Below are 72,089 nucleotides of genomic sequence, written 5' to 3'. Positions count from 1 at the left end.
CCCCCAAAGTGACCTTGTTTGCCGACTGCAAACAAGGTCTACTTGAAGTATACACATATATATATATATATATATATATATATATATGTACCTTCTGTTGCTTGCTAGTTGCAAACTAGAATGTTAATCATCTAACTAAGTAGGCGGGAAACCTAAAAAACACTGTGACACGTGTCAATAATCTAGCGCTCAAATTTTGGAATCGCAAGATTATCCCCGTCGTTGGATTTCTGTCAAGGCGGTCATATCAATCGTCACTTTTTAACTCCTTAAATTCTGGTTAATTTTTACTCGGCTTTCATTCTCACCCTTTTTGTTAAATAAAATTTGAACGAATTTGCGAGAGATTCTTGTCATTCCCACAGCAGGCACTGTTCTTTCAAAGTGGAATCGGATTTCATTTGGGGATCGATTGCATACCTTTGCTCAGGACGAATCGTCTAAGGTATTTACAAACCCTCAATTTTTATTTTGCATGCTTTCGATTTATTTTCGATTTTAGCTTTAGGTTGGTGCATTATATGTCTAGTAGTAGCATTGAAGAAGAATAACCTACCCTTAGCACTGTTAGGCGCCGTCTTATCAGGCAATCACTAGGAAAAGATATCGGTAAACCTAAAGGGACTGCTTCCTCTCTTTCTGACAATATTGACGATCCCTTTCAGCCGCTATCCGCGGAAGAGCAAAAAGAAGCTTTTTACCGTCATAAAATATTGGCCAACTACGAGAGAGCGGTCCGCCCCACTAATCCCGACCTTCCAGACGATATTGAAGTTCTCGATATTGAGCCAGTTAGCGTTCGATATCATTTACGCAGTTTTGCTGATAAGCTTATCATTGACTAGTACGGTTCCAATGTCGGTAATATCCGAGTCAATACCTCCACAATGCCAAGGGTTAAGAAAACTAGTTATCAGCCTCAGGCTGCTGCTGATAGAGTCGGGCCTAGCAGGAGATCCGGGTAGGCGCAGGTAAGTTCTGACAGCTCTAGTATGAGAGAGGCTCTAAGTCCCCCGTGCATGACTCTGCCGTTAGGTCTGTGCTAAATGATGATGACGAAGGGGGGGAAGAGGTTAATCAGGAGGAAAACTCCGATTTTGAAGAGAGGGCCGAAATCATTGACCTTATGGCTCAGGTTACCCATGAGGAAAGCCTTAACGAAGAATATAACTCTGAGACTGATGATGCCGATCATCACCATCCTCTCAACATTCCCGCCAACAGTAAAGTTGCAAAGGCCAAAGTTAGTGATAGTTAGTTGTCACTGTTAAAGGAGAAAGATTACTGCCGGCATGCCAAAAGGTTTTACAGATTGCCGGAAGGCTATGAGCTTACACTTCCTCCTTCTTCTACTGTTCTTGAATGTCCGGCTGGTCATGCCGCCATCTATGCCAAGCATTTTGATTTGGCATCCAGTTCCCTCTTCACCCTTTTATCATCAAAATTTTTAAGGGGTTGGAATGTCTGCCTCACCCAGCTTACCCCTCCGACAATCCGAGCTGTTATTTCTTTGGTATGGGTTATGCTATATAAAAATTTTCCGCTAACCCTGAATTTATTCCGAAGACTACTATCCCTAAAGCGTGACAGGCAATCTGAGGGATGGTGGTCACTGTATACGGCATCGCACAAATATACCGACCACCCAAAGCTCTCAAGTTGCAAGGGTTGGCAAGACAAGTTCTTTTTTATGCGCGTTCCTGATGACTTCCCTATCTCAAGAAAATTCTTTCGGCCCCACACCCGTTTTGGACATATTGCCGATAGGGAGCTTGGCGAGCAAGAACGTAAAGCTTTTGACTATTTTGATATTGAGAAAATTGATATCGGGGGTGGTAAACGCAAGTTGTCCCTAAAGTTTGGCTGCCGAATGTGAAGTATATTCTCGGCAATGCTCCATTATCATATGTCGGTCTGTGCTGGACCAACAACTATGGTACTTGCCTCGTATTTTATTTAATCTTTCCTTCATATATTATGACTATATCTCAACCTTACTTATTGTCATTTCTTAACATGCGCACATACATACTTTATTTATTTGTCTTTATTTTATTATTATTACTATTGTATATTTTTTTTTTTTGGGTTTTTCTAAGTTATGCCCCCAAACTTTTTCAGTTTCTAAGCTTTGCCCATGCTTTTTCAAACGTCTAAGCTGTGCCCTCAACGTCACTAATTTTTATTAACAATAACCTTTGACGTTAACAATAACCTTTTTTATTATTTTATTTTCTGATTTTTTAAATTTTTTAAAGTGTTAAACCAATTAGAACGGGACACGTATCAAATTAATAACGCCACGACACCATTGTTGATAAAATAACTTAACCTTTGTTAATGGATATGACTGTCAAAGGGTATTGTTGATAAAATATCGTGAGGTGGAGGGCACAACTTATAACTTTGAAAAAGTATGGGTACAGCTTATCAACCGAAGAACTTGGGGGCATAGCTTAGAAAAACCCTTTTTTTTATTCATGGATATGTTGTGTTGATAAACTAAATAACAGGGCCTTGGGACTTTCTTCAGACGGCAAGAGAATTATCAAACGTTGTCCCTAGTCACCTAAACCTAGTTACGACACTTTGGTAACATTTTGCAGCCTTGCTCCTACCCGCAATCCAAAAAGAAGAACTGAGGAAATGGCGAACGAAAATGTTAGGAGGAACAGACGGCTGGTATCTCTTGCCAATCGGCGGGGTGGTGGGACGGCTGCTGTAAGCTCTAGGAGGGAGGATGAGCAACCACCCAAGCATCCCGAACAAAACATAGAGCAATAAAAACCTCCATCTCCCACTCAGCATCCCGAGCCTTTAAGGGACGACTCCACTATAGCAACATCAAATAGAGTCGTTTCCAACTGATGTCGAAGTGGAAGACATCACTGAATCCCCACCTCAAACTCACGTTGCTACTAGGTCCCTTCTAAGCCTCAAACTGTTGGCCCTGTCGGCTATGATGTTAGCATTCCCGGTATTACTTACCTGGCTAACCAATAGATAGAACGGCCGAAAGGAAAAATTTCGGACGAGGTTGCGAGGAGGTTTGCTGCCCCAGAGGGTCATTCCCAAGATCGGTGGCAGCCTGAGATGGATGTGTGTCGCAATGATTCTATCTTTACCGATGACCCGCTTTGAGGTGCAAACCTGGGGTATCGGCATTTGCGGAACTTGGCCACTCCTGTTGACATGCCCACTGGTCTTATCGGCCCTGTTTCTGTGCAGTATATGCATGACCTTATGAAGGTACTTGTTTAAACCCCACTTTACAGCATATGACTATCATTTTCATTTTTCAGTCATCATTCATTTCATCAATTTTTTTTCTTTAACTTACTTATTTACTTTTGTTGAGTAGGTCGTTGCCTCTGGCACTGAGCTTGTTGAAATGTACCGGTATTATCAAGAGCAACATCATCTGGCTTCTGCAAACCGGGAATCTCTTCAGTCGGCTCTGAAGAATGCTGAAGTGGCCCGTAGCGGCATCAAGGAAGCAAAGGCCAAAGATGACAAGGAACTAAAGGCTTTGCGGGACAAGGCCAACAAATTTAAAAGCCTTGAAGAAGTTAAGCTTCTCCGGACTCAGCTGTCTGAAAAGAGCAAGGCTGCTGACCAACTTCCTGTGCTGCAGAAAGAGCTCTCCAATGCCAAAGGCACAATCGGCACGCTGGAAGCTAAGGTTTAAAAAATGGAGGCCGATAAGCCTGGCGTTCGTCAGAGAGCTATCAACAGGTACCTAAATTCTGCCGCGTTCATTGAGAGGTTGTAGGATCAGTTTGACGATGGCTGGACTGCTGCTTAGAGATGCGTTGCTCAAATTGTTGGCTGGACCAAATCTGACTGGGCTAAGGTCGAGGCCGCTTTTATCAACAAAGCTCATGCAAAACCTTCCGACTTTGAGCAATAGCAATTTGCGTATGAAGATATCCTCAACGCTATGCTAGCCGAGACAGACGCCGTTGTGGACCCCAACATCCTGAATTCTCCAGTGTCGGAAAAGGAGGGAGCTCTAGTGGCTTGAAGGGGTGGGCAATCGTCACCGACATCCTCGTGTGGCTCCTGTGTGATAGGGCCTTATTTTCTTTGATCTGTTTATTTTAAGTTTCAGTTTTTGAAGAAACTTGTAGTTTTTTTACAATGCTGTATTATTGGCATATACCCTTTTTGTGGTGATGCCTGTCGATTGTCATTCCAACATTTTTATTTTTGTTAAAAAACTGCCTGGATCTTTTACTGCTTATTACATATACATATGCTTGAACTTTTAAATTTTAATTTGTTTTCGCTGTAGTTAAAAAAAGGAGTTGGATAGAACTTTCTAGATAATGTGACTTATCGGTCCTTCTTAAAAAATTTCCTTAAAACGACTTATCAGCCATCATATATTGTCTTACTTAGTGTAACTCTCAGTACTTTCTACCCCCCTAATGGATGTACCTGCGAAATAGGTATGTTCACTAAAGGTTCAAGCCGTAATACGATTCTACAGTTAATATGAGCTTTTCACTCGTCGTTAGTTCATAGTATAACATCGGTCGCTCATCATTCTGCATTTTTCCGTCTGTTAAGCACCCTTCTCGACGATCTAGGTCATGGTTATGCCTCAATTCGGCGTATGTCATGACCTGATTTGACCGGTATTTTACTTGAACCAACAAACTCACGTGTTAATGATTACAACTGATCAGGCTGTAAGCGCATTAACTTCGTGGAAGTGATTTTGAGCTGTCCGTCCCATTTGACGATAATATGTCAAATGGAGGATGCATTTTCAATATGCTTTTCAGAATCTGCACCTTTTCTTATTACCGGCACCATCTGACAAAAGTTTTACATGCTACATTAGTTTAAACATAAAATTTCTTTAACACTGCTGTGTTCCATATATTCTTTAATGGCTTGACATCTATTGTTTCCAGATAATAGGACCCTTGCATGATCGTATCCTTGATCCGATATGGGCCTTCCCAGTTTGCCATTAATTTTCCATCGGCGTTTCCTTTTCCTGTTGCCGCCGTTCTTCATAGAACCAAATCTCCCGTGCTTAATGGGCGATGATTCACCCTTCTGTTATATGCCCTAGACATTTGGTCCTTGTAAGCTACCGATTTGACCGCTGCTTTTTCTCGTAGCTTTAGCAAAAATCCAGCAGCTGTCGTAACAACAGATCATTCTGCTATTCGCAGTAATGCTAGATTCTGATTGTCGGCAACCCCACCTCTACATGCACTACAGCCTCTGTGCCGAATACTAGGTTAAATGGTGATTCTCCTGTTGCTTCCCTGGTTGTTGTTCTATTCGCCCATAATATCTCTAGTATGAGGTCAGCCCATAAGCCTTTTGCATCTTATATCTTGTTCTTGAGCGCTGTTAAGATTTGCTTGTTGGCAGCTTCAGCTTGACCATTGACTGTGGATGACATACCGCGGCATAAGCAAATTTTACTTTGTACATAGCCAAAAGTTCTTTTACAGGCTTACAGTCAAATTGCGATCCATGGTCAAACACCATCGTCATCGGCAATCCGAATCTTGTAAAAATGTTCTTCCAAATAAACTTTTTTCACCTCTGACGCTAATATCTTCGTCACTGGCTTAGCCTCTATCCACTTGGTGAAATAATCTATCCCAACAATCAAGAACTTTCTTCCACTTGTTGCGGACGGAAAGGGTCCCACTATTTCCATTCCCCATTGCGCAAATGGGACTGGGTTTAGTATCGGTGTCAGATCATTTGGTGGGAGGTTGATAACTGGTGCAAACTTTTGACACTTTTCACACCTTTGCACATAACGCAAAGCATCCTCATTCATTGTCGGCCAATAATACCCTCGCTTCATTGCTTCCAACGACATAGCTCGGCCTCCCATATGATTTCCACACGTTCCCTTGTGGATTTCTTCAATGAGTTTTGCTGACTCATAACCCGATATGTACCTTTGCAAAGGCAGCGAGAACCCTCTTTTGTACAGCTGGCCGTTATGCATGATAAACCAGACACAGTCTTTTTTCAACTTGCGTGACTCCACCTTATCAACTGGTAATGTTCTATACAGGATATATCCTAAAATGTTGTCATACCATTGAATTTCGGTAACGATGCACAAGGTTTGCACTGAAGTCTCATCAATACTCCTTTGCTTCAAGATCTCTACCGTCACTGTTCTTTCCAGGTCATTGAAGCTCGAACTTGCTAGCCTCACCAGGGCATCTGCTTGAGTGTTTTGCATTCTCGAGACTAGTTTAACCTCAAAAGACTCTAACTGAGTCGTTAATTGGTTTAGCTTTTCTAGTTACCTTATCATCGCTGGTTCCTTAGCTTCGTAATCTCTAGTGAATTGGCTGGAGACTAGCTGGGAATCAGTAACCAGAGTTAACTTCCTAGCCTCAGCCGCTATTGATAATTGAATGCCTGCTATCATAGCTTCATATTCATCCTTATTATTTGTTGCTTTAAACTTGAACTTCATAGCGTACTCAGATCAAACATATTTCTGTCTGGGGACGTGATTACTATTCCGGCACCTGACCCATTTGCAGTAGCTGAGCCATCAACTGCCACCTGCCAAGTTCCTACTTCTTCCTCTTCATCACTATAAGAGGTTTCCATAAGGAAATCTAATAGAGCATGTGCCTTTATGGATATCCTGGGTTTGTATTCCAATTCATACTCCGATAGCTTGACAGCCCATTTCAGCAGCCTGCCCGAGGTATCCATCTTCCGGAGTGATTTCTCAAGCGGGTGATTAGTTAACACTTGTATTGCATGAGCATCAAAGTAAGGGCGTAACTTTCTCGCCACAACAACGATGGCGAATGCCATCTTCTCAATCACCGGATATCTCCGCTCCGCTACGTTTAGAACAGGACTTAAAAGTAAATTGGCATTGCTGCTTCTTTCTCTCCACCAACAACACTGCCGCCACCATTTTCGGGGAAGCTGAAATGTACAACTGCAACGGCTCCCCACGCTCAGGCCTTGCCAGTGTCGGCAACGACTTAAGATGATTTTTCACCACCTCTAGAGCTTCTATTTGATCTTTCCCCCATTCAAATGTCTTATTCTGTCGCAACGTCACAAAGAAAGGGAGGGCTTTCTTTGCCGACTTGCTAATGAATTGGGTTAAGTCTGTCATCCTTTCTGTCAGCCGCTGTATATCAAGGATAGTTCTTGGCTGTTTTATTTCAAGTATTGCATTTACTTTATCGAGGTTTGCATCAATACCTCGTTCGCTCACCATGAATCCCAAAAACTTTCCTGACCGAACCCCAAATACACACTTCTCTGGGTTCAGCTTCATCTGATATAGTGTCAAACGTTTCTCTCAAGTCGGTAATGTGATCTTCTTGAGCTCTGCTTTTTTTACTATGGTATCATCCATATACACTTCTACATTCCGGCCTTTCTACTTTTCGAATATTTTATCAACCAACTTTTGATAGGTCGCTCCTACATTTTTCAAGAAAAACGGCATTGCTTTGTTACTAAAAACCCGGACATCCGTTATAAACACCGTTTTGGCCTTGTCTAACTTATCAAGGCTGACTTGATGGTAACCCAAAAACGCATCTAGGAAGCTAAGCATTGCGTGACCCAAAGTGGAGTCTACCAGTCTATCTATTCGGGGAAGAGGATAACAATCTTTGGGGCAGGCCTTATTCAAATATGTGAAATCTACACACATCCTCCACTTTCTAGTCGACTTTTTACCCATGACTACATTGGCCAGCCACTCGGGGTATGTGCATGACTCTATGAACCCAGCCGCTAGAAGCTTGTTAACCTCGGCTTGTATTGCTTCAATTTTCTCCGTTAAGAAGTTCCTCTTTTTCTATCTTATCGGCCTGAACTTTCTATCAACATTCAGTCTGTGCACCATCACATCGGGGTGTATCCACCAAGACTCGTTTGATGTCGGCCCGGTAATTGTCGTTATCGACACTAAGGGATCGTCATGTGGAAAGACAATTCCCCTAGCATCCTTTCTTGTGAATACCACCTCAGGTATATCTGTCGGTCGGGGGCGGTTGTCGGCATCTAGTGTATTCACTATGTGGCGGTGCTCCGAAAAATGTTTTCAAGCTCCGCTTATTGTTCCTCCATGAATCGGCCCACCGGTTATCACATCAATTTTCTTCCCTATTGACAATGGTTGGCTACCCACCATCTCCCTGCTGGCTTATTTGCACTTGCTGTCTTTTAGGCCTTGCCTCTAGTTGTTGTCGTTCCAACTGCCGATACGATGGTGGTTGATTTCCCCTTGTATGCAGCCAGTATTAAGTCAAATGGCCTTTCCTTATCAGCCCCTCAATGTTATCTTTCAAATACGTGCATTTTTCAGTATAATGCCTGACATCTTGGTGGAACATACAATATTTCTTGGCATCTCTTCCCTTGGCCTTCATTGGCATGGGTCTCACCCATCCCTCCTTGTTCTGGTTCACTGAGTATATAGCTGCCTTGGGCGCATTCAGCGGGGTGTATGCACTATATCGCATTGGTGCTTTAGCACTCCTGACCTCTTGCCGACTTCCTCCTCTCCTCATTGGGGTCGGATTTTTCGACCTTCCACTTCCTGAGCCCCCTCCCCCCCCCCCCTCTTAAACGAATACTGCACTCTGTCTGTTGGGGCGACCCGCCTGCTTGTCTTCATTAGCTTTTCACTTTTTATATACTCATGAGACTTGTTAAAAGCTGCTGCTAGTGTCGGCAAGTTTTTTCTTGTCAAGTACCGCTTAAACTCATAATCATTATTGAATTGTGTTTGCTTCATTATTGAACCTCCTGATGTAGTCCCTTAGAGACTCATCTGCTTTCTGCCCTACGGCCATTAACTCCCCCGAGGTCCTCTGCCTAATGCTGTTACTGATATATTGCCCCCACAAACATCTCCATTAGCTTCTCAAAGCTATCTAATGTTCCACTTCCCAGGTTGTTAAACCAATCTGTCGCTACTCCGGTTAGGGTGGTCGGGTAGACCTTGCACCAAACCGCATCCGAATTGGTGTACAAAATCATGTGCCCCTCATAAGATGTTATATACCTGTTTGGATCACCCCTTCCATCATATCTGCCTATCGGCATTTTAACCTTCTCCATTTGCTGATCCAAGATGTCTTGTGTAAACGGCGATGCCCTTAGTTGAACAATTGTTCGGACCACCCCTTGCCCTGCATTCTGCGAACTTCTCTGCCGCTTGTTTCTGGTGTTAACGGCACGACTAGAGGATTGCGCCCTGTCTCCTGAGCGGTTGCATGTGTCCTTGGCTACGACACTTCTCTGTGCGGTCGACTTGGTTGCGACACTTGGTTAAATTGACTATCAAGGTTTACAATTGGTATCCCTCCTACAGCCTGGGTGGTTCTGGCCTAGGCTTCCTTCCTCTTCTTACTCAGAGCTGACATCACCCTGGCCACCATCTCCAAATCCTCCGGGGTGAACTCGGCCATGGGATCTGCCACTGCACCAACATGCCGCTCTAAGGTTATCAGCATATTAAACTGATTTCCTTCCAGGGTATGGGTTTCATCCTGTATCTCAACCTCTGGCTGCGCTCCATTCCCAGGGTTAATTATCCTGCTTGCCCTATTGTTACTTCCAGGAGTTTCTTTGTTACCGGCCATGGTTGCTCTATGTAAGGTCCTTAGGCAATAGAAGTAATCACTCCTCCCCTCCTTCTAGCGCCAAATTGTTCCTGTTCAGATCCGATTACCCGTATCCGAGATCCGTAAAGACCCTATCGTCTGGCTAAGCACCTACACAAGAAAAGAGGATTAGCAAACCCCGAGGTGAATCCGGGGATAACCACTCCGATGATAAAGTTAGAAAGTGTTTGAGAGAAAAGAAGAGACGAGAGAAAAATATAGGGAGAGAGAGAGAGAGTAATAAATGCTACCTTTTATTTTGGAGAATCCTACCTATTTATAATGACTTCAACTTCCAGATGGTTGCATGCCATGCAAACCACTTTATGCCAAGTGCCGATTAACCAACGACACGTGCTTAGTTTTAAGAGGTGCCGATATCAATGCCATTATGTGACGTTACCGATATGAGTTTTATCACTATAAATCCAAACCTGTTTAGAATGTATACGAGTAGATATCGGCACTGTACCAGATATCGGTATCTCCCCACACACCTATTATTACAAATTTCTACATATTGCAACAATTGATTGGTCTTCTAGAACATGTTAATTGTATAGCGACAACAATTGTTCATATTGTCTTCTAGAACATGTTAAAAATTATAAAACACTTATATCATAAAAGTATATATCAAAACGAATCGAACACGAACACACATTAATATTCTTTTTATGTACATCATAATATGTAGCTGAAAAGCAGTGTAAATTATGTCAAAAGTGCAAATGGTGCAATTTGTTGGAAAAAAATACTTGTTGATTCCAAGAAATTAAAGAAGAACAAACTTAAAAAATTACTTGATTGATGATCTTAAAATATAGTTGTTTTGTGGTCTGGAATACATCGCCTTAGAAGCGAAATACGCAACTATATGAACAAGTATCTCGGTGACGAACGCCCCGGTCCTTAAGGCTTACATAACTTACTTCGTAATCCGTGTACCCGAGTTCGAAGGATGAAATTGCTACAAAAATTGTTTCAGATCTCAAAGGGGAGGTTTATAGTTTTTCAAAAATCGCATCAATGAAGAAGCCCTCATTTGTATTTAATAGTTCCAATACAAGGAAACAAATAAATTCAAACCACCTATTACTATATGTTGCGCTCCATCAGGCCCGGCAAATAACCACTTCAAATAATACCTGACGCAGACGGTCATTTAGAAGAGGGTACACTACCGTGTAGATAAGTTCGTATGCAAAGGGCTACCACATGATCGTGTAGAATGAGGTACACGGCCATGTATACCACACGACCGTGTGTCCGTGTAGCATTAGGTATACGGCATGCATCATATTGTTGTATTTACAGCTAGTCACCAGACACAAAAGGAGAGCAAACTTCTCCAGTTGCATTACTAAACACAATTTTAAGGAACAAAGGAAGTATTAGTTTACATAAAGTTGTGATTTGGTGGTGTCATGTGGAAAAACGTGTCTTGCCAGTTGCCACATCAAAACTGGCAAAAAATCCATCAAACAGCAGTCCAAGATCAACACAAACAATTGCCTTTTTGAATTAGTACTTCCAAATATTCTAGTGAGGCACAAAACTATGTGATACATACTTTTGACAAAATGAGATGCAGCTGATAATTTGCTTTCTATATGGTTAAGTATATAATTATAGCCGCGTTAAGTTGTGCTTTCTTTCAGCCTGGTTAATGTATGGTGAACCTTAGCTTTGGAAGTTGAGGAGGTGAGGCAGGGGAGCTGCTTTTGCTGCTTCGTGACTCTCCTCCTTGCCACGCATCTTGAACCTGAGAAGCAAACTGCAAGTTCCACAGTACATCCTCAATGGTTGGTCTCAGGGTCAGGTCTTTCAGCAGACACCTAGTGCATATTTCCATCATCGTCTTAAGTGATTCAGCAGAGCAAGTGTTCTGGATTTCTTCGGCCACTGTGCTCCTACGAGCTGCTTCATCTGCTGCAAAGCTCGCTTGTACCTGCAATGTAATGAGTTGCATAACTAGAACCTCATGAAGGCTGTTACATAGCCAAGTTCAACAAAGAAATTTCTTTGGACTGACATAATTCAAGAGTAAACATACCTGGTTTCTCAAAGCATTGAGCTCACTCCTTGTTTTAACTTGTATTCCCATGAGCATCTCCAGTAATATTACACCAAAGTCATAAATGTCCATCTTATCTTCGTGCTCTATCCTAAAAGGCGATACATGTAACAAGGTAAGCAATTACAGACATAAAGAAAGTATTTCAGGTACCTTCTGCCTTCGTATGATAATTAGGATGGAAAAACAAGAATGAAAGATTCTAGACACCGGGTTAGTACCTCTTGTAAACCTCTTTAGACCGTGTAGAAGCTCCGTTAGTATCCTGAAATTTAAAAGTCGAGCAGATATGAAGTTTACATGTATGATTTCTATTTATTAGTAGGTAGTTTAGTTCTTACCATTCCCATATTATCAGTCAACAGTGGAAGGTTATAACTGCTGATTTTAGCAGCCAAGTTTTGGTCCATCAAAATATCTGTTATCCTGAGGTTGTTTGAGAATATACCGGGTGTTATCCCTGCATGAAGAAACTCAATTCCTTTCGCAATTCCAATGGAAGCTGCTATACGTTGCGACCAAGTGAGCTTTCTTCTAGCACGTCCAGCTTCCATAAAAAGAGAATAAATTATAATGAAACAAAAAAGGTTATCTTGATCTGCGAGTTATAATGAAGCTAAATATCTGCTAGTGTAGATAGTTACCTGAGATCCAACTCCTTAGTGTCCCATTTGGAACATATTCAAATACAAGGAATAATCTGCTAACACTCGAATCCTCCAAGTAGTACTCGAAACAGTGACCAAGTGCACTGACTAAATGGCGGTGTCTGAGCTTAGATATTAGTTCAATGTGAGGCATAAAGTACTCAGTAGGGTGATTTTCCTTAAGCTTTAGGCATCTAATGGCAACAAGAGAACCGTCACTAAGCTGGCCCCTATACATCTGATGCAACACAAAAAAAAAGAAACCGAAAACTTTTCAATATAGCTAAACTTCCAACACCCGATTAGTTTAAATTGACATCACTAGTAAAAACCTAACACTATAGACACCTTACAGAAAAAAGCTGAAGCATACATCAGAACCCATGACCAACAAAAATAAAAAATCGCTAAAATAGACTTCTATCTATAATCAGAAAAATGATTGTTACATACCTGACCTTTAGAGCCTTCTCCCATGAATGCTGCTGAAGCAAATTTATTAGTAGCTATCTCAAGTTCTTCCAACGAAAATGTCCGGTATGCTGGAATCCCAAGTGCACCAAGCTTCATTGTTTGTGATATATATCCTTCATTTAAATGTCAAAAAAGAATGTGACATCAATATTAATAACTTACAATTAAATAAAATACATAAATAAAAAGAATCCTCCAACAAGCAATCTTCATTGGTGATATTTTCATAAAAGTATGTAGAATTGCGGAAAGAGCAGAAAACTTGTTACACATTGATCCAATGAAAATTCAAGCAAGGATTATGAGCTGCCTGTTATCCAAGTTGTGGCATTTTTGGCAGTAATATAATGGTGGGTATAGGATTCATAGTGACAGGAAACGGTTCGACATTGCCCTTTGACAATTGATTGAAAAGCTTATTTAACCATTGTGCTGTTAAATGATAGCCGTCAACTTAGAACTAAGAACAGAGCTCAGATCATGAACTGCTATATTTTGAATCATCAAAATCATCTACATCATATGCCTAATTAACTCTGCTGACTTTGTCAGAACAAGACGACTAATTCCTCGATCCCTTAGCTATAGACCTACCAACCATCAAGACTTATCCATTTGTATACCATTAAATGAATACATTGATCAATTTTAGATGTTTAGACACGTCTACAGAAATTTATCAAATGTACTGTCTTTAACAAACTGGCACTTGAATACAGATGTAGTTGCATAAGAGAATTGGGACTTACTTGCATCACAGAGAAGCTTTGATGTATATCCTGTTGAAGCCTTTTCAGCTATAACTCTAGGTGGCTGGGCATCAAGTTTCTTCTTAGCATAAACGCGTCTAAACAGCCAGAAAACCAGAACTATAAGCACTGCAAAGACTAATACTCCACCAACAATGCATGAAGCTAAGATGGCTTTCCTTTTTTGGTCGCGCTTCTTGATGGAAGTTGCAATCCCAGCAGCCAATGCTTCATTTCTGCAGAAGGAATATTGATGCTGGCTGTCATCTGGCGCATTTAAGCAGTTTCCTTCATAATGGAGAATTCTGTTCTTGGACTTTGATACAAGGCAGTCAGGCAAGTCACCAGTCAAGAGATTGGACGACAAGTCCACAAAATTAAGTGCAACAGTACACGCCATATTTTTGGACAGCGATCCAGTAAACTTGTTTTTTGCAATGTTCAGATAGTTGATCGAGGGTAGAGATAACAATGACATAGGTAATGGACCCATAAACTTATTCAAAGAAACATCGAGCTTTTTGAGCTGATAATATGAACCAATTTCAGCAGGAATACCTGATCTAAACTTGTTATTTCTTAAGATCAATGACACCAATTTGTTCTCAAGCTGAGGGAAATTAGGTCCAAGCGAGTTATCCTCCAAATCGAGATCTTCAAGGTTCTTCAATCCTTTAAGATCTGGTACTTCTCCAGAAAACTGATTATTTGCAAGTGTCAGAACTCTGAGACCACTTAGTTTGCTCAAACTCTTTGGTAATGACCCATCAAACGAGTTGTTCCTCAAATTCAGAGCATTCAGAACAGGAAATGATCCGAATATATCAGGAATTTCACCACTAAACGCGTTATCATCAAGTACAATACCTTGTAGATTTGTCAGAGATGAAATTCCTTCAGGGATGGTTCCTGACAAGAAGTTCGAGCTTACATTAAACATCTCAAGTGAAGACATCTGCTCGATTTTTCCAGGTAACGAACCCCATAAACCAAGTGAAACCAGAGTAAGAACCTTCAAACTAGGCAACTTAACAAGAGTTTCGACGAAAGAATCAATTGAGAAATTATGAGGCAATTTGGGAGCTCCCTTGTTACCACATATATGAAGCTGAGTTAAATTATTTCCATAGCATACAACAGTCACAGACGAAGACGGTTCCAAATTACAAAACTTGGTTTTCTTATTCCAACTGCTTAAAACAGAAGGGAAGTTCAGAATTGACTGAACTCTCAAAAGAGCCTCCACTTGTGATGATTGTAGCTTAACTGAGATCGTACAATGGATCGAAACGACTAATAGAAGCAAGATTAATGACTGTCTGATGAATCCCTTTGCCATCTGTTCTCAGTGTTTAGATTATTCAGAGATGAACAAATATTTTGAGCTTCCATACACTGAAAAACAAAGGACAAATAATGCTTCAACTCTGAATTGCTACCAATTGTAACATAAATATCCTAATGCTACATATAATAGATTATGCAACACAAGTACTATCATAGGTAGTAAATTATAAATCAATCAAGTAAATATATATTCAAACACATAGTGCAGAACATATCCAAGTATCAAACTCGGCTATTTTATAAAAATTATGCATCCATAATTTTGGTCTAAGATGAAGGTGAAATTTTCCATACCCATGTCGGAGTGTCAAGGATCTGATAGAGGAAAAATGAAGAGTGTTAGTAGCAAAGATAATGACAAAAGTAAAATATGAAATTTATGAAAGTACATGATGATCAAACAATCCTACATGCAAATTCTACTAATCATGAACAAAATTTACAAAAAGCTGAAAGGAAGCTTACCCAGTTTATGTAAGGAATGCTTGGAGAATCACTTGTCTTTGAACTCCATTGAATAACAAAAAGATTACCCAAATTTTAAGATAATTTAATCAACTATATTTTTGTCTAATTTTACCTACAAAAAATAGCTCATAACCTTTTTTTTTTTTTTTTTTTGGGTATGAAGGAACCTGGGATAATTTGATAATTTCTTAGCAAAGAAGGAAACAAAGGAAAATGTCAAAACTCACATCATATGTGACAAAAGACCTTAATATTTCTCAACCATAAAATTTCAAATAATGTTAAAAGAAAAAGAGAAAAAAAAAAAAAAAAAAAAACCCCTTAATTCGTTACAAAATTCTAATTTTTAGATGGTGAAAATGAAAAGAAAAAAATTACAAAATTATTCAAGGACCTATTTTCTTTTAAATAAACAAAAGGGCAATTACAAGGAATATAAGCTTTGACAGTCACTGAAAAACAGAAACCGACAGTTATTTTAAATTTTTCTCAGTTACTATAATTAATTAACAAAAATTAAAGGACACTTTTTAAAGACAGTTGAAAGAAGCCATTGTTATGGAGGGGAAAAAAAAAAGGGGAAAAAGAAAGATTCTTAGCAGAAGATAGAAGCTTTAGTGTTATTGTGTTGGTGGGGTTATGTTATTGTTTATGTACAAGAAGAGCAATATCGTTTGTTAGCATTTAATTGGAGGTACTTTACTACTTACCAGATTTTTGTGGCTAAATTATACAGTACTTAGTACCATATTTAATAATTGGGCTGCCACTATCAGTGTCATTTTTTTTTTTTTTTTGAAGAAACTATCAGTGTCATTTTATTTTCACGTTCTTTGTATTTTTTTGGCACGTGATGTTAAGAAAATGAGAGTTCAACTACAAATTGCTTCCATTGTGTTTGAGAGTTCAGAGTTTCTTTGTGTTCTGTATTCTTTTTTCTTAGTTGGTCTATAAAAATAAGTTTATTTTATTAAGTTTTAATTGTGTAAAGTTAATGAGAAAACAAATTGGTGGGATTTTGAGATCAACAATAACTTAGCAAGTGAGAATAAAGTACTCCTAGGTGATTTTCTACGGCTATTTAAATTATGGAGTAAATTTAAAAGCATCAAAAATGAGAGTGGAATAATAAAAAAAGGATACATGGAGTAATTGAAAGAATAATTATTCATTGAATACTCCTATTCTTGTTCAATTTGGCATCCCTCAAATTTTATTCGTTATTCATTTGTTTGTAAATATTGTAGAATTGGTTCGTGCTCAGTTTGTCTAATGAGCCAAGTTCGAGGACAAAATAACTGTTTGAATATAAGATGGTCTAAAATTAAACTCATGAAATATTCTTATTCTGCTCGTAGACTCGTTGATTTGTTAACGTTATGAACTTGTTAATACGTAGTGCTAGAATTAGGATTGAAATCTATTAACTAATGCTAAGTAAAATATGCTAATATCATCCTTTCCCAAATTATACATACTAGAATGTACCCATGCTAATGTATGGGCTAGCTATATGTATGTGTAGGAAACAAATTAGTATATCTGTATAAGTGGAAGTTACATAAGTGAAACTGTGAAAGCTATAGATTTTTTTTTTAAAAAAAAAAAGGAAATTATTTTTTTTAAGTTAATTATTTTGGGTTATTAGAGTTATTTGGAAGTTATTTTTAAAAATAAAAAAAATAATAATAAAAATAAAAAAGAGAGAATGCATGAGAATTGAGAGTTGGGGGTTTAGAGTGCTGTAAGGAAGTGTTGCAAAACCGTCTCTTAAATTATATAAAAGATGTCACTTTTACATGAATTTTTTTCCTGCCAATTTATTATGACGATGTTATCAATTTTTTTTGTCTTTATTTTTTCAATTCATCTTGGGTGGACCCGGTCCACAATAAGTTTATTGTGGACCCAAAGTCTCACGTGCCCAAACCACCAAATACAAGACACTGAAAATCTCCAACCCAGCCCACTAACTCTTAAACCCGTAAAACCCCAAACAAAAGAAAGAACGCCATGTATCTTCAGCATCGACGCCATTAACAATTCATCATCAGAGCTCGAATTTTTTCTCTCTCTCCTTCTAATCAATTCTAGGGTTTATAATTTCTCCAAAAATCATGCTAAATTCTTGTATACATTCAATTGAAATTGATCTAAATCGAAATATACAGAACACTGTAGAAAATTTTGATATCAACATAATCAATTTCGATCTAAACGATGAAGCTCAAATCGATAGCTTCTACGAAGGTAAGAATTATAAAAATTACTAATTATCTATTTGATTTTGATCAAACTGTGCAAATTTAATTTATTGATCATTGTTTGATTTGTCAAATATAGAAAACTTGTATCATCATCCCATTCAATTCGGACCTGAACAAGAAGATGAAGTTGTTGAAGATGTAGAACAAGCTATTACTGAAGCTGAGGATGAGAATGATCAACATGTAATACAAGTTCAAGGTATTAGAATTATGTGAATTATGCGATATATATGCAAATTATGCAATTGGTTTTAGAATTCGATAATGTGAATTAAGCGATTATGCAATTGCTGCAATTTCATAATATTAAATAAGATTTATATGTGAATTATTCTCCAATATCTACATCTATCAATTCATGCAACACTTGTTTGGCACTTTAAATGTAAGTCAGATGTCTTATAAAATGATCAAGTATAATCACTTTACTCTTATGATATAGTCACTTTAAATGTAATATAATCAATTTTATAAAATTTAGTGTATTCTGTACTAAAATGATATGATTGATTCGTATGTGGTGATTTAGTGTATTCTGTACTAAAATGGTATGATTCTCTTACTTGCACTGCTGCACTAGGCATTATCTTATTGTGCTATAACATTTTCAATGGCCTATTGTTTTTGGTGAATATTAAAATAGATGGTACTTTTAAGTACAACTTGAACAAAGGGGGTGCTTGGAGGGGGGAGACATAGCTGACAATAGTCTCAATAGAATGAATAGGTTTATAGAGCATTTAGAGACATAGAACATTCACTCATTTATTATCAGCTAGCAATTTATTCATTAATCAGGCGCAACCCACAAATAGCATCATATTGTCAAAAATCAGTTGAGATAGTGCAGACTTAGTGTGTCCTAATGTGTGTGATATAATCATTTTTTATGAATCATAATCATATTATGGTAATTATTATAACCTTTTATGAGCTTATCTATTTTAACGCAGTAATATCATACTAAAATCGTAACAGTGACATTTTTTTTATGTACAATCAGAATCTCATACATCACCAGCAATCAATTAAGACATTGATGGTTGTTTATTTGGTGAAACTAGAGAAACTTTGAAGGAAATATATGAGCTATATTGTCAACATGCTGCTTTAGTAGGGTTTAGTGTGAGAAAGTCTAAAGATAGAAAAATAGAGGGAACCAAAATAGTCAATGAGAAATACTACGTGTGTTCTGCTAAAGGGAAAAGAAACACCGGAAAAACAAAGGATTAAGAAGAAGTCGTGATATAAGAAAGTACTCAACAAAAGGAAATAAGAGAAGGCAAAGAAGAGTTATGATAACAAGAATAGGTTGTTTAGCATCAATACGTGCAAAGATGAATGATAATAATGAGTTTAAAATAGTACGTCATGTGATGCAGCACAATCATCCTTTGACAAGACAGTCACTTAATTATCTACATAGATCAGAGCGACGAATGACATCCCCTAAGGAACAAGTTATACAAGCCATGACAGAATGTGGTTTAAGACCAATTGATTCATATAATTTTATGAGTTATGAAGCTGGTGGAGAAGATTTATTGGGACATTCAAGGAAAGATCATTTCAATTGTTGCTACAAACTCAAAATGAAGCCAATAAATGGAACTGATTCTCAAACTGTTGTTGACAAATTGTATGAGCAAATGACAGAGGACAATGAGTTCTTTTTTAGAGTGAGACTGAGTGAAGATGGAAAATTTTGTTGCTTATTTTGGAGGGATGCAATGATACTTAAAGACTATAAAATTTATGGAGATGTTATGGTCTTTGATTCTACATATAGGACAAATAAGTACAACCTTATTTGTGCTCCATTTGTAGGAATCAATAACCATTGGAGGAACACAATGTTTGCATGTGCTTTTCTTGGTGACGAAATTAAAGAATCTTTTGAATGGGTGTTCGAAACTTTCAAAAAGTCAATGCAAGGAAAATGCCCTATTACTATATTTACTGATCAAGATGCAGCAATTGCTGCGGGAATCAAAGAGGTACATGTCTTCTATCAAGTATAATTTTTTTTTTGTGCTATAATCCGTTTTTTTCTTTTTACAAAAGCCTTTGTGCTATAATCAGTTAGTATAATCTTCTTTTTTGCAATATAATAACATTGTATGTAGTATAATCATATTTTTTTTTATACTGATTATAATGTTGATTTATTTTGTATGCTTTACAGATTTTTCCAGAAGTAAGACATAGGCTATGTTTATGGCACTTAAGTCAAAATGCGAATACAAGGTTTAGATTACTAAAGGCTGATAGAGACTTCAAAAAAGAGTTCCACAAATGCTTAAGTGGTTACATAACAGAGAAAGAATTTGAAGAGAATTGGAATAAAATGATTACATAGCATAACCTTCAAAATGATGATTGGTTCAATAGGCTGTACTCACTAAAGGAAAAGTGGTGTACAACACTTAGCAAGGATTTTTTCTCTGCTGGAATATTATCCTCACAAAGGAGTGAGAGTACAAACCATGCGATTGGATTCAATGCAAGTAAAACCACAAGCTTGACAGAATTCTTTTCTATATTTCAAGCAACAGTGAGGAGATGGAGAAAAGATGGAGAAATGGATTACTTCAACTGTACAAAAGGAATTCCTAAATCTGACCTCTGTATGAGTCCATTATTGAGTCATGCTTCAATGGTATATACACATACACTATTTAGAGACTTTGAGGAAGAATTCAAGTATTCCATGGCAAGCAATGTTGAACTTCTAGATCCCAAAGAAAACAACATCAATTATAGAGTTTACATCAATGGAATATCAGGTTCAGATCATAAAGTTTGGTTAAACTTTTCAACTAGAGATATTCATTGTGAATGCAAGAACTTTGAAGAATCGGGATGGTTGTGCCTCCATTGCATAAGAGTTTTGCACCTACATTCTTTCAATAAAATTCCAGAGCACTATATATCTACAAGGTGGACAAGGTTTGCAAAAAAGAGAAGTTTGGGAGAGACATGATAAAAAGAAAAGAGAAAGAGGAGAACTCAACAACTATACACCGTGGAGATTACACATGATTAGAAGGTAATAGTATGTTCACATAGATATAATCTTATTTTTAATGATATAGTCTGATTTACAATAATATAATCTGATTTGTCATAATATAATCTGATTTATAATGATATAATCAATTTTATCTTGGCTATTATATTTTCACTTGCAGGCAATACAATTTAGTTCTAAAGAGCCATAAAATAGCAAAAGCAAGAAAATTTCTTGAAGAAAATTTCAAAAAGACAAACATTATTGTTGACAAAATAATCAAGGAAGATGAACAAAGAAGAGCAGCTGAAGAAGCAAAAGCAGTTGAAAAGGCAAAAGCATCAACATAACAAACAAAAGCAACAACAACTGATGGAAGTCCTCAAGCATTGTCATCGTCAAGACTAACTATATTGGATCCTGATAGAACAACTACCAAAGGGAAAGATAACAGGAGAATCAAGGGGTATTATGATTTATACAAAAAGCCAACAAAAAGAGGAAAAAAAAGACATAAAGAATTTGGTTCTACAACTCCAAAAGTTCATATGTTTTAGAATTTTTGGTTTATTAACTTTTCTAACTCATATACAACATAATCAGTTTTGATTTGGCATAATCAGTTTTGTATTGGTATAATTGGTTTTAACTTGATAATCCATTTTGATTGGGTATAATCATCTTTAATTTCATATTATTTTATTTAATTTTACTTTGTAAACTCCTCTCAATTTTTTTTTCTTTTTCTTATAATCAGATTTGAATTGATATAGTGACCAAAATAGGAGTCAATATTTCATACAAACTTGACCATAGAACAGATCTTCTCATGCAAAAGTAAATCAAATATATCTGTGAGCCATGTACTTAATTATGTAACCCAAAAGAGGAGGAAGTTGTGTATCTGTTAGCATTTAATCTTATATACTTATATTTGGTATACTCATAATCATTTTTAATATTATATAATCAAATATAAGTTGTTAAACACTAGAATAATATTATGAACTTGATTCATTGATTTATATAGATGTCATTACATTGTTAGACATTGTTAGACATTACACGTGTAAATGTCATTACATACCAAAAATATTAATCCATATTATCTACTTTTAGAACTCTACAACTATTTCTTCTTCTTAGAAGCTACAATTTTTTGTTTTTTGGCTTCGGGTTTCTTCATCTTTTCTTCTTTTCGGGCCTGTTTCCTACTGTTCTCTTCAATTGTCTGCAAAGTCTTTGACCTTTTATCTTTAAATGCAATCACATTATCCAACAGCTGAGATCTCACTTTATTCATGTCTGATAAAACAAGGCTTGCACATGTACAAGCTCTTCATATCTTTCTATCATTCTCCTGAAAATTAAAAATCATATAAAACATTATTCCTTACCTAAACTCTTAACTTTTTTCATAGCATAGACAAAATGATATAAAGTAATAGAACTTACAGTATTCAAAAAAGGGCATTCAAACACATTAGAACCGTCAAACAACAGCATATTGGTCACGAAAACGACAGAATCGAAATCCAAAAACAGCATATTGGTCTTCCACCTCCCTTCGATCTCTTTTATTTTAAAGAGTCCAATATCACAAACGATATTTAAGTGGATTAACTCGAAAAAATTTCCAATTAAATCAGCCTACAAAAAAAAAAAAAAAAAAAAAAAAAAAAAAAAAAAAAAAAAAAAATTAGTATTCTTAGAATAAGAATAAAATACAAATATGAAAACCTGAAAAACTATGAAACAAAAGTGAAGTATGAAATACCAATACAAATCCAATTTCTTCAACTTTTTTCTTATAAAGGATCAACCGATAGTTTGTTGTCAAGATATTGAATATTCTGCTCTTTAATATTCAGCACAAACAGAAAATAATGATGCTAAAATATTATTCTTATAAAGGATCAACCGATAGTTTGTATTCAAGATATTGAATAATGTCTGTGCTGAAATATTTAGCACAAACATCATTATAGGATATTAAACATGATTATATATACACAAACATCATTATATGATATTAAACATGACTATATAAGATAGAATATAAATTTACCATCTCAATATTTTCATCCAGAGTAATATAATTGTAAGACTATATTATTTGGTTCAAGGAATTTGAAAACTGATCTTGCAAACTGACATCATTTTTATCTTCACAAATTTTCATTTAAATTTCCTGCAAAAAGAAAAGAAAATTAAAACTTTGTATGAAAAAGATATAAAAGCTAGTGAAAAAAAAATTGTATATTCGTACATTTAGAGAAAATCCAAGGAAAAACTTCTTAGGATTATGATCGGCTTTTCTTTCATTTTCATTGAGCAAGAATGCCCAACAATCACTTTTGTCCAATTGTCCAAAATTCTTCTCTTGAAACACAGTGTAAATCACTTGTCTTGAAAATTTCCTCACTAAACAGATAAAAGTAATTAATTAAAAAACAGAATTACAAAGCAATAAAATATAGAAATAATTATATTTTTAAAATCAACTTACTTGAGGTTGAAAGGAGGTTCATTGATAAAACAATAATCAACAATTTCTTGAACAAACACATCCATGTCCTTCATAACCTCAGCATGCTTAACCATAAAATCAGAAACAAACACAACATCACCCTTACCAACATTTATTTCACCAAAATCAAGACTGCACTTTGATTGATTATTTTGTAGAACCTCTTGGAAAACAAACCAACATGTTCCAGGTTTCCTGCAAAGATTTTGTTCATTACCCATTATATTATGAACAACATTACTTACTATGTTGTTTGCTGCAAATGACAAACTACCATCCTTGTAGAAACCTCTAACATCAGAAAGATCATCCTAACCACCAGGCAAATCCTTAACAAATTTTGAAATCATAACAATTTCATCAATAAATTTTTGGAATAGAGTATTTGACATGAGATCTAAATCTCTCTGGGATGGTTCAAGAGCAGAAGTAATAGAGGAAGAATCATGCACAAAATTTTCAATCATTTTAATTCCTCAAGGTGATATTCAACAACAACTTCTACATCCCTCTTCATGATCAACCATTGAGCATTAAATTCCTGACTAAAAAAAAAAGTTAACATATAAGTTGTAAACATGACTATTTCACAAGAAAAATCATTATATTCGATAAAACATGAGTATGACACAAAAGGAGTAAAACATGAGTATGACACAAAAGGAGTAAAACATGACTATATCACAAGAAAAATCATTATATTAAATAAAACATGATTATATCACAAAAAGCATGTTAATAGTGGTAAAACATTATTATATCACAAGAAATATCATTATATTAGGAAAAAAAAAATGACTATATCACAAGAAGCATCATTATAAATGATTTTTAGTTCATAAACATAAGGCACTTACATCTTTTACTTGAGCCATAATATCTTCATCGGTGAGACTATTATCAGGTAATTTAAACTTGATGTAAATCTTTCCCCTTGAAGTACGCTTGATAGGGTCATTGAATGATTGAATGCTTTCAACTCCAATCTTCTGACTCATATCAACATGTCCATCCTTGAACACAAAATTCTTAGAAACAGGATAAGTACAATCCAAAATGCCACTTCCATAACAATCTGAATCACGTTCCAATTTTACTCTTTTCTGAACTTTATCAAAATCCCAATGTTGAATCAATGGTAGCGAGAAAGGAATAGTTGAAATTTTCACATTTAAATGATGAAAATAAATCAACTGCAACATAACTATACAGCCGCCAAAGCTTTCAACCCTTTTCCCCCTTTTCTTCTGGTCTTTATAAAGCCTTGTTGCAGAACATAATCGATCCAAAACATACTTGGACCAATTCAACCTTGGGATTGCAGCGACATCATCAAAAACCAATGCAAGTCGCAAATCAACTATAGCAGAAGCTGTAGGAGCTAGAAAAGAGGAAAAAGCGTAAAAAACAAATAACTTCTTGAAAACTTCACCACCATCCTTCAAAGAAATTAAATGGGGCCGAACAGATTTCAAACTAATCGCAGCATTATCACCAATCAAATCGAAATACTTTCTCCAAAAAGTCTTTAAATGCATATGTGGGTTTGTATCATTTTTTCCCCTAGAAATTTCAACTACATCATTTCCAGGGTTCAAAGGAAGACAAAACATGTCATATACATCATACTCACTCACGTAAACTACTTTCTAATACCAACTTTAAACATACATGTACTACCATCAAAACTATCAACAATCCATTGGTTCAAAATATTATTAGTTCTATCCAATTGCAAAGAAAGCAAACCACCAAATCCAATATCATGAATAGCTTTAATTTGACGATTGTCATCCAATTTTTGAAACAACTCAACCAACTTTTTACCAGAACACTTAGTTTTGAACAAAGCATTCTTATCATGAACAATGGTATCTTTCAAAGATTTTTGTTGACCTCCAACTTGTAAATTCTTAGGCACAACTATACTTTTTTGTTTCAAATCCATCAAAGACTTTTCTCCTAATTCATTGCCAACTGTAGAAACAGATTTCTCACCAGTTTCAAAAACCATCGTTTTGAGTTTACGCCTTTTATATATAATCAACTTTGAACCTTCTATTCCACCACATTCTTTTTGGACATTAGAAGCTTTAGAAGTGTCAGAAACTCCAACCTGATCACCAATTCCAGTAATTTCTCCAATATCATGATTTGGTTTAGTAGTTTCTCCGATATCATGATTTGGTTAAGTAGTTTCTCCAATATCAGGATTTGGTTCTGTAAATGAAACATACAAAATAAATATGAGGAACATTATTATTAATGAAAGATTTGATATAATCACAATTGATATCTTATAATCATATTTATATTGATATAGTCACTTTTATATTGATATAATCACAATTGATATCTTATAATCATATTTATATTGATATAGTCACTTTTATATTGATAAAATCACAATTGATATCATTTGTACACGCCCCCATAGCAATAACATATTTTGGTTCAGGCATTTGCTCATATAATCTCACTATAATCATATTTATATTGATATAATCACAATTGATATCTTATAATCATATTCATATTTGGTCCAGTAATTGTTTTCTTATATTGCACGCATAAGCACACATTCTGCAATTTCTAAAGTTTTTCGACTAAAATCAATACACTAAAACTACGAACAATTCAGGAGAGAGAACCAAAACTCAAAAAAAAAAAAAAAAAAAAAAAACAGTAGAATTAAGCTATTGTAAAAATTAAACCCTAAAAATGATATCAAATACTAAAATACCTCTTGAAAATGAAATTTAAACACTAAAATTGAAAATCTAAAGTTAAATTAAACTGAATCAGACGATTTATACAAAAAATTGAACTTATTAATCGAAAACCTAATTAAATACTTTTGCAAGGCCGCCCAACTGATGATCGTAATCCTCTTAGTTTACTCCAATTTGATGATGAAGTTCCATGTCTCGCCTTCACCATTGTTGATTTTAATGAACTTACTTCTCTCGCCTTCACCATTGTTGAAGTAGTACAGAGAACATTAAAGGAGGAGAGAGAAAAAAAAAAGGAGAGAAGAGAGAGAAAATAATCTGTCATAAGGAGGGAGGAAATTAGAAGGAAGCTTCCCAAAAAAAAAAAAAAACTGTGATAAGTCACGTGATACTCGGTCCATAGTAATATTAATGTGGACTGAGTTTATTTTAGTCTTTACCTTATTTTTACTCACTCCGTTTTTAAATACTTGCTTCATTTTTCATTTCTAGCCGTTTTTTAATAGTTGCTTTATTCTCTTATTTGGAAAGCTTTTATAATATTTAAATAATTTCTCACCTAATGAACCCAGTATAAATCATATTTTATTAATTTCATATTATTTTTCCTCTAATTCTCTCCACTACTTTTACTTTTTACAATTTTTTATTCTTCCACCTACCCAGAGGCGGATCTTTGAAGGGGCATGCAAGGGCTTGCCCCCTTGAAATTTTCGCCAAACTAGTTTTCGTAATTAAAATTCAGTAAAATCCAAAAATTTTACTTTGGTGAGACTCAATGAAGCTAGCTTGTTATATATATATGACTTAATAATTTTGTGTCAATTTTGCACAAACCCCGATGCAAATTAAACCCACCTAAAGTTACTGCTATATGACTTATCCTCTCATTTTGATATTCTATGGTTTCTATCCAAATGCTCTATGTATTTCTTTTTCAATTTTTATATTGTGCCAAATTAAAACACACAAGACATATCTTAGTTGTGTATTCTAGCTATTATTTGATTTTTAATTATTAGTCATAATAAATAGTACCTTTATCCCTCCTTTAAAGTTTTGAGTTATGGAAGTAATATTAAATTTTAATTACTTAATAAAATAAAATTATATTGTTATTGATTTATCATTTTATGGTATTTGTATAATAATTAATAGTATTAAGGCATAATATACTTTATATATTTATTCTAGAAAAACTGTATAGGTAATTAAGCATTTTACGAGTTAAAATTTTATTGTATATAATTTGGCCCCTCTAAGAAATATTGTCAAGATCCGCCACTGCACATACCTCACTACCTCAATATTTTATTGCTTTCTCCAATTTCTCCTAAAATTCCGCGCATGGAGAAATTGAGCAAGTATTTAAAAACGGAGGGAATATCCAATAAACCTTTTGTATGCTTTACCCTTTGTCCCTATTAATTTTTTTTTTTTAACAAGTATGTTAACATTTTGATGTTCAAAAGTTTTTATTGTGATTTATTATTATTATTATTATTATTATTATTTGTTTTGTTTTTGAATATTTTACAAGTAATATGCTACACTATAAATTATTGTACACAAAAGAAAATAATAATAAAAATATTATTGAGTAGAAAACTTTCTTTCTCCATATTATAAACAAATCTCACAATTTATTTGTTTAAAATCGTGCATTGCATGGGAAATAAACTACTCCCTCCATTTCGCATTGGTTGCAACAAATTATATTTTTGGTCATTTCATATTAGTTGTAACACTACTATATTTGGAAATGATCCACCAATATTTTATAATTTCTCTCTCCCACTAACTCCACTTTCACTAATATTTTATTATTTCTCTTTCCTACCAATTCCACCCATATTATTATTATTATTATTATTATTATTATTATTATTATTATTATTATTATTATCTCTTACTAATAATACTTTATATTATAAGCCTATAAGCTTAGTCTATAATTTTCTTAAATTATGAGTCAAGTCTACTCTTACAACTGATGCAAAACGAAGGGAGTAGTATTGTTACAAAAGAAGTCTAATCAATCATGTCTTCATCAAAGGTGTGTAGCCAATAGCAAATATACAAATGGAAATAAAGCAAACATTTTTTAATCTTTTGAAATGTAAAAGAAAAACAATAATTCTATTAAAAATTATGTCGGTTTCGTTCTGATAATTTACAGTTTCAGACGTCTTATTTAAATTATTATTATTGATTTCATTATAAGTACAGAGTCATTTGAGGTCACATTTTATTTTAGATCAATTACTTTAGGATCAAATAATCAACTAAGGAGTATGTATCAATTTTACCAAATCTAGTTAATATTAGTATTTTATATTAATAATCATTATATTAATCAACCCACAAGTGACTTGATGGTATGATATCAACCATGGAAATTTTCTTTCATTTTGACATGAAAGCAATGCTTGTAAGCTTTTGCTGTTCCATACGAGCAAGTTATAGCAATAGGCATCAAATGGGCTCTAGTCATGACATTTGAGTGGCCCCTAAAACTTTGGGGTACCAATTGCTTTGTTTGGCCCTCACACTGCTACTTTCTTTGGTTGGTATGGTAGCTAAAGATTTTTTTAAAAGAAATGGTAATTGCAATTTTGACTAAGTCTCACCAACAACTACTATGTGGGAAATGATTTTAGCATACCATAAGTTGATTTTAGCACACTTTATGTGAGAGCACAATTTTTATGCTCTACTCACATAGAGGTGTGTCAATATCAATTAAAGGTGTGTCAGAATCAATTCTCGTAAAGGGCAACTGATTGGTTGACAAATTTTGGAGTTGGTTCATCACCTAAGCTACAGTAGTTATGCTTTAAGCAGCTCTGGAGGATCTTTGTGCACTTTTATTGGAGGATTAGGGTGGGGTAGTGTGGCTCGAACTGTTCTAGCAGTATTAGCTTGAAGTTAGGAGTTTTCATTTTGTTGTTATTTTCTTGTTGTCTTTTTATTTTGTTGTGTTGTTTCTTTCTCTTTTATGGACCTAGCCCTATAAATATATACTTTCTCGGTTCTTTTTTTTTTTTGACCTATTTCTTTTATTACATTTATCAATGCAAAACTTTAACGATTAATAATTTTAAATCTCTATAAGTAAAAATTATAAAATTTATATATTATGATAGTATTTATTGAGACGAATTCAAAAAAAATTTCACATGAATTTGTTTTTTCTTAAATATTATTCACAAAAGACGGTCAAAGATAAAATGGTAATTAGTGTAAAAGTCAAAGCGAGTCAATTAAAAAAGAACGAAGGAAGTATTGTTTTGAGAAAATCACTAATAAGTTGTCTAGTAACCACTGTTGAGAATAGTGCAAAGAAAATGGGAGTAAGTTGGTGTTTTTCCTACACTTGTTATACGAAGTATATAAATAAATTTTACCTTGTTGTGGGCTAGTAAGATGTTTTTTGAAGAGTTTTCACAAGTGGTATGAACTACAACTGAGCACATAGTTTTGTTTCGTTCGTGTTGGTAAATGGATTTATAATGTCAATGATATGTGTCATGTACATTTTTTTTTCTCCTTGATCTTCTCTTATGTTACTTTGCTGCATTTAAAAAACATGTGAAACCCTTAGGATCATTCTAGAGAATACACTTTGTTATAATGTAAGATTTATTAATCAGTAAATGGGCTAAAGAAAATGAGTTGGATGAAGGGACCATTATGGAACGGGTTAATAAATGATTTTTGGTTAGTGGTAATTCTTCAACCCATTCTCCGATTCTCGCTATTGTACAATTCAATAATCGTACATTAAATTAGATAAATGAGATTTAGATATCTATATAAATATAATCCCAAATAGGCTTTAGTAAATTTATAAGAAAATTTTGAATTTTAACACCACAAAAAAACGAAAAAATGGATTATAACCCAAAAAAAAAAAAAAATAAAAAAAAAAAATTAACACTACAAAATTTTTTAAAAATTTGATTTTACCACCACTTAACGATTGCCGTCCAAAAATCCATTAAGTGGGGTCCATTGTGCCACATGTCGTCATATTATTAGTTTAAAAAGAAAAAAAATTAAAAATTTTTTTTAAAAAAAAAAAAAAAACAAAATCCCTAAACTACCCGGCCAACCCCATCCCTACCTCCGGCAAGGCGGCGCCGGCCATTACCCCACCCAAACACCACCGTTTCCAGCCCCAGTCGCCGCAAACTCCGTTTCTTCCCTTTCCCCCTCCCCAAAACCGACAAGACCTCCCAACGGCCGCTTAAATGGGCGGTCGTTTTTCAATCCACCCAAAATCGACCATCACTTACGGCAACTAACGGTCGAAAACAACCAGTTTAGGGCCCAAGTGGTCGATCTCAACCATAAACTGATCGTTTTCGACCCATAAAACCCGTTTTTGGTGACGTTTTTGGGTAGTTCAAAAAAACGGCCACCTGTTTTTGGTGGCCGTTGGGGCAATGTTGTCAGTTTTAGTGAGGGGGAAAGGGTGAGGGCAGAGAATCTGGTGGCTTTGGCCGGGAGCAAGGGTGTTTGGGTGGGGCAGTGATCGGCACCACCCAGTCGGCGATGGGGATGTGGTGGCTGGGTTAATTTAGGATTTTTGTTTTTATTTTCTTCCAATAATATGCTAACACGTAAGCAATGTGGAGCCCACTAACGGATTTCATTCATGAAGCAGTTAAGTGGTAGTAAAAGCCAAATTTTAAAACTTTTAGGCCTCGTTCTTTAGAGCTGCTCTGCTCTTCTGAGTCCTGCTCTGCTCTACTTAAAAATAATACTTAATATTGAATTATTATAATAATAATTAATATTTAATAATAATAATAAATAGTTTATATTTAATAATAATAATAATTAATATTGAATTATCATAATAATAATAATTAATATTTATTAATAATAATAAATAATTAATATTTAGTAATAATAATAATAAATAAATAATATTTAAAATATTATTAAAAATTAATATTTAATAAAAATAATAATAATAATAATAAATAAGTAATATTTAATAATTATAATAATAATAATTAATATCTAATAATAATAATAATAATATTAATAATAATAGTAATAATAATAATGATAATAATAGTAATAATAATAATAATAATTAATAATTATAATAATAATAATTGATTTTTTATAATAAAAATTAATATTTAAAGATAATAATAATTATTAATTTTTAATAATAATAATAAAAATAATAATTAAATAATATTTAATAAGAATAATAATAATAATAATAATAATTAATATTTATTAATAATATTTAATAATTATAATAATAATAATAATTCGATAATATTAATAATAGTAATAATAGTAGTAGTAGTAGTAGTAGTAGTAGTAGTAGTAGTAGTAGTAATAATAATGAAATATGCTCTGCTCTGCACGGCTCGGCTCGGCTCTGCTCTGCTCTATTTTACTCTGCTCTGTTTCAATCTGCTCTACTATGCTGAAATCTGTTCTGCTCTGCTCTTCCCAGAAGCTAAAAAGAACAGGGCCTTAGTGGTGTTAAAATAAAAGGTTTTTTTTTTTTTTGTTTTGTTTTGTAGTGTTAAATTCCATTTTAGACTATTTTGTGGTGTTAAAATTCAAATTTTTCAATTTATAATGATAAAGTTTGATTAAATATAAATAAATTCACTCAACTTGATTTAACACATGCCTATAGTTAAGTTATATTCTTTTCATTTTTCCAAGTGTAAAGCCTAACTTGATTTAATTACTTTTGATTAATCAATTCATATTTAATTTGAAAAAATAAAGCTTCATCAAATTAAAATAGTTTTGATGGATTGAAATTTATATAAGTTAATTTAATACTCATATTTTGAAGCAACAAATTGAGATGTATATAATCGTATCCCACTGATTATTACTCCTTCCGTCCAATAATACATGAGACGTTGGACTTTTTCACTATTTATGCATTAGCTTTGACCATAACTTTTTACTAACATAATAAAAATATGTTTTATTATAAAATATGTTGTTAGATAGGTATTAATATAAAGTTTTATACTATAATTTTAAAGATGATTTTCATTAATATTTAATTATATAAAAATAAAGTCAAAATAGTGCATTGACATGTGTGCAAAGTTGATTGTGTCATGTATTATGGGACAGAGGGAGTATTTTTTTTACTTATATTACCTATGTTTCTAAAGGGGTATTTGGTTCGAGTATTCTAGGTATTACGTATGAGTTTAGACTGAGTAAAACTCATATCCTGTGTTTGATAATCAATTTTATAAATTTCAAACTTATACCTCAACCCCATGAGGTGTAGGATTATGAAACCTAAAGAGGGGGGGGGTGATGAGTGTCATTTATGGCACTCATAGGGTAGTCTTTTAGGTTATTTCTTTCCCTTTTTGTTGCTTTCTTCTCTTAGTTTTGGTCCTTTTTCCTTTAGTTTCTCCTTTTTCCTCTTTTCTTTATGTTTCTCGTGTTTTTATCGTGTTTTCCTTTATTTTGCTCTTTTTCCCTTTTATTTCCTTCCTTTGTTTACTTGTGTAGGTATTGCGAGATTCACCTTGGCAAAGGATACAATTCGGGACCTCAATGATCAAGCAAGGAAGAAGCATTGGGCTAGAGAGGGCTTAGAGAGACCTTGGAGAGGCCTCGGAGAGGTCTCCAAGGCATTCCTCCAGGCCGCGGGCGCGGGTCATCAAGCCGCGGGCGCGGGCCTGTGATGCTCAAAACTGCCAAAAGTTGGCAGGAACTCCCCGCGGTTGCCCCGAGGGCTTCCCGCGGGCGCGGGCAAATTGGAGAGGTTTCTCCACTCAGAGAGACCGCGGCCCCCTGATCAGCCTTTGGGAGCAGGGGATCTTGCCGCGGGCGCGGGTCATCTCCCCGCGGGCGCGAGCCCCTGAAGCCGCGGGCGCGGGTGCTGCCCAGACAGCCCGCGGAGGGTTCCGTACCCATTTTTCCGCGGGCACGGGTCTATCGGGAGAGACCGCGGGAGCTGCCGTTTTCTTCTTAGCTTATAAATAGAATTGTTTTTCCTTTTTGAATCCAATTTTTTTGATAATTTTCATTAGCTTAGTTTTAGAGAGAGAAGTTAGAGAGAAGATAGAGAGAAATTATTGGCTTTGGATTTGTAACTCAACATTTGATCAATCAAGTTTGGATTTCTTCATCAATTTTAGTGAGATTTTCTTCTTTCGTTCATCTTTACTTACTTGTTATTTGATCCTTTTGCTTGATGTTTGTTTTTCTTGGAATTGAGTTTTGATAATATTGAATACTTTGATTTCTATTAGATTTTGATATAGAATGATGATCAATTCAATTTCTAGTTATTTGTTCTTGAATTTCATCATGATTAGTGAGTAGATTAGTTGCTAGGGAAAGGGGGAAGCATGTTTGATTAATGGAAATGCTAGTTGATGCTCTTGATTGGTTGATTTGTTGCAATTAATTTGGTTGACATAGTTTTGCATGAGATTGATTAGATTAGGATTGATCACCCTATAAGATTAATCTAGATTGCATTGCAACTCTTAATGACATGACCAATTGATTTAAAAGTTGCTCTAATTGATTGAGTTTGTTTATGATTCTTCTTGGTTTGCCTTTCATAGTGACCACTAGATTGGCCTATAGGAGATAGTATTTGAACTCTCTTGATTGCTACTATTGTTTTTCCATTGCAATACTTGAACTAATTGATTGAGTTTTAATCTAGCATTATCATTGGTTTTGCATGTGGAACCCATATCCCTAGTGTTTAGACCTTTGATTTAGTTCATTTAGTACCAACCGATATCTCATTTTCGACTCCGAGGTAGCTTGACTTAGACTTTAGTTTTCATCATTGCATTCCCTTGGGATCGACCCTTAACTTACCCTATATTCATATAAGGTTGGTTAGGTGTTTACAAATTTAGTTTGGCTAGGGGAAAGGGTAGGAAACGACATGCATTTTCCCTTTGTCAAAATGGCGCCGTTGCCGGGGAGTGCTATTGGTGTTTAGCTTTTGTTGTTGAGTCTACTTCATTTTATAAAAAAATAAAAACAAAAAGATTTTGTTTCTTTAGGCTACACTTGTAGCCGTGCTACTAATATTTTTGTTTGAGTTTTTGCATGCACAGAACCCGTGATCGTCCCCTTGTTCCCCTTGATCCGGAAATAGAAAGGACTATTTCAAGAAGAAGAGTGGATATTAGATCTTTGGCTTATAGCTCTTCAAGTGAGGAAGAAATTCAAGAAGAACAAGGAATGGGTGAACATCCTAGATTAGCCTTGAAGGAGCTTGGAGTGCCCGGGGCATATAGATTTGAAAGTGGAATAGCTCCTCCCACTACCCCGGCAAATGACTTCGAAATCCGTCCGGCAATGATCACCTTGATCGAGAGAAGGCAATATAGTGGGGCTAAGAATGAGAGCCCATTGAACCATTTGAAAGAATTTGAAAAATATTGCAATACCATTAAAGTCAATGGGGTTTCTCAAGAATTCATCCGCCTCAAGTTGTTCCCTTTCTCTCTAATCGGAAGATCCTTGGAGTGGCTAGACAAGGAAGTGAAGCCCAACTCCTTGAGAACTTGGGACGATGTCACAAAGGCTTTCTTGTCCCGCTTCTACCCCCAAAAGAAGACGGCGGAGGCAAGAGCCTTGATTCAAGGGTTCAAGCAAAGGCCGAGTGAAAGCCTTTACGAAGCATGGGAGAGATTCAAAGAGTATCAAAGGGAGTGCCCTCATCACGGAATCCCCACATACCAAGTGATCCAAATCTTCTATGGCGGTTTAAGTCCCCAAGGCAAGTCATGCCTTGATGGAGGGGCCGGGGGCCCTATCATGAACAAAACCGAAGAAGAAGTTGTGGACATCATTGAGGATGTGGTGACTTATTATAGGGATTGGCAAGATGGAGAGAGGGACTCTTCAAGCAAACAATCTTCATTGTATTCGGTGGACCATCTCAATGCAATCAACAACCTTTCCTCTCAAATGACAAATTTAGGGAAGGAGGTCACCGCAATCAAGGCTAAGTTGGAGAGCACTTCTTCCTCTTCTCAAGCTTCTAATCTTCCCTCCCAATTTAAGGGGAGAGGTACTCCTTCTAACTCTCAACCCCCTCCCTCTTCGCATAATATGCCTTTGGGTTGCTTGTTCTGTGATGCATGTGGATCGTATGATCATGACTCTAGTGTTTGTCCTAATGAATGTGTTGATGAGTTTGATAACCATGAGAGTGAACATGTGAATTATGTGTCAAATAATAATGGTCAACGGTTTGATAATCAAAGGGGTCAATGGAATAGGAACTTCCAAGGCCAAGGCAATTTTGACAACTATAACCAAGGCGGTGGTTATAAAAACCAAGGGAACCAAGGTTCTCGTGGTAGCTATAATAGTCAAGGTTATAGTGGCCAAAATCAAGGCCAATATTATGGTAATCAAGGCCAACATTATGGTACCCAAAACCAAGGTTATGGAAATCATAACCAAGGTAGTGGTAACCATAATCAAGGTGGTGGAAACCATAATCAAAATTATGGCCAAAATCAAAATAGGAGTAGTTGGAACAATCAAGGACGGGGTAATTTTCAAAATAATTCTCAAAGAGGTCCCCCACCCGGGTTTGTTCCAAAAACTCAAGGTGAAAGTTCCTATTCTCAACCTTCTTCACCTAGGACTAATTTGGAGGAGATAATTGAGAATCAAACCAAGTTGTTGAACACATACATGGCCGTGAGCGATAAAAAATTCAATGAAATGATGACCCACAATAAAATGCTTGAAAACCAAATCTCTCAACTTGCTAATGCCTTGAAAGATCATGCAAGCCCTTCTTCTTTACCTTCCCAAGGCCTTGACCCCAAGAAACCCGTGAATGCTATTGTTACTAGGAGTGGAAAGGTTCTTGAGGAGGTATTGCCTAGGAATGGTGTAGATAAGGAGATTCCTAGGGAGATTTTGGTTGAGGATGAGGAAAAAAGGGCATCATTGGATGAGGTAGTTGTTGAGACACCTAGAGAGGTGAGAGTAGAGAAAGAGATTGTGAGACCCAAACTCCCCTACCCACAAAAATTCATGAGACACAAATTGGATGAACAATTTGGGAGATTTATTGAAATGCTAAAACAACTCCACCTTTCTCTACCTTTTACCGATGTGATCAACCAAATGCCAAACTATGCCAAATTCCTCAAGGACATTTTGAGTGGGAGAAGAACTTGTGAGGTTGTGGAGACCATCAATTTGACCGAAAATTGTAGTGCTATCATTATGAACAAAATGCCACCCAAGTTGAAGGACCCCGGAAACTTCTCCATCCCTTGTGCAATCAACAAAATGCAAATTGATAATGCCTTATGTGACTTGGGAGCTAGTGTGAGCCTAATGCCATATTCGGTTTATCAAAGACTTGAGTTAGGGGAACTTCTACCTTCTAACATTACCTTGCAATTAGCGGATAGGTCTATCAAATTTCCAAAAGGTAAAGTAGAAGATGTCCCTTTGAGGGTGGGGAAGTTTGTGTTTCCGGTGGATTTTGTTGTTCTTGAAATGGATGAGGATGCCACCATTCCGATCATTTTAGGTAGACCCTTCCTTGCTACCTCGGGAGCCATGATTGATGTGAGAAATGCTAAGATCTCCCTTAAGGTGGGAGAAGAGGTTATTGAATTTGATTTGAATGAAAGCATGAAATATCCATGTTCTTCTTTGGAAAATTGTATGATGATTGATTCACTTGATATTGTTGTGTCTTCCATGCATGAGCACTTGCTCACTTCTAACGATGCTCTTGAGAATGTATTGTTGAACAAAGACAAGGTAGGTGCTTCATGCAAGGAGATGAATTTCTTTGAGGAATTACTTGATGGGAGTGTGGAGGATGTGGATGAGCAAACATGCTTTGGAATCTCAAGCAATGAAGCTTTGCAAGCAACCACATCACAAGAAGGTAATGGTGTGCCTATGGTAGAGCTCAAACCTCTACCATCACACCTTAGGTATGAATTCTTGGGCCCTCATTCTACTTACCCCGTGATAGTTAGTGCATCCTTGAGCAAGAGCCAAGCTCAAGCGTTATGTGGTGTTTTGAGAAAACACCAAAGTGCTTTGGGGTACACAATTGATGACCTTAAAGGTATAAGCCCCGCTTTGTGCCAACACCACATAACGCTTGAGGAAGGCGCCCTTCCTTCTATTGAACGACAACGGAAACTACATCCCCAAATGGGAGAAGTAGTTAAGAAAGAGATCACCAAGCTTTTGAATGCGGGAATCATATTCCCCATCTCAAGCTCAAGGTGGGTTTCCCCCGTGCATGTTGTTCCTAAAAAGGGGGGTATGACCGTAGTTGAGAATGAGAAAGGTGAGCTCATTCCAACTAGAAAGGTCACCGGTTGGAGGATGTGTATAGACTATAGCCGTCTAAACACATCAACCAAAAAGGATCACTTCCCTCTCCCTTTTATTGACCAAATGCTTGAAAGGTTGACTAGGCACAAATTCTATTGCTTCCTTGATGGATATTCGGGATTCTTTCAAATTCCCATTCATCCCGAAGATCAAGAAAAGACAACCTTCACATGCCCCTATGGTACTTTTGCATACAGAAGAATGCCCTTTGGATTGTGTAATGCTCCGGCGACCTTCCAAAGGTGTATGATGAGCATTTTTTGGGACATGCTTGAAGAGGAAATGGAAGTTTTCATGGATGATTTTTCTGTGGGAGGTGTTTCATTTGAGGATTGCCTCAAAAATCTTGAGAGATGCCTAGAGAGATGTGAAAAGGTCAACTTGGTGCTTAATTGGGAAAAGTGCCATTTCATGGTGGAGGAAGGGATAGTGCTTGGGCACAAGATTTCAAATAAGGGCATTGAGGTGGATAAGGCAAAGATTGATGTGATAGAAAAACTTCCACCTCCGATAAATGTCAAGGGAGTGAGATCGTTCCTTGGTCATGCGGGTTTTTATAGGAGATTCATTAAGGACTTCTCACTCATTGCTAAGCCCCTAAATGACCTTCTTCAAAAAGATGTTGAGTTCAATTTTGATGACAAATGCTTGAAGGAATTTGATACATTGAAGAAGGCCCTAATCTCTACCCCTATTGTTCAAGGCCCAAGGTGGGATCTTCCTTTTGAGTTGATGTGTGATGCGAGTGATTGGGCAATTGGAGGTGTTTTGGGACAACGGGTAGACAAGAAACTTCATGTCATTTACTATATGTCCAAGACTCTCAATGGGGCTCAAAAGAACTACACAACAACGGAAAAGGAATTTTTGGCAATTGTGCACTCTTTTGAAAAATTCCGGTGTTACTTGTTGGGTTCCAAGACCATAGTCTTCACGGATCATGCGGCCCTCAAGTATCTCTTTGCTAAAAAAGAGTCCAAGCCAAGGTTGATTCGATGGGTACTTGAATTGCAAGCTTTTGAGATTGAGATTAGGGACAAGAAGGGTGCGGAGAATGTAGTGGCGGACCATCTTTCTCGCCTTGAAGGAGATCAAATTCATGATGATGGTTTACCAATAGAAGATAAAATGCTTGATGATTTCTTATATGCCATAGAGGTGAAGGAACTCCCATGGTATGCCGATTTGGTCAATTTTCTAGCATGTGGGGAGTTTCCACCCTCTTTCTCAAAGAACCAAAAGAAGAAGATCAAAAGAGAGGCAAGGCACTATTTGTGGGATGAACCTATCTTATACAAACGTGGGGTTGATGGTTTACTTAGGCGTTGTATTCCAAATGAAGAGGTGCCCAGTGTTTTAAAAATGTGCCACTCGGACCCTAGTGGTGGACACATGGGTGTTTCCAAGACCGCTACTAAAGTCCTTCAAAGTGGTTTTTGGTGGCCACATCTCTTCAAGGATTCATGGGGCTTTGTTAAGTCATGTGACCAATGTCAACGAGTTGGGAACATTTCCAAGCGGAATGAGATGCCTCAACAACCTATCCTTGAATTGGAGGTGTTCGATGTGTGGGGAATTGACTTCATGGGACCATTTCCCTCCTCATATGGGAATCAATATATTCTTGTAGCAGTGGACTATGTTTCTAAGTGGGTTGAGGCCATCGCCTCTCCAACAAATGATCACAAGGTTGTATTGAAGTTATTCAAGAAGATCATCTTTCCAAGGTTTGGTGTCCCAAAGGCGGTGATAAGTGATAATGGATCCCATTTTGTCCATAATGCCTTTCAAAAGATGTTGAGGAAACATGGTGTGCATCAACGATTTGGGCTTCCCTATCATCCTCAAACGAGTGGCCAAGTTGAGGTTTCAAATCGTCAACTCAAGCTTATTCTTGAAAAGACGGTTGCTCGTAATAGAAAGGATTGGGCGGACAAATTGGATGATGCTCTATGGGCTTATAGGACGGCTTTCAAGACACCCATCGGTACCACTCCATATCGCCTTGTCTATGGCAAATCATGCCATCTCCCGGTTGAGCTTGAACATCGTGCCATGTGGGCCATCAAGAAGATAAATTTTGACTTAGCAAGTGCGGGAGAGAAGAGGTGGTTGGACCTTCATGAATTAGAGGAACTTCGACTTGATGCTTACGATTGTGCTAGTACTTACAAAGCTCGATCCAAGGAGGTTCATGACAAGTTGATTGAGAAAAAGGAGTTTTGTGTAGGTGACAAAGTCCTCCTCTATAATTCTAGAATGAAGTTGTTCCCCGGAAAACTCATGTCAAGATGGAGTGGTCCGTTCTTGGTAAAGGATGTTTTTGGTAATGGTGCCGTGGAAATTTCTCCTTTAGATTCCTCATCGACATTTAAGGTTAATGGTCATCGGCTCAAGAAGTACTTTGACAAAGTGTTTGTTGGTCTTGTCCACCATATGATTCTTTTCCAACTACCTTGAGTGGGGTGATGCACGTCGAGCTAACGACGTTAACCAAAAGCGCTTACGGGAGGCAACCCGGATTCTTTTCTCTTTTTCTTTTCTTTTCCCTCATTTTCATTTTCCTTGTTTAGTTTTGATTTTATTTAGTGTTGGTTTTGTGTTTGTTTTGTAGGTTGCCCATTGTTATCCCTTATTGGAAAGAAGGGAACCCTAACCCCCAAACACACTCTACTAACCAAGATGACGTCCCTCCTCCTCTACCTCCTCTAAAATTGTGGAACCGATCTAAGCAATTGCCCATTTACAACAAAATGAAAGACCGTAGGTTTAGACCCACCCGCCACTATTTCCGTGACGATATGGCCAAGCTAGGGATAGATAATGATCTTGAGGTGCTTCTCAACAACCTAAGCTTAGGTGAATTCTTGAAGTTTAACCCCCGTACATACTTGGAACCCTCGATCGAGTTTTTCTCCACCTTCGAGTTCAATAGGGTTGGGGAAACCGACTACATCATCTCCTTCCAACTCTTCAACATTAAACACACCATGAACCTAGCCGAGTTTAATGTTGCCCTAGGTTTCAACCCGGATGGTGATATTTTCGAACCCCTTATCACCCTTGCCCAAAGTGAGTACAATGAGGTTGCTTGGTGGAGAACCATAGCCCACAAAAAACATTTCGACTCTAAAACTTCCCTTGTTAGTGAGATCATTCATCCGGCCCTTAGGATCCTTCATAGAATTCTTGGGTACTCGGTTTATAGTAAGCAAGATTTGGGTAAGTTATCTCGGGAGGAGATAATCATTTTGTGGATGGCTACTAAGCCGGAATTGGGTTCTAGGTTTAACTTTGGGTACATTTTCATGGAAGGGTGCAAGGAGATAATGCATGGGGTGAAGACGGGGGAGGTTCATTGTGGGGGCATGGTGACCCGGTTGGTGAGATATTTCAACCAAGAGCGGTTCTTGGAGTCTTGCACTCCGGTTGGAGGGAGTGAGGACATTTGGATCAATTTGAGGCAAGTTAACACCCTCCGCTTCATTACTAGTACTAAGAGAGCCGGTACCTACTCTTGGCTAGTAAGGAATACCCACCACTGCCTTCTACCTAACCCGATCGCTACCTCCATTTTTCGCGAGGCTAGGAATGTATGGATGGTCCCTAGGGACAATGGTAGGGTTGATGGGGATGCGATGGAGGAAGATGTTAATTTTGTTGAGGGAGTCGGGTTAGAGGATGTGAATGAGGAGGAGGAGGAAGGACGAGGAGAAGAACAAGAGGAACAACAACAACAACCATTTCAACAACAACAACACCAAGGAAGAAGAAGAAGACAACAACAACAACAACAACAACAACAACAACAACAACAAGAACAACATCAACAACCGCCATATGACATTGAGCAAGATATGGCGGCTATGTGGGCGCAAATGGACCGCATGAGACTTTCCATGCATGGTATGTATTCCGACCACCAAACTCTTTCTTATCAAACTAGTGCCTTATATGATGCTAGTGTACGTAGGGGGGAGGTCGCACCCCCGGTCAACTACCCTTATGTGCCGCCCCAACAAGGGCCGGTACCTTCCCGGGGTGGTGATGGCCTCCCTACGTACCCTTATTGGAAAGGGGTTGAGACCCCCGATGTGCCAAGGCGCAACTTCCCGCCTTATGACTATAGGGCCCCGGGGGGGAGTGATTATAGGGGTGACCCTGCTTATTATTATGTTGACCCCCGTCACCCCGAGCCCCTCGTTCAACAACCGCCCTTTGACCAATTGACCCCATCCCAACAAGACCTATTTAAGGGTTATTACGGTTTTCCTCCCGGTTTCACCGGAGGTTGGGATGGGGGTGATGGTTTTGGGGGTGATGATGGTGCCGGCCCGAGTGGCCATTAGTCTTTTTATTTGCATATTTGTCTCCCTTTTGTTCTCCCCTTTTCCCTATTTTTGCATGGTTGTCGGCATCGGGGTCGATGCTTTCATTTTGTGAGGGGGGAGGGTCAAAAGGATGTGTTAGCATGGGGACAGCACCTTTGGCTCGGTGGGAAGTTTTTGATAAGGTTTTTGGTGGATTTTGGCTATTGGTCTCGTTGTTGTGTTGCTTGTTGTTGATTATTTCTTTGGATGATGTTTTTGGGATCTTCTATAAAAAATTTTTTTGATGATGATGGGTTCTTCTAGGTTTTTGTATATAGTTAGTGTTTTCGTTTTCTTTATTGTTTGCTTTTGTTTGGAAGTTACTAACAATTTCACTTTGTATATATATAGCTTTCTTTTCTTTTACTCACCTTGTTCGTAGCTCATGCTTTGGATTGCGGAGCCCTTTGGAGAAGCTTCTGCGAACTCTTTGGGTACTTTAGTCTAGCACGGATGCTTGGTGAGGCCTTTCTTATTTTACTTCTTTTTATTTTCACCTTTTTATTTTCTTGGTTGCTTAGATTAAGATTAGACTTAGGGGAAGTTGAACGGTTCGAGGATGTATGAATTTAACACCTAGTGTGTTTGGGATCTTTGGCGATGTGGCCATTAGACCACTTGTATGTCGATTGGGATAAATGTGTTATGATTGCATCTTTGCCTTTTCCTCTTTCCATTTTCTTATCTTTGTCTTAGTTTTCCATCTTTTCCTTTCTTTTCTTATCTCTTGTTCTTGTTGGTGTGCATATCTTTTTGAGGCTTTCCTTTTTACTATTTCTCTTTTTGAAAGTCGGACTTGTATGCAATGGATTTTTGCCCTTGAATAATAGTCTTCCTAGGTAATTATGGTAAGCACGGTTTGAGATTACGTTTGGTTGATTCTAGGATAAAGCATGCTAAGGTAGATGTCTAGAACTAGAGGGATCATGAAGCCGGATTCTACTTGTTTGTGGCATGTTTGGTAGTTGCTCCCTATCTTCGATTTGACAACCTTAGTGAGTTTTTGCTACAACCATGTGAGGTGTATATTTGTTCAAGCTTTCATCACATTCTTGCATGAGCGGCATGGATCCTTGATTTTCGCAAACCTAATCTAGAATCTTAGCATATGATTCCTAAGACCGCGACCGAACTACCTAGGAAGGACAAAGGCACCTTTTTCGGGGTGGTATTTTTCATTTTTAGGTTAGTTTGATTCATATTTGTTTTTGGGTTTACATTTGCCTTCTTGCAACCATTTGAGCCTTATCCCTTCTTTTCATGCCACGTCTTTAGATCTTTGGCCTTTTGTTTCATTTTCGTTCTTTCCTTGTTTTTGTGAAGCAAATTGATCATATTTGTTGGAGTTTGTGGTGGCAAAGTTGGATGTTGGGTTTCCACAAGTGCAAGATTGTATCTTTGTGAATAATGGCAAGTGTTCGTGTAAAAGCCGTCCTAATTCATAAAAGGCATGGACTAATAAATTGCATTATAGAAAAAGCCGTCCGAATTTAGCAAAAGGCAAGGACATTGCAAGTTTAAGTAAAAAAAAAAAAGAAAAAAATTGAAAAAAGTAAAATTTCAAAAAAAATATTTTGTTGAATTCTTTCCTCCTTCTAAGCATTGAGGACAATGCTTCCTTTAGCTTGGGGGGGAAAGCGTTATTCCTTCACGTTTTTTGGTCTTATTTTTGTAGAGTACAGCGTTGAATAAGCTTGGGGGTGTTAATTCATTTTTTTTTGGTGATTACTTAAGTTTGGTGTTGAGATTTGGCCGGTCTTTGCTTCACATTTTAGGATAACCACCAAATTTTTAAATTTTTAGCCTACCTTAACCCTTCTTGCCCTACGTTACAACCTTGGGGAAAGACCTTTGGACCTAGGAGTTGAGTCTTTCATCGGTGAAGGGAATCATAGGTTGTGGACTAAGGAAAGGGGATGCGAAATCAAGATGTCGAGTAGCCCAAAACTTTGATCTTTTTCCGGTTCCTTCGCGGAATCTATGAGATGCTCACTAAGGGGAGATATGAGATTAGTAGGGGGAACGCGGTAAGATTGTTTGGGATGAAGGTGGAGTGTGATAACTAGTTCCTATGCTTAGCATATTTATGTTTCAATCAACCTTAGGTATCTTTTAACGTGCATACCATAATTCACTTTAGAAAGGGTGTTATTCATTTGTACTATAGTCTCTTTGTAAAGTCCGTTTCGTAAAGATTTTGTTTCCTTTTCCCTCTTTCTGCTTTTTTTCCTTGGTTTGCCTCTTGGGGGTTTGGTGGAGAGTTATGGGTAAACTCTTAGGAAACCCTTACGAGAGCATCACTCGTCCTCTTGAGCGATCTAGGGGTTCAAAATGGCTTGTTGTAGCTAAAAACAACCGTGATTCCTACGAAAGTGAGTCCTAGTGTAAATTCTTACCCCTCTTTTTCTTTTTATTTGTCCCTTCTTATTCCTTCTTGGCCTTTGTTTTGCTCGGGACGAGCAAAAGTCTAGCTTGGGGGAATTTGATGAGTGTCATTTATGGCACTCATAGGGTAGTCTTTTAGGTTATTTCTTTCCCTTTTTGTTGCTTTCTTCTCTTAGTTTTGGTCCTTTTTCCTTTAGTTTCTCCTTTTTCCTCTTTTCTTTATGTTTCTCGTGTTTTTATCGTGTTTTCCTTTATTTTGCTCTTTTTCCCTTTTATTTCCTTCCTTTGTTTACTTGTGTAGGTATTGCGAGATTCACCTTGGCAAAGGATACAATTCGGGACCTCAATGATCAAGCAAGGAAGAAGCATTGGGCTAGAGAGGGCTTAGAGAGACCTTGGAGAGGCCTCGGAGAGGTCTCCAAGGCATTCCTCCAGGCCGCGGGCGCGGGTCATCAAGCCGCGGGCGCGGGCCTATGATGCTCAAAACTGCCAAAAGTTGGCAGGAACTCCCCGCGGTTGCCCCGAGGGCTTCCCGCGGGCGCGGGCAAATTGGAGAGGTTTCTCCACTCAGAGAGACCGCGGCCCCCTGATCAGCCTTTGGGAGCAGGGGATCTTGCCGCGGGCGCGGGTCATCTCCTCGCGGGCGCGGGCCCCTGAAGCCGCGGGCGCGGGTGCTGCCCAGACAGCCCGCGGAGGGTTCCGTACCCATTTTTCCGCGGGCGCGGGTCTATCGGGAGAGACCGCGGGAGCTGCCGTTTTCTTCTTAGCTTATAAATAGAATTGTTTTTCCTTTTTGAATCCAATTTTTTTGATAATTTTCATTAGCTTAGTTTTAGAGAGAGAAGTTAGAGAGAAGATAGAGAGAAATTATTGGCTTTGGATTTGTAACTCAACATTTGATCAATCAAGTTTGGATTTCTTCATCAATTTTAGTGAGATTTTCTTCTTTCGTTCATCTTTACTTACTTGTTATTTGATCCTTTTGCTTGATGTTTGTTTTTCTTGGAATTGAGTTTTGATAATATTGAATACTTTGATTTCTATTAGATTTTGATATAGAATGATGATCAATGCAATTTCTAGTTATTTGTTCTTGAATTTCATCATGATTAGTGAGTAGATTAGTTGCTAGGGAAAGGGGGAAGCATGTTTGATTAATGGAAATGCTAGTTGATGCTCTTGATTGGTTGATTTGTTGCAATTAATTTGGTTGACATAGTTTTGCATGAGATTGATTAGATTAGGATTGATCACCCTATAAGATTAATCTAGATTGCATTGCAACTCTTAATGACATGACCAATTGATTTAAAAGTTGCTCTAATTGATTGAGTTTGTTTATGATTCTTCTTGGTTTGCCTTTCATAGTGACCACTAGATTGGCCTATAGGAGATAGTATTTGAACTCTCTTGATTGCTACTATTGTTTGTCCATTGCAATACTTGAACTAATTGATTGAGTTTTAATCTAGCATTATCATTGGTTTTGCATGTGGAACCCATATCCCTAGTGTTTAGACCTTTGATTTAGTTCATTTAGTACCAACCGATATCTCATTTTCGACTCCGAGGTAGCTTGACTTAGACTTTAGTTTTCATCATTGCATTCCCTTAGGATCGACCCTTAACTTACCCTATATTCATATAAGGTTGGTTAGGTGTTTACAAATTTAGTTTGGCTAGGGGAAAGGGTAGGAAACGACATGCATTTTCCCTTTGTCAGGGGGGGGAAGGGGGAGAGGTGGGTTTAGCCCATACCATCCCTCTAGTCCTTCTAGGTATCAAAATAAAAAGCAGGGTGATGAAGAGGGATGAAAAAGTTGAAAACGTAAGAGATTTGCTTGACATTTTTTTTTCCATCCCTCTTCATCCCCTGCTTTTTATTTGAAAAAAAAAAGTAAGAAATTACGCAAATCTCTACTCATAATCTCTTACATTTTTAACTTTTTCTTACATTCATCTATTACTCCGTATTTATAAGAAAAATATAATAACTATTAAATCATAACTTACATGATCTTTTTATAATCCTTAATAGAAAAAAAAAATGTAAAATTGAATTTTAATTGCGAAAGTGAAAATCATTTTAATAAAAACAATTGTGCTTAGTAAAATAAGTTTAAGTAAACAATGCCCAATTTGACTTTTTTTTTCATTATAGTTTTTAATGTGCACATTTTCATATTATTTATAATACATTTTCTTTTTTAAAGGAATTCATTATACATTTTTACAAATAAAATTATTTTTAAATTAAAAATAGAGAGAAATCGGCATGTTCTTTAGAGCTACTCTGCTCTGCAGTGCTTTGCTAAAATCTGCTCTGCTCTACAGTGTGTGAAAGCATAGCCCTGCTCTACTCTGCTCTGCACTGCTATGTTCTACTCTGCTGAAATCTGCTCTGCTCTGCTTTGTCTTGCTTCGCTCTGCCTAGAAACTCAAAAGAACTAGGCCTAACCAGATACCACATAAATACACTTTTCATATATATTAGGAAAATTTGCCAATTGCAGCCATTTAAAATTTGTTTTTTCGCAAATTGCAACCATTTTTAAAAAAATTGCAAATTGGAGCCCAAAAGTACTAAAAAAATTGTAAACTGTAACCCAATTCAGTTTTTTCATAGATTTGCGTGCCAAAAAAATATTCCGTTAAGGTTTTTGGGGACGTTTTAGTTCTTAAGGGACCGCAGTGAGCTCGGAATCGGAAAAAATAACATAAGTGCCTCATTTTGCGTATAAAAAAATGCATCAATTTGTGTGCCACTAGTTTTTGCTGTGAAATCGAGGCACTTACGTTAATTTTTTGTTAATTCCAAGCTCAATTTGGTTCCTTAAGCCCTAAAATGGCCCCTAAAACCTTAACGAAATATTTTTTGACACGCAAGTTGATGAAAATTTTGAATTAGGCTACAATTTACATTTTATTAGTACTTTTGGGCTGCAATTTGCAATTTTTTTTAAAAATAGCTGCAATTTGCAAAGTAAAACCTTAAATGGCTGCAATTCGCAAATTTTCCTATATATTAATAAACAAACATGATATGAAGAAGCACATTTGAAAGAATTTACGAAACATTTGTACTTCATGCATCATAATCAGAAAGCTTAAAATAACCATTGCCTCAAGGCAATTTCAATTATATGCCCGGGTTCATACATGGTAAGGGTAGTGTTCATGACTGGCTAACCAGAGTTTTGGGTACTCGAAAGTCCAGGTACCCGCTTTGTCGGATAGTTGAAACACTAGCCCATGACCTGACCCGGTTTTCAAGTACCCGAGTTTAGCGGGTCGGGTCGTAAAATACCTGGATCTTTTAGCATTTTTTTTAACCATTATATTTTTTTTAATGAATTCAATAGGGTACCAAAACACATGCCCGTTAGTTGTACTACAGAGTATACAAAATCATTGACAACCAGATCCAACTACATTTAGGGCTTACTTGGTTGATGTAGGAACTACAAATTCCTTGGAAATTTGATTATCCATGAAATTGAAACTTCTTATGAAATTCTAAAAAGTGTTTGGTTAATAAAGAAAAGTGGAAATTCCCATGGGAAATTCTACTTACCTAGGTCCCCCTATGTAATTTGGTTCCTCCATCGTGTGGGAAGTGCTTCCCATGAATTTGTCAACCAAACACCATGACAGCCTATTTAGTAACTAGTTGGCCCAATTATGTTGTTTGTATGTGCTTATAATTGGGAATTGTAATTTGCCCAAATCCAAGATTATTAAAACATGAGTATACTTTGATTTATTGAAATTCCAATCCTAAAACTTTCATTTCAAATTCTAATATTCGTTAAAAAAAAAAAAAAAAAAAAAAAAAAAAAAGCACAACTCTCTTTCCCTCTCTCCTATGCCGTACACAAGTTTTACCTCTTCCCCAATTTTTTCTCACTCCTAAGGTTCTTCACCATTGAAGCTTACACAAGTTCTCTCGCCCCTCCTCCATTGAAACAAGCTTTGAATTTCTTGCTCGACCATTACAGTGTAATCACATTATTCCTCTCAGTCCACCATTGAAGTGTATGCTCATTCCACTTGCTCACCATTAAAGTGAAACTCGATTCTCCATTGAAGCGGTGAATTGGTGTAATTTATGGTGTTGTTTGTGGGTGAATCAGGCACTGCAGGGCTGCAGCTGGGGTGCTGCGATGATAGACTGCTGTTTGGAAATGGATAAGATACGAGTAGCAAGTCTGTGGGTTTGTGATTAGGGTTGTGCATCGGTCCAAAACCGAACCAGTACCGGAATGGACCGAAACCCGGAATCACCATTTTTTAAGGATCGGGACTGGACCCAGTCCGGGTTTCGGTCTAAACCTGTTTATTCCGATCCGGTATTGGATCGGAATGGACCAGTTATACACTTTTTTTTCACATTTTAATATTTTTATATATACATCATTTGTTAACGTCTTATTTTTGTTTACGTGCTTTCCTATTTTGCACCTATAATTTAAAAATTACAAGTTTTATACCTTATTTATTTAGAAATTTAAATATAAAATATAAAAATTTCACCTAAATAATAAGAAAATACACTTTTCGGTCCATTCCGGTTTTTACCCAGACCGGACCGGAAACCCGGAATCAACAAAATGTGAGGACCGAAGACTTACCCGGAATCCAACGGTCCGGTCCGGTCTGGTCCCGATCCAGTTTCCAGTCTCGATCCTTTTTTGCACACCCCTGTTTGTGATGATATTGCAGGAGTTGTGGCTGGTGTTGTTGCGGGAGAAGTGGTGTGGCTGGTTGTTGTTACGGGAGTTGATGTTGTTGCAGGTTAGCGTTGCGCCGTTTGGCAGGGAGAAGGTGCGCGAGATGGTGATGTAGTGCAGCTCGGTGGTTATTGTGCTAGGTGGCTGGTGGGGTGGAGTTCCTAAATTCGGAGGAATTTGTATTTGACGAAGAGTATTTTTGGGAATAATTTGGGGTATTTTTGAACTTCTTTGGTAATACTTTACTGAATAATCAGAGAAATTTGGGTTTAATTTTAGGGGTTTATTGAAGAAAAAAATTGATAATCTGAGCAAGAGGAAGAGATGAAATTTGGGAATTTAAGATTGCGAGGAGAGAGAAAGAAAAATTATGTGATTTAAAAGTGTAGTTTCATTTAATTAATTCAAAATTTCACTCATCTCCAAACAAAACTAGAATTTAAAATTCTGATATTTCCAAATATCCAGTATTGAAATTGATAATTGAATATCAAGATTTCAACTTCTGAATTTCAATACCAACATTTGAAATGAATATCATATTTCCAAACACAACCTGAAAGAATTTCAAATCATAGGAATTCTAACTTCCCATGTTTTATTTTGTCAACCAAACAACACCTTAGTTGATAAAAATTGACGGTGAACGAGGAAAGAGAAAGTCTCTTACACCAACTTCCAACCCAAATTCCAAATTTTCAAATGAAAGTGAAGCTTCTCCTCATTTTGTTTGGATTATGAGCCTCAAATTCACAACCCTTTTAGAAAATCTTCAAAATTCCATTAATCTACTTGAAATTGTGTAGACAAAGTAGAGGTATTTGGGAATTAAGTTTCAATTTCACACTATGAAATTATGTAAAACAATGTACTCTTTCAATTAAATAGAGAAACAATGAAAAACAGGAAGAACTTATCAGCTTTGATAAGTATATTGGGTTGTGAGAAGGAAAGAAGGGATTATAGAAGAGAGAGATGTAGGAAGGAGAGGGAGTCAAAGAGGAAATGGGGCTTACGACTAGGGCTGGCAAAAACTGACCCGACCCGAAAACCCGACCCGAACCCGACCCGAAAAAAGCGGGTTAGGGTTGAGATTTTCGACCCGAAAACTTAAATGGGTTGACACGAACCCGAACCCGAAATTAAATGGGTTAGGTTAAGGTTGAAAATCTCAACCCGAAAACGACCCACTTAACCCGAAATAAATTTCAGGTCAAAATCAGGTCGGGTCAACCCGAACCCGACCTGAGAACCCGAACAATTTTAAGTAAAAAAAAAAAAAAAATCGTAAACATTGTAAATTAGGCAGCCCAGCCCAATTTCTTAAGAGGGTTCTACTTCTACATATAAAATGAAAACCCTAATTTTTCATTTTCTACCACATTTTAGATCAGCCGTCCTTACTCCTTACCCACTTCTCTGTTCTCTCTCTTTAATTTTCTCTCTCCTCAAAAACGGCACACTCAAAATTTCAAAAACCCTAAAATCACTTCACCATTGTTGAATTCGACTACAATTCTTATCTTCTCACTCTTATAAGGTACGTTTCTTGCTTATTGTTCTTAATTTGTGAGTTTATACGAATCGATTTTGTTATTTTACAAGTATATACAAATTAATTTATGCGAATTTATGCTGGGTTATGTAATTAAACGAATTAATTTACGGATTTATGCGAATTCATGCTAGTTTATGTAACTATATGAATTGATTTATGCGAATTTATGCTAGATTATGTAATTACACATTTACACGACTGATTTATACGAATTTATGCAAATTTATGCTTGTTTATGTAATTATATGAATTAATTTATGGATTTATGCGAATGCATGCGAGTTTATATAATTACACGAACTGATTTATGCAAATTTATGCGAATTTATGCTTGTTTATGTACTTATATGAATTGATTTCTGGATTTATGCGTATTTATTCTAGTTTATGTAATTATACGAAGTTATTTATTGATTATTCGAATTAACTTTGTTATTTTCATGCTATCTATTGATTTTATGTAATTATACAAAATGATATAAGCATTATGCTAATTATACAAATTGATTTATTGATTTTGTTATGGATTATATGAATTTTTTGGACGATAAAGGAAGTAATTCTAGTTAATGTAATTTGGCAGGAAGTAATTATGTCCAACAATGTTCAAGAACTTTCTTCCGGAGAGGAGGAAGAAATTAATTCAACAATGGATGTTAAGAGGAAGAGCAAAAGCCAGAAAGCTTCCCCTGGTAAACCTCGTGTGCTTGTTACTGGTAAGAAACGCCAACGTTGCCTTACTTCTGATGTTTGGGTGCACTTTGAGTTTCTGGATGAGCCTGATGCAAATGGTAATTTGATTTGCAAATGTAAAAAGTGTGGTGTAAGTTTTAATGGTAATAGTACGAATGGAACAGGAAATCTTCATCGTCATCTTAAAAATTGTAAACAAAGGTCATTTAGGGATGTTCGTCAAATGATTTTAGAGAAAACATCTTCTGGTTTAGGGAATAGATTGCCTGAATTTGATGCTTCCTATTTTCGTGAATTGTTGTGTCTTGCTATTGTTGAGCATGATCTGCCTTTTCAATTTGTGGAATATAAGGGTGTTAGGAGGTTATTTTCTTATCTGAATCCTAGTTTCAAACCTGTCACAAGAAACACCATAAAATCTGATGTGCTTAAGATGCAAAAAAAAGAAAAGGAGCAATTGAAAAATGTGTTGGCCTCTTCTTCTAGTAGAATTTCATTGACCACTGATTGTTGGACTTCCATAACCACTGATGGATACATTTCATTAACTGCTCATTATGTTGATAAATATTGGTGTTTGCAAAAAAAGATTCTGAACTTCTCTTACATTGCTCCCCCTCATACCGGTATTCATTTATGTGATCATGTGTATGGGTTGTTAAAGGAATGGGGTATTCAAAAAAACATTTTTTCAATTACATTAGATAATGCTTCTTCAAATGATGTTTTTGCTGAAAATCTTAAAGGGGAACTTGATTTGATTTGTGGTGGGGAATTTTTTCATGTAAGGTGTTGTGCTCACATTCTTAATCTAGTTGTTCAAGATGGTTTAAAAGAGATTGATGGGGCTGTGTGTAAGATTAGGGAGAGTGTTAAATATTGTAAGAGTTCTCAATCTAGAAAACAAAGATTTATAAGTTGTGTAGCACATGTTGAACTTCAATCAACTCGATCTTTACAACAAGATGTTCCCACTAGATGGAACTCTACTTACATGATGCTTGATAGTGCTTTGTATTTCAAAAAAGCGTTAATTAACTTTCAAAAAGTTGATGCCAACTATGCTCATTGTCCTTCCACGGAAGAATGGGGTAGAGTAGAGAAAATATGCAAGTTTTTGAAAGTGTTTCATGATGTCACACTAGCCTTTTCCGGAACCAAATATCCTACTTCCAATCTTTACTTTTCTAATGTTTTAAAGGTTAGATTGTTATTAAAAAATGAAAAGATAAGTTCGGATCTTTTTATGCAAAAAATGGCTAACAAGATGCTTGACAAATTTGGAAAGTATTGGGCTGATTTTAGTACATTTATGGTTGTTGCTGTGGTGTTGGATCCACGATATAAGATTCAATGTGTCCAATGGGGTTACAAGAGGATCTATGGGGATGGTGTTGAATATGAGCTTGAGTTCTCTAAAGTTAGCAATTCTATAAAGGAACTATACAATTCGTATGCCGCATCTCATTCTTCATCAAGCAATGTAAATGTCAAATCTACTGATTCTGAGGTTTTGAAGGAACCTTGTGATGATTTTATGAAGGTAAACACTTCTTCCCTTATCTGTTTTGTTGTATTATCATATTATGAAATCTGATTTTATGTTTTGTTGTATTATGAAATATGATTCAATGTTTTGTTGCATTATGAAATCTGATTTATATAATCTAATTTATATAATCTTATTATAAGTTTATAACCTGATTTCAGATTTGTATAATCTGATTATAACCTGATTTTATATATTCAGAATATAATCTGATTATTATCTGATTTATATAATCAGATTATAATCTGATTTTAAATAATCTAATTATAATCTGATTATATAATCTGATTATAATCTGATTATAATCTGATTATATAATCTGATATTAATCTGATTATATAATAATATAATCTGATATTTATGATTTGGTTTTTATAGGATTTTGATGATTTTTCTGTTGAGCAAACATCTGTGGCTATGAAATCAGAGATGGAAATGTATTATGAAGAGCCACTTATGCCTCGATCCAGCAACATTGATATTTTAGCTTATTGGAGAACTTGTTCAGTTCGTTACCCTGTTTTATCTCAATTGGCTAAAGATGTTCTTGTTGTCCCCGTATCAACTGTGGCTTCTGAATCAGCCTTTAGTACCGGGAGTCGGGTACTTGATTGTTATAGAAGTTCATTGAAGCCAGATACAGTGGATGCTATAATTTGCTTAAGGGATTGGGCCTTTGGGCAAGGTAACTTATATATAATGTAATCTGATTTTATTTCTTATGTTGGCATGTATTATTGATGGTAACTTACTTGTTTTGTTTTTTTTTTTTTTTTGTGTGTTTTGTAGACTCTATGGATCCTCAATTGGAAATGCTTTGTGGATCAATTATGAAGCTTGACATAGAGAACAAGAATGATACACAACCTACATCACCCGACTTTGAAAAACTTGAAAGCCCTTTTGAATCCTCTAATGTTATTTGAGAACTTAGATATTTGAACTTGTTTGGATTGTAATTTCTGGTTTGTAATTGATAATTAGGTGCCTTACTTAGACTACTTTTGGTTTTATTTGGACTTTTTGTTAGATTTGATTGTTTGAAGCATTGAATGTTTGTGCCTTTGTGGTTTGAAACTTAGTTGTTTAGGTCAGTTTCAGGTTAATTTCAGGTCATATTCAGGTTAATTTTAGGTTAAAATAACCTTACTTAAATCTTAACAAAAAATCAGGTCAAATAAGGTCATTTTCAGGTTGACCCGAACCCGAAAAAATCAGGTTCAGGTTGAGGTTTTCAACCCGAAATGTTAAATGGATCAGGTTCAGGTCAGGGGGTATCTGACCCGAAATTACCTGACCCGAACACGAACCCGACCCGACCTGATCCGATTGCCAGCCCTACTTACGACTGCCACTCAAACAAATTAAAACCCTAAACTTTTTACCTCCTTTAACCTAACATAAAATTTAAAAAAACAAAAAACACCATGTCAACAGGTACCCAACCAGAATAAGGGATGGCCCATGACCCGGCCCATTACCTGAGGATTTTAGCAGGCCGGGTACCAACCCGAAAAAATTGAAATTTTTTTTTCCAATTACCTGTAGGTATTTTGCAGGTCGTCAGGTCGGGTCAAGTGCGTCAGTGTTTTTTGAACACCCCTAATACATGCCTACATGTTTCAATAATGCTGATCCTGCTGCTAAGCTACCTATGAAAACAATTAGTCATAAAAGGTAAAGATATACTAAAAAGCAGCACTAGTTCTTTTGATAAAGTATGTACAATGCAAAGTTACCAAATTATAACCTGTGGTTCAAATGATAACCAGATCCAATTTCCCCAAAAGCGAAGAAAAGAACAGACAAGAAGGTGGGGGAGAAAGGATCCATAAGCTAAGAAAAGAAAGCAACTACAGAAACATGGGTGTATAAGACACCCAGTTAGCTGGCAATCTAAATGATCTTTGGACCTAAATACTCTATTCCGTCCATCTCTGAGTTTTCTGGCATCTCAATCTCTTCCAACCATCTGAACGACTGCTCACCTTCTTTCACCTCAGCTAAAGTTTCATCTGCATTTTATAAAATTTCATCATTAGCAAAAGTGTACACATATATTCATTACATTGTAAAAATTAACAGCAGCTCCGTATTAATCATATATGGCTTGGCATCCGTCTTTCTGATGTCTGCATTTCGCATTTGATAAATTTGCATAATAATACAAGTTATTGTGTCAACAGCAGCACTTGGTGCAAATTAACTACTGGTTCATAAAAGGCAATAGGCAAGTCATCCCTGTCCTTCAAGTCCGGTGCACTTGTAACACACCTCACACACACTAGTCACATTTGAATATTTGACAATTGGTAACATACTCCTTATGCCATAACATTCTTCTGAATTCCAGAGTTGATAAAAAGTAAATAGAAATTTTAAGGACAATGTCATTACTTTTTAACATGAGTATTATTTCCTCTTTTTATGGTAATATCAGAATGATACTCTCCCTCAGAAATAATTGTGAACTTGTGTCACTGTTTTAGGATGTACAGAAATATTTGTCAACATATAGCAATAAATTATAAGAGAAATTATAGGTAGTCCTACTTGTCACTTTAGGCTTTTACCTATGTCCCTTAATTCAATTATGCCCCTAATTTAAAGAAGATGAACAAGCGATGATTGCTGAACTTTTAGGGGTGGCTAAACTAGAAACATTGTAGAGAAAGATAAATTGAAGATGGAGCTTCACTATGTTACTTGGACTCTTCTTAAGTACATAGTCCACCTTTATCTATTTATTTTTCTTTTTTTTTTTAATAAATAAATGTTCAACCTTTTCTAAGTTTCTTATTACTCCATCCATCCCAATTTACTTGTCTCGTTTTCCTATTTGGGGAGTCCAAATATACTTGCCTCATTTCTCTTTTAATTTTTTTTCCCTCTCATACTTTGATTTCTTTTTAACTGGGTCTCACATTCACCCAACCATTTTTTCTTGTCCACGGGGTAGATAAATTGGGACAAAGGAAGTATTATTTTTCATGATTATACCAGGGAATCCATAAATGTCTAGCATAAGTCATATATATAAAATAAAAAAATAAAAAAATAAAAAAATAAAAAAATAAAAAAAAAACTGGGAAGTTGGAGAAAAACAGGATCATTAACATGATGATGTCGCTTTTCATGTTGATTTTGTAGATGATAGACCCTTTCCACAGCTCCACTCTTTTATACAGCTTAACCTGAATATATTAGGAATTTAGGAGATATTCCAATAGATTAGAGCCTAGGAGAATTATTAGGCTTGTGTAAAATTATTTATTTTTAGCAATTATCACTAAGGGTCACACAAATGATAATGAGAAAAAGAACCGAGAGGGAGAGGAAAATTTATTCAACAGGATGGTAAATGAAGAGTTGGTCAAAAGTAATTCGATTCCTAAATTTTGAGGTGTTAAAACAACCTTAATAATTCTGGACTCAGGGATTCACAATATTAATATTCAATTGTATTCAACATTACTTGTAAGTTGTAGCTAGTAAAGGCTGACTAGATTCAGCAAAAATCAGAATATATGAGGTGAAACTTGCCTGAAGATGCTGACATAACTTCTTTGTAATATGTACAGTCGCGGCCATCTTCTTTTGAGTAAGGCGGTCCAAGGACATCAAGAACAGCACATGGTGTTAGGGCAGTGAACTCATGGATATTGCCCCCTGTGGTAGGATAGAGGACTGATGTGCTACATGGAGATGTAAAGACACTGTCAGCTTTTAATTTTGCCAACCTCCCTGCAAAAAACATTCAAGTTCAATTGGAAAATCTGTAAAAAAATACTACGTATTCAAAATTAAAGAGAACTGAAAAAACAGATGACTTACTTGATGAAGATTTTTTGCTACAATCCACGTCTACTGAATCATCCCAGTCATATGCTTTGATGTGCATTTTACCTAACAGTAGTTTGTTGAAAACTGTCATTTCTGGATGATTGTGAAGAGGGATGACAGCTGATGCTGGTAGAAAGAAAAGCACCAACTGCAGTTTGAGAAAATCAGACAATCAGAAGAAGCCATTGTAACTTGAATGTTGAATTCTGGCAGGCAACATTATACTCCCCCCGTTTTTAAAAACTTGCTTCATTTCTACTTTTTGCACTAATCATCTGTCTTACTTTGATTAATATTATACATAAGAAAAAATATAGTCTTGTGGGTACTTGTTGGAATCGTCTCAATAAATAGATTAATAATTTTCAATTGTTAGAATTTATTCTTATTGAAAATTAAAGAAATTATTGATCAAAGATTACCATCGGCATACGTGCCCAAGAGAAATGGAGCAAGTATTTAAAAACGGAGGGAGTATGAGCTAAGATTAGATGTTAATTGAATATGTATAGCACATCAAGTGGATTTAATGCATTAATCCGGAATATGAAGGCCTTGGTCCCTTCAACTTAATAAAAACAATGTTCAGTAAAATTTAGGTGCAGTATAAATTAGTTTTGATTGGGAAAAAACAATTAAATCACTAAAATCCAAAATACTGCATGTGAAAATAAAGGGAACCACATTTTGATAACACCCTAATAAAACAACCTTTGCACATGATCTTCCATAAATGGGGAAAACCGATTGGTAACAGGTATAATGGGTTAGTATGACACACTTGTCCCTTTGTAATTGGTTAGTTTTTTTTTTAAAAAAAAAAAAATTATTATAATTTTCTTATTTTTTTAAAAGGATTTTAATAAATAAATTGATTTTAATTTTTTTTTTTTTTTAAAATTCCCCCCATAGCCCCCACCCCGTGAACCCTCCACCTATCCCTACGAACCACCGACACTAACCACCGCCAATGGGAAATCCCAAATCCTGCACCGTCGCTGCCATATTCTCTCTCCGCCCTCCGCCACACTCTCCGCTCACCCCCACCACCTTCCGCGCGATCTCACGTTCTCTCTCCTCACCAACACCACCACCACCTTCGGCTTCACCATCTCCCGCAAATACACGCGTCAAATTTTGGAGGGGAAGGGGTGGGGTGGTAGAATTTGAGAGGAGAAGGGGGTGTTGTGGTTGGAAATTTGATGGGAAGGGGATGTGGTGGTCGGACTTTGGAGGGGAATGTGGGGCCGTTGGATTTGGGAGGGGAAGCGGTGTAGTGGTTGAAATTTGGAGGGGAAAAGAGTAAGCTGCCGGAATTAGGGGGTGGGAGGGGAAGAGGTGGCTAGAAGGAGGGGGATGGTGGTGGTAGGCTGTATAGGGAAGGTGGTTGGAGGGAAAGGATTTTTATTTTTAATAATTTTTTTTATAAATTAATTATTTTTTTGAAAGAAATGTGTTCAAATTGAAATAAAAAAATCTAACCAATCATAATGTGACACGTGTCTTTCCTTAACCTATTAAACAAGTTATTGGTTTTTTATCCTATTTTTGGAAGATCGTGCGCAAAGGTCATTTTATTAGGGGATTATCAAAAGGTGGTTTTATTTATGGCAAATCGGGCAAAGGCCATAATATTCTTGTCAATTTTTCCTAAAAATAATTTCAATTCGATAGAAAACACCCCAAATCATTTTGGGACTAAAGCTTTGTTTTTGGTAGAAAACATGTGAAGAGAAAGGAAAAACCATATAATTGAGTTTACTTCACTTACTGAAAAATCCTGACACTTGTAGACTGTGGTGTATGTGACTCTTGGGTTTCCTTTGACACAACTTTCGGTCTTGAAAAATGGGAGATCTCTACTCAGTCCAAAATCTTCAGGTACCAGGCAATCTGAAAACATACAGCAATAATACCAGGATCAAATCTAAGTTAATTTAATGTCCTTGAACCATGTGTCAACTCTATACACGTACAAGTAAAAAGTAATGAGGCAACAATGCATATAGTCTATGAAACTCTACAAAACCAAATTCATGATGAAAACAAGATTGAGAAAGAAGTCATAATAAAGACTCCTAATGGATCATCGGAGCTAGAAAATTGCTAGGGTGTTACTATGGCAAGTCATGTTACTATAAAGCACCTGTTATCTATATGAAAATTGATGATTAGAGAAGTAAAATTCTAGTAAGTACGCTAATTGGCCTAGCTAATTGGTATTAACTTCCTGGAGCAGAAACAGTAACTTTAGCATAATAAGCTGTCAAACACTCAAACCCATACTTTTTCCCATCTTCTTTTAAATAATGTAATAAGGTACAATAGAGTAGTCAACTGACATCCAACACCAAGAAAAGAGAAGGCACTGTACAATTTGAAACAGTAAAAATGTCCAGCATAAAATGAAAAGAACCCATATGTCAGGGTGGATGGTACTAATGTTTATAATTTATTAATGTGTTTGATGACATCAAACCCCCATTGTCTCCCTTATAAAAAGGAAACAGGCAAGGCACGTTACGATTCAACCCTTTTCATTATCATGTTGGGTAAACAAAAATATTAATCAGAAAACAAACAAACTACAAGAATAAGTTGATGTTATCACAAATCACTCATTAATTATAATACGTATTTGAAGCTGCGAAAGTTTATAACTTTTAATGTAAAACTGAGCAGTGATGGGCGATAATGAAAGTGAGTTATCGAGTGGAAGCCAATAACAAAATTCACACTCAAAATTCACGCTTGATTCTACATAAGTGAAAAGTAAGGTATTGAGATGACTAAATTCCATTAATAAAACCATCTCATGACAAATCAAAGCAACAACCATAAACTCCCACAAGTCTAACACCTATAGTGTGGGTATTTGAGGGGAGAAGTTTAAATATACATTAATAAAATCTACCCTATGAAAAATTATTAAACCAGCTCGTAGACAAAGAAAATCGGGCTTTTCCAAAGAATTTAGAAATGAATTCAATATTTCAGATCCTTTATATTAAAAAAAAAAAAAAAAAAAAAAAAAAAATGGATTAACTTTCTTGCCAACTCCTCCAAAAACAAATGAGTACTGTAACAAGGAACACTAAATTTCTATTATTCCAATGACTATCAAGTTTCAAACTTATCAAATGTGTTGTTTGTCAAATAGGGATTTCCCTAAGCTGCATTGCATCAACTTTTAATCAGCCTAATATTCATAGATATACATCCCACAGGAGGACAATATTAAAACCATTTTTCTGATCATTTGGCACCGGTAATTATAAAAAAGAAAAACAAAAATAAATCTTCTCTTTTTTTTTTTGGGAACATTATACTAGGATTGCCTTTCCCAATATAGTTTGCTTCCACGAGGGAAACTAGTAAAAGATAAACATCACGTAAAGGAGACAAAAATATCAATAAGGAAGCAGTTGCAGTAGTGCACTAAACGACACCACAGCCCTGTGATCTTTCACACATGAAATCAATAAGTGCATATCGTAAATGAGCAATTTAATTACACCAATCTAGTTAAATCTATTGCTCTTAACTTCATTCTTTTTTTTTTCCTTTCATTAACTAAAAGCCAAAATTCTGTTTCCATCACAGAAAGTTCATAACGTCATCCGCAAGCACTTAGTGAAAGTAGATTTCTTCAAACCCAAAAACCCTAATAACCTATCAACCTAGCAAACTCTTAATGAAAGTAGCTTATCTCTTGCCTAAATTAACAACCAAAGTTCACCGACAAATGCTACAACAAGCATAAGAACATCTTCAAAATGATTCAAATTGAAATTATTCCACCCACCGAACACCCCCCCTCCCCCACAAAGCCCTAATATCAATATGGCATCATCTTACGCTGTGTGGGACAAAATAGGTAGATTCTTCATCAAGGTGATATCTACACAAACAAATAAATAAGAAACGAAAAAATGTGGATAACTCCAGAGTTGCCAACATTGAAAAAGAAAAATGATGACCGATAACAAGAAGAATTACTGGTCAATGAAACATAATGTGGGATACCATTTACATCAAAAAAAAATTTCCATTTACCCAAAACTGTTATCTTAACTCAAGCCAAACACTTCCACGCATAACTTCTTGTTCTATAACAAGACAAATTACTAGTCCATGAAAGCATAATATATAATATCATTAACATAAAAAAAAATTCCATGTAACCAGAACTGTTAACTAAACATAAGCTAGACACTTGCACGCATAACTTCTTAAAGCTTATACTAGTAAGTAGTAATACCACTACCGCGTAATCCAACCAATTTGCTAACTGTAGTTTTGACAAGTCAATTATGTACCAAAGCACAAGCCATTTACAAACAGTAGTTTTGACATAAATTCAACAATCAAGTTGCTTAAAGACAATGCAGGAGAAGGGCAATCCAATGCAGGAAGCTCTCTAATCGAACTTATGAAGAGTGCTATTATGAATCTAATATAATTTTCATCCTCAACTTTTCACATAACGTCATAACCTATATCATAAAGCTACATTTAGTGGAATTTGACATAATCATAACTAAAACAGATAAAATCAATGGTAACATAGAGTAATACTCTGATATTTAATTTAATCGTATAAAGAGAGACACAAAGGGCAATGACGTGAAATTTTATACGTGATTTGATAACAAACACCCATAGTCTAATTTTATATAAATAATATGCAAAAAACAATCCAAAAAATAAATTACCCCAAAAACATTTTAATTTTGGCACTTATATCATTCCGATAAAATGACAAGCAACAAAATGCAATCACTTTTAGGCAAATTAAAGTAGAATTCAGGGCAAAAACTATAAAGTCCAAATCAAATTTAACACCAAAAATCAAATTCACCAAAATTATTAGGAAAGAGACTCACCCAGTATGTTGCAGAGATTTTGAACATCTTGAGGGGGAGGAACAATCCCAGGACCTTTGAAAACATTCTTGCAATAACTATAAAGTTGTTGCAAAGTGAAAAAAGGCAATTCCTTCTTCATGGTAGTAGTACTTGAAGAAGACGATCTCCTTCTCACTTTTTTCTTCTTAACAACCTTACCATTAACAACCCCATTAATCTCCCTTCTATGTTCAACCAACCAAGCATCCATTTTCATCTGAAGAAGGGTTTTGGAGTTCTTTGAGGAATTTTAACAAACACCTGGTGTGCAGAATTTGCTGTAGGAAGAACACAGGAAAAATACGTATTGAAAACAGTAGATCTGTCAATTCTTTGGGAGTAAATTGAAATGGGAAATTGAGATCAACGTTTTTGAGTTGGATTGAATTGAATGAAAAGTAAAAGAGAAACTGAAGTGATTATATAAACAGAGGGAAGGATATAGAAAACCAGGGGCCATCTTGGGTGGACTCGAAACGGTAGAGAAAACCAGCAAGTATTTTTTGTGGGTTGATTTTTTTATTTTTAGAATTAAAATATTGTGTTTGGATATGGTAATAGACTAAATTAAGATGGAAACATGATATACTGTATGATTTAAATTAATGTAATTTTTTATTGTCTAGACCCCACTAGAATAACATTTGTACAATTGTACTTAGGGGTGTCAATCGGGTTTTGGGTTCAGTTTTGGGTTCGATTTATCGGTTTTCGGTTTGTAATGGGTTGGTTTTTAACGGGTTGGAATTATTAACGGGTCAGTTCGGGTCGGTTTTAAATAATTTTGGGTCGGTTCGGTTTGGTTTATTTTTATTACAATTTCTTTTCCGGACGGATTCTAATCGGATCGGGTTATAATTGGTTTGGGTCATAATCAGTTTGGGTTAAATTCGGTCGATTTAAAAACGGGGTTTGTCAATTTAAAGCGGGTTTTGGGTCAACACATATCGGGCCCTAATCGGGTCGGGTTGTAATCGGTTCGAGTTGAACTTAGTCGGTTTGACAACTACTTTTGCCAGTTTTAAACGGGTTTCGTTAACGTATATCGTCTAGTATATCCTCAATATTCTTTAATTAGTTATTCCAGTAGATCATACGGAGTATTAATTAGTTGTTTAACTTTATGTCCCGTTTTTGTATAATGATTTTAAGGATCAAATAATAATAACAAATCTAGAGTTAGCTTTTGATTTAGATTTTTAATTTTTTTTAATACAATATAGTGTTCCATAAGTCATTACTCATTAGAGGACGATAATATTGTAGCATAAGAGTTTCAATGACATAAAAATTTCAAACCTTTTCAATATAAATACTTTATAATTCAAATTAAACCCTTTTGTTTTACTATTGATAAAATATACCCAAAAAAAAAAGAAAAAAAATTTTACGGTCATAACGGGTTACGGACTTACGGATTATAAACGGTTCGGTTATAACCGATTACGGGTTGTAAACGGTTCGATCATAACTTATTACGGGTTATAAACGGTTCAATCCTAACCAGTTACAGGTTGTAAACGATTTGGGTTTATCGGGTTTTTGTCGGGTTTAAACAATTTCGGTTTACAATGGGTCGGGTTGCTATCGGGTTCAAAAGTACTCGGCTCAAGTTGTTCTCGGTTTCGGGTTGTATCAATTCGGCTTGATATCGGTTACGGTTCATTAACGGTTCTCAAACATTCGAATCGGTTCAGTTTCAGGTTTTAAAAAATCGGGTCGGGTTGGTTTACGGTTTTAAAATAACAGGTTCTTAGTGGTTCGGTTCCTTTTCGAAACAGTTTAAAACGGTTCGAATTCACCAGTTCGAGTCGGTTTTTGACAGCTCTAATTGTACTTGTTTGGTTTGAATTTTAGGATATCTTTTTTCTTAAAGGGAAGATATGGATAGATCTGTCAAATTAGTTGGTTATGGTGTGAAATAATTCAGTCAAATCAGTTGGGTATGATATGAAATAATTCAGTCAAATCAGTTGATTATGGTATGAAATAATGGTATGAAATAATTCAGTCAAATCAGTTGATTATGGTATGAAATAATTCAGATTTGAACAGACTAGATAGAACATTGTTTTGGTTTAGGGTTGAGAAAATGTGAAAATATCTGGTTTAGGGTTTAGGAGATTTGAGAATTCTAATGAATGACAGTTTAAAGTTGTTTTATGTTTTAATGTCGAGTTATTAGGTGTGCTTCTTACAAGGCTAGATGTCTATACTTATTGATTTGTGGGTGTAATTACTGACATGCCATTATTAACATGTCATTATCATATCACTAATAATTAATGTCAATAAATGCAAAACCCCCAAAGTTGTTGTTAATGGTTGTAATTTTTCCAATCGCAATAATGTGATTTGGTTTAAACCAAGACAAATTGTAAATTAAGATTTGACAATTTTTTTTTCCACAAATTCCTATCCAGTATTGTATTGACAATATTTCTAAGTATGTAGAAAAAGTAATTGCATACTTAGATATTAGAGCAACTCCAATGGCAAGCTAATTGTCAAATTAGCTTGTCATGCCACATAAGTTTTTAAGGTAATTGTCATTTTAACTTCAATGGCCGACTAATAACTTACTATTTAAATGGACCACACCTCCTTAATTTAAGTTGATAAAATTCATTTTATTTATTCTAATTTATTTTATTTTAGCAAGTTTTTTTTTTCCAAGTAAATCAAATTAGCTTGACAAAGCTAATTTGCCTGGCCAAGCTAATTGCATTTTCTAGCTCCAATGATTAAGCTAGTAAATAGAGATTAATTAATATTGCAAGCAAGTCCCTAACTACAACCATTGGAGTTGCACTTAGAAATCACGATGAATATAACAAATATACCACATGACTATTATTGTGTCATAAAAAGGTTGTATTATGTGTACTCCTCTATCAAATCATATCACTGATAAACAAAGCCGAGTGTTGCACCTAGGTCATAAGACAAATACATACACTTGACATTTGTAGGCGTCGTTTGAAGTGCGCCTACGTTAAGCATGCGTGAATATGCTTGACACTCTTAGGAAGTGGGAATTGACATATACAATTAGGTACAACGATTAGGGACAAGGAAAGTAAGGAGCCGCCAACAAGTTTTTAAGGAACTTGTAAACCGTTCACGGATCATAAAAGACAACCACGATTAAGGGACAACGAAAGGCAACAACGATTGACCCGTGAAGGTTACACCCCATTCATAATCCATGAGATTACTAACTCCATATGGTTCGGAACCACGAAAGGAGGATCGGGGATGATGGTACGAAGTGAGTCATGGAGTCACATTCGCCCGTATTGGCCTCTACTCGATTCTTATAGTGAAAAGTGATTCCTGCGATCTCAAAGGCATGCAAACAAAGATTCAATTTGCTCCAAACTAACATTAGGCTAAATTGGTTTAATATTAATGCAACACATAATTCTAAAATATTAGTGATCACTTTAATTAATAATAAGATTAAAAAGGAACCTAAACCGGTTGTCCAAATTATCTTATTAGGCGTGATTTTCAATTACATAATCCCTTTAGCATGCAATATAGTGATCAACAAATATAGTAAAAATCAACATTAATATTGAAAGCAATTCAACAATAAATTGTTAGTCAAATCAAATCATAATAAACTTAATCATGATACTAGCACAAGAATAAAAAATAAGAGTAATTAAGTGATTAATTACTCACTTTTCGCGTTTTCTTGAATTGCTACATCATGAATAAACTGTTAGTAACTTCAACAAATATATAAATCAAATTGAAACAATTAAATTAAATAAAAAGTAGAGTTGATTTGGTTCAAACCCTCAGTTAATTATACCTTTCACGCCTTGGTTTAAGTATAGAACTTCGGGTATCGTATGGACTCCTTGGAGTGCTTAGGGAAGTATTATGGAAGAATAGGGAGGCTAGTGTTTAGGCTAAAGAGGGATAAGAGAATGATTTTGTGATCAAGCTTGTTGATAATTGAAAAAGGGGTGATATGACTTCTATTTATTAAAAAAAAAGAAGGGTCGAACAATTAAGATAAAATCCGAGTTCTAATCAGAATAAAACTCTTGCGATAGGCAGCAGTTTTTGCGATTTTTGTTTTTATCATATCTTTTGATCCAGAAATCAGAATAAGATAAATAATATGTCGTTGGAAAGCTCTTGAAGTTTACTTTTCTAACCCAATTAAAATCAGATTAAAATAGTTTGTATAATAAAAGATATGGCCGAAATAGTGGGACAGTGTCAGTTTTGGATAGAGTTTCGTATTTCTTTTATATCTTTTTTCGTTATAGCTCAGAATTAATGTTATAATATATCATTAAAAGGATAATTTTAAGGGCTATCCAACTATCTAAGATTTGGATAAAAACTATGAGGCACGAAAATTATATCCGACTATTTTTGAACGTTTTTCAATTAGAATAAAATTAGGACTTTCAAAAAAAGGAGTTTCATTCAATTTTTTTTTTAATTTTTTTATTTTTTAGGGACATTCAGTTTTAAACTCTTTAATCTTATCTTTTCAAAAAGGATAATTAAGATATTTTAGAAACTTATAGAAGCTTCCAATTAATCCTAATTGGTTTAGGAATGATATTAAATCCTTTGGACCCTCCACATGATCATTGGGTCGTAGGTAAGGTGGGCTTAGGTTCGTTTAGGCTCAGTTTAGTATTTTGACCATTATTTATTCATTATAACTCGGATTTGGGCTTATAATATATCGTTGGAAAGCTCTTTTCAAACCCTATCCAACTATTCAATCATTGGACCCAGATTATGCACCAAAATAAACTAGTCTAAACGTTTTTATAAAAGGACATGAAATTAATGATTTTGAGGGACACGAAATGAATTATTTTGGGTTTAAAGGCAAAAATGAGGAAAATAAGTTATGGTTTGGGGAAATAGGCTAGGAATTGGGTTGATTTATGAAATGTATTGGGATTGAATATGGATTTAAGCACTCCAAGATTAAATACTCAACCCGACCAATAATGGCGGTGAAAGGTTGTTCATCATCGGGTTTGGTTTTGGGGAGACATTTTTAGGTGTGTACAACATTCCAATTTTTCGTCAAGTGTCGCCCAAATAAGCAACAAATAAATTATTACTATTACACATATTAATCTATTTACATTGTAAATTCATTAAAAAAAAAAAATCTTTTAAATAATATCCAATTATGATATATTTAATTAGTTCACAATTTATGGTTGATAGGTTTATATGTTGATTATTTCAATTTCAATATTATAAATCAATTTAAAGCAACTCATATATGCTTTATAACTGTGTTGATAGTATAGGATTAATTAACCTCCAAGATATTAAAATAAATTAAATTGAGTTTAGAAAAATATAAACTTACACAATATGTACAAAGTATGTAATATTTGAGTATCCTTTTATGAAGATACTAGATGAATTTCGTGCATTGCACGGTTTATTTATATTTTTTAAAACAAATATTTTTTGTATTTAATTTGTTATTTTATTCGTTTTACATAATATATAATATAATTTCTTACATATACATCAAATATTATATAAATTCTTACATAACCCCGTTTGTTTGGCCTTTTTTTTTGTTTTCAATTTTCTATATTTTTAAAAAAAAAAACCAAAAATAAGAAAAAGGTATTTTCACTTTTTAGTTGTCAGTCTTCAAATTTATTATAATTTTAATAAGTTTAACTTATTTTTGATTCATTGTATGACATATATCATATGATTTTGAAAAACAAAAAACCAAAAAAATGGAAAACCACATTGATGCCAAATGAACCCTTATTTTTTTGTTTTGTTTCTTTTTTTTTTAAAATATTTTTATTGCATGATATGTCTTAACTTGGGCCTTCAGTACAGCAGACTTGCTGCTTATACACAAGTTAATTGATTAGTTATTTCAAATGTGCTAGGTTTTCTACTTGAGAGGGTTTTTTTTGGTTTCCTTAAGGGTTTTTCCCTTGGGATAGAGGGTTTTCCTAGCTTACATTGCTAGGTTTTTTCAATTTTTTTTTGAAGGTTTTCCTTCCCTCTTCTCCCTTTTCTCTCCATCTCTATTCATCTTGGTCTCAATTATGAATCTTTGTAGGGGCTTTCATTGGTATTCTTACCGGTGGTAAGGCCAAAAAACCTTTTAATTGCTTTAAATAAATAGATTTACGGTTTATGTTCGTATGGCGGGAATTGAAGATTTACGGTTTCATAATCTCTACAAGAATCTGGAGGACCACATGAGTATTTCTACTCAAACGACTACGCATCAGTGGATTTCAAGCCAAATCAGTGCGAACTCACAGATTACATTGCTTCAGAAGAAGTTTTTTTTATTAAGGCGATTGTTAATCAAATCTACAATGTATTTAGTTTCAAGGTGTGTACTTGTGTTAGAATTCTTGATTTCTTAGGAATTGTATGTAAGTGCCATTTGGCTATATTTTATTACTGAAATCTCTTTTCTTCTTGTAAAAAATAAAAAGTTAATTGATTAGTTGAAAGGATCTGTGGAGGTCTATGATGTGCGTTTTACAAGCTTCTAGTTTGGATTTTGTTTCAACTATATGTTGCAAAGCTAAGCTAATTCATTGTAACTCTGTTAATAAGTTGGTTTTGTTTCAAGTTTCAACAGCAATATTAATATTGGATTATAAGGATTACTATTAAATATCATCTCCGTTTTACCAGTCTATAACAATCAGTTCCTTTCTGTAAAAAAAATTAAAAAAATACAATATGTTCCTTTTTCTTAGGCAAAATAGAAATAAATATTGCATTAAGGAGAAAATTCCAAAATAGTACTGGAATTTACTTTTCTACACTACAATTTTAATTTTAAGCTAAAGAAGTCTTAATACAATTAATTAAAAAAAAAACAAAAAAAAAAAAAAAACAAAGTACCTTAATTGTCTTAACAAAATACCATACTCCGAACTATTAATATCAGCCATTTACTCTAATATCCACCGCCTTAACAAAGTACAATACACTGTACTACTAATATTAGTCATTTACTAATTACTCTTATTCACTGCCTTAACAAAAAATACTCTGTATTACTAATATCAGGGTTTGAGACAACTGGGGTTTATCGGGGTTTTACTAGGACATTGCGTAGGATTACGAGAAGGCAAAATATCTTAAATGCTATACAACCATAGGCAATCCAACTCATAATTTTGATTTTTTTTTTCTGGTATTACTATTCCTACACAATTGATAACCACCATCATAGAAAAAATTTAAATCGCATAGTAAAGAAAGAGTCGAGCGATATACCACGAATTTGGATTTTCTTCGATGATGAGTGTGCATACCATGTATGCCAATATCACATACACCACGACATGAATTGAACATTCAATTGATGATTAAAACTCTTTGGTGTGATTAGGTGAAGCAATGAATAAACTCAAAATGCCTTCATAGACAGATGCAGGTCGTAAGGAGGTGAGAGTCTTGTTCATCTCCTCTAACTGGAAATGAGCGGCATTCTCATCAAATGAAAAGTAAGAAAGAAAATTTTTCAGTGACACAGTAACACTTGTCACTTGACATTTGTCACTTGTAATAAGATTTTATATTTTGTATTTAAAAAAAAAATAAACAAAGATTAAGTAAATACAAAATTAATGTTTTTATTTGATTTATTGACCCCGTTTTTAATTTAGGAAAGATAATATGCAAATTTTACGTAATCTACAAGACTATGTGCAATATAATATATCTATTCCCTCCGTCCCATAATATAGTTCTTGTTTGTGTTATTTCACGGTATTTAAGAAAATAGGAGGAAAAAGTGGATGAAGTTGATCGTGGGAAAGTAGGTCGTTGGGCTACTACACTAATAAAATTAGATATTTATAAACCTAAACTTACACCAAGCTAGTTAGTGGCAAGTATAGGGTCTAACCACGAAGACTAAGTGTATAGTAGGATGGTCATGAAATAGAGAGAGGTACAACTAAAACAGTACTTAGAGCAAACAACGAAAACTTGGGAAAGTGGAATCCAATTACATCAATGCATTCAACAACAAAATTGCAATTAGATGAAAATGATCTCAATTAGGAACGATCAACACACTCAACTCACTCCTGCGCAATTAAGCATGCTAATTATCCTATTAAGTTAATTCACTCCCGTGCAACTAACCTAGTATAGGTATGGAAGAATTTAAAGTCTCAAACAACTCACTTCTGCACAATTGATTGAAAGCACAATTAAGAACATAGAATCAATTAGCTAGAAAGATGTTACTCCATATAAGCATCATCCATACACAATAGTCAAGAATCAATTGCATACAAATCACAATCAATCATTCAATTCATCAACATAACCTTCATCCATTTCCCTAGAACAAATTCTAAGAAACATGATGAACAAAAACATGGAAAACAAGCTAAAACAAGAATTAAAGCAAGAATCAAACTAGTAAACTAATTAACTACTCAAATCAACAAACAATTAAGCAAAAACAAGAATTAAACAAAGCAATAAAGATGAGAGAAAGTTAGAAAATCTCATTGAATATATGAGAAGAGAATCCACAAATTGCTTCTTCAATATCTCAAATCTCCATAGAAATCCAAGCTTTCTCTCTGTAAAACTACTCCTAAATTAGAGAGAGAAAATCCTAATCTAACCCTAAGATAGAGAAAATAAAAGAGAGGCTCAAACTAATCTCATCTAGGTTGATTAAAAGTTAAGAGAGTATTAAACCCAAAATGGGTATTTATATTACAAGCTAAATAAAATAAAAGAGAATAGAAAAATTAAGGAAGAAAAGAAATTAAGGAAAAAAAAGAAATAAAAAGGGAAATAAAACTAAATAAAAATAATAAGAAAACAAAATCCACTAAATCCCCAAACAATCAGACCCTTTCTTCTCCTTTCGTGGCTACTCTGATCAATCGTCAACACCATCACACGCATCATCACTGTCATCGCAATCATATCAAACAGCTGGAAATCTTCACTTTCAATCATCATTAAATCGTGGCCCTTGGATAATCGAAACGAAATCTCAGCCTTCCTAATTCATTAATCCGTACAGATATTAGATGGGAAATCGGAGCGACCACGCACACCCATCTATAGGGAATAATTTCAAGCATCCCACACTTGAGCCCCACTGTGATCATACACTTAAGCATGGTGGCGTCCAAAGGGAAGAAAGCTAGAGCAAAAGAGTCGCCAACAAGTTTTAGGAACTTGTAAACCGTTCACATGGTGAAGTTTACACCACTTCACGATCCATGAGATTGTTAACTCCATAGTGGTCTTGAATCATGACTGGATATTCGAGGATGAAGGTACAAATCCAACCTAAAAGAGATTGAACCTACCCTAAATAGGCCTCTACATTCTTCTTCTCATATTCATGTGCACTTTCTGACTAACATGCAATTAATATATTAATCCTAAACCTGTTTAATCTATGTTGGTTGATATATTATGCACAAACAAATCTATTATTGGCGATCACTTGAGTTAAAACCATATTAGCCTAAATAAAATTATTAATTATCTTATTAAGCGTGATTTCAAGTACAAATTCCCTTTAAACCTGCAACAGAGGGCGTGATCAAGCAATAACAATAATATATTAAGCAACATAATTTTAACACCCCCAAATCTTCCTCTACGGAAATACTAGTGTAATACGTATAATTATACCATAGAGATAGGTTTGGGCGTATTACCGCCGCGTGATTACACAAGGCTACTCAAAATACTTAACTCAATAACAAAACTTGCAGCAGAAACTTAACTTTCTTTTATTAATACTTTAAAATAGTAACATTGTTATGAGTACTCAAAATAAAGACAAGACCAACATTCCTAAACTAGGTGAAGCGAATCCCGGGACTCCCATATGCTCATTCATGACTCTACCTGAAAATAGTCAACACTTCTTACCATTACAGTAAACTGGGCGAACCAAAACAAATAGGAAATACGGATTAGCAAAATATGCTAAGTACGATAAGTGCAAGATAATGTAAACTCAATTTATTTGCAAAAATGCTTTAAAAATCAATTTCAATAATTAATCCAATAAATTCCAAACTCATTATTCCAAAACCAATTCCAATGATTCAATATTCAAAATAATAGTTAATAAAACCAATTCCTTTATTAAGAACCAATTTCTTTTAATCCAATTCCTCACCCAAGTGTGCACACCCCCGAAGCTAGTCTCCTTATATTACAAGGCTATTCTTGAGGAAAGACCCGGTCATACAAAGTCCAAGACCTTATCAATAAACCAAATCTGCATAGTGGGATTACCAACATGCTTATAAAGCATTAATAATAATAATAATTTAATGGTTCAATAAATCCTTTTAATATCCAATAAATTCCAGTATAATTCAAACTCCTTTTTAATAATTCCACATACTTTCAAAAATCAAAACCTTTTAAATAAATACTTGAGAATAAAATCTCATATTAATAACTTTTCAAAATCAATAACTCTTCCTTGAAAAACCTTTTATTTAATTCAACAAACCTTTTAAAATCAATTCCTTTATTTAAACACCATAAGTAATTCAAACCATTCAAAACATGATTTAAAAATCAATCATTCAAAATACTTTTGTTAAAACAAATTAAATATTAAAATCAGTACCTCCAAACATAATTCAAATCAATTACCAATAAAATCATATAAAACATGTTATTCAAACCAATCACTTCCAAAGGTATCTAGCCAC

The 72,089-nt window shown here is 35.5% G+C and overlaps 2 protein-coding genes, 1 long non-coding RNA gene and 1 pseudogene across 8 annotated transcripts; all 4 read right to left on the bottom strand.

The window, feature by feature from the left end:
• Positions 1 to 11,039: 11,039 nt before the first annotated feature.
• Positions 11,040 to 15,714, bottom strand: LOC145567552 (putative inactive leucine-rich repeat receptor-like protein kinase At3g03770). Of its 4 annotated transcripts, XM_081626857.1 has the most exons (9): positions 15,407 to 15,714; positions 15,236 to 15,256; positions 13,595 to 14,989; positions 12,825 to 12,958; positions 12,369 to 12,609; positions 12,066 to 12,271; positions 11,946 to 11,989; positions 11,704 to 11,815; positions 11,040 to 11,598 (listed from the first exon to the last, which is right to left on the bottom strand). In XM_081626857.1, exons 3-9 carry the CDS (start codon positions 14,931 to 14,933, stop codon positions 11,314 to 11,316), a joined length of 2,361 nt encoding a protein of 786 aa, XP_081482983.1. In that variant the 5' UTR covers positions 14,934 to 14,989; positions 15,236 to 15,256; positions 15,407 to 15,714; the 3' UTR covers positions 11,040 to 11,313. The 4 variants fall into 4 exon arrangements, with proteins under 4 accessions (XP_081482983.1, XP_081482981.1, XP_081482982.1 ...); XM_081626855.1 differs by having other exon boundaries at positions 13,595 to 15,256; XM_081626856.1 differs by lacking the exon at positions 15,236 to 15,256.
• A 5,986-nt stretch (positions 15,715 to 21,700) lies between these two features.
• On the bottom strand, positions 21,701 to 23,312 carry LOC145568858 (uncharacterized). The gene is made up of 3 exons (XR_014095987.1): positions 23,196 to 23,312; positions 22,755 to 23,110; positions 21,701 to 22,336 (listed from the first exon to the last, which is right to left on the bottom strand). It is a non-coding gene; the product is annotated as an uncharacterized LOC145568858 (long non-coding RNA).
• Positions 23,313 to 34,569: 11,257 nt separating this feature from the next.
• LOC145569628 (small nucleolar RNA R71) lies at positions 34,570 to 34,668 on the bottom strand (annotated as a pseudogene).
• A 19,631-nt stretch (positions 34,669 to 54,299) lies between these two features.
• Positions 54,300 to 61,922, bottom strand: LOC145568857 (plant cysteine oxidase 1-like). 3 transcript variants are annotated; one of them, XR_014095985.1, is made up of 6 exons: positions 61,345 to 61,922; positions 58,230 to 58,351; positions 56,450 to 56,606; positions 56,159 to 56,359; positions 55,733 to 55,809; positions 54,300 to 54,630 (listed from the first exon to the last, which is right to left on the bottom strand). XR_014095985.1 is itself a non-coding variant. In XM_081628247.1 (5 exons), the coding sequence occupies exons 1-5, from the start codon at positions 61,580 to 61,582 to the stop codon at positions 54,512 to 54,514; spliced, it is 837 nt and encodes a 278-aa protein (XP_081484373.1). In that variant the 5' UTR covers positions 61,583 to 61,920; the 3' UTR covers positions 54,300 to 54,511. The 3 variants fall into 3 exon arrangements, 1 of the variants encoding a protein (XP_081484373.1); XR_014095986.1 differs by having other exon boundaries at positions 54,539 to 54,630; positions 55,721 to 55,809; XM_081628247.1 differs by lacking the exon at positions 55,733 to 55,809 and having other exon boundaries at positions 61,345 to 61,920.
• Positions 61,923 to 72,089: the final 10,167 nt, after the last annotated feature.

Source organism: Chenopodium album, chromosome 11 (assembly GCF_948465745.1).
Source record: "Chenopodium album chromosome 11, dcCheAlbu1.1, whole genome shotgun sequence".
Classification (NCBI taxonomy): domain Eukaryota; kingdom Viridiplantae; phylum Streptophyta; class Magnoliopsida; order Caryophyllales; family Amaranthaceae; genus Chenopodium; species Chenopodium album.
The sequence above is the reverse complement of the archived record's forward strand: the minus strand, read 5'-3'. Positions and strand labels throughout refer to the sequence as shown.

Bases quoted from the DNA above. Each gene is read 5' to 3' on its own strand.
- LOC145567552 (XM_081626855.1), bottom strand. From the start codon at position 14,933: ATGGCAAAGGGATTCATCAGACAGTCATTAATCTTGCTTCTATTAGTC. The intron at 12,272-12,368 runs GTAACTATCTAC...TTTTTATGGAAG, and splicing joins ACTAAGGAGTTGGATCTCAG to CTGGACGTGCTAGAAGAAAG. The intron at 11,599-11,703 runs GTATGTTTACTC...ATTACATTGCAG, and splicing joins TCAATGCTTTGAGAAACCAG to GTACAAGCGAGCTTTGCAGC.
- LOC145568857 (XM_081628247.1), bottom strand. From the start codon at position 61,582: ATGAAAATGGATGCTTGGTTGGTTGAACATAGAAGGGAGATTAATGGG. The intron at 58,352-61,344 runs GTGAGTCTCTTT...GTATGTTTTCAG, and splicing joins AAATCTCTGCAACATACTGG to ATTGCCTGGTACCTGAAGAT. The intron at 56,607-58,229 runs GTAAGTGAAGTA...CTCAAACTGCAG, and splicing joins ACAAGTGTCAGGATTTTTCA to TTGGTGCTTTTCTTTCTACC.